The sequence below is a fragment of the Vigna angularis genome, chromosome 2, assembly GCF_016808095.1.
Source record: "Vigna angularis cultivar LongXiaoDou No.4 chromosome 2, ASM1680809v1, whole genome shotgun sequence".
NCBI classification, from domain to species: domain Eukaryota; kingdom Viridiplantae; phylum Streptophyta; class Magnoliopsida; order Fabales; family Fabaceae; genus Vigna; species Vigna angularis.
Window position 1 is genome coordinate 5,502,855 of NC_068971.1, and position 59,857 is coordinate 5,562,711.

The following is a 59,857-nucleotide window of genomic DNA, read 5'->3' on the forward strand; positions in this document are numbered from 1 at the left end:
AAACACTGCCATTGAGTTTGTTGAAGGACAGTTCTAAAATAGTGAGGTTTTTCAAATTTCCAATTGTGGCAGGAATTGTTCCGGTGAGATTATTGATTTGGAGACTAAGTACTTTCAAATTGATCAAGTTTCCTATAGAGGGAGGAATTGATCCAGAAAGATTGTTAGAGCGTAAAAACAACCTGGTGAGCTTGGTCAGGTTTCCAATTGTGGAAGGAATAGGTCCAGAAATGTGGTTGTAATCAAGTGCAAGTGTATCTAAATTGGCCAAGTTTTCTATGGAAGCAGGGATTGATCCAGAAAGATTATTGCTATCAAGAAAGAGCAAGGTCAGGTTAGACATGGTCCATAAGGAGGATGGGATTGGCCCAGATAAAAGGGAGTTATTGGAAAGGCGAAGCTCATTTAAACTAGACATGTTGCCTATTGTTTCAGGGATAGTACCAGAGAGAGAATTTCTTGACAAATCAATATTCCTAAGGTTTCTCAACATTGAAATTTCTAGAGGAATGGAACCAGAAAACTTATTAATTTTAAGATTTAGAAACTCTACCTTGTACAACTTTCCAATCTCTGGTGGAATATGGCCAGAAAAACTGTTTATGCCTAAATCTAGATATGTCAAATTGTACAGGTTTGCTATGGAATTAGGAATCTCACCGCTTAGTTGACATTTGTACAGATCAAGGCCTTGTAAACTCCTTAGTGTCCACACTTGTTGAGGGATGGAACCATTGAAATAATTTGTAGAAAGATTCAAAACATTTACTCTGGTCATGTTACCAATTTGTGGTGGAATGGTCCCATAAAAGGAGTTGTTATAGATATTTAGGATGAGTAGGTTAGGAAAAGCTGAGAAATTGAGGGTGTGAAGGGTACCTATGAGACCATAATTTGAAAGATCTATGGTGGAGATGGACTTGGAATCGTTGCAATGAATTCCTTCCCATTGGCATGAAGTAGAACCTGTCCAAGTTGATAAGAGATCTTGGCTGCTATTATCAAAGCTGTATTTCCACTTTAACAGTGCATTTGCCTCACTGTTATCAGTTGCAGCTTCATCACCAACAGTTCTTGTGCTGGCAGCAGAGGCCAAAACTACTGTTTTGGAAAACCAAGCAAGTTGGAGTGAAAAGTGTGTTAGAATGGCCAAAAGAAAGTAAGAGAGAATCCTCCATAAGGCTAGAATCTTGATGGATTCCATGGTTCAAGTATAACTGGATTTTGGGATGAAGAACACTCATTTAAAGGCTGCATATTCTTGTAAGGGAAAGGTGTATTATTGTGAAGATAGAAATTGGTGAAACTATAATGTGCTTATATGTGGCATGAGTGGACCCTTCTGACATGACTTCACTAAAACTTTTCAACAAGAAAAGTTATTCACACAAGTACCAATCTCCAACATGATTTTTCTATCTGCACAAAAAGAAGAAATCATACATGGCATTGTCAAGAACCGAAAAGATTCCTATCTTGTCAAATGTGGCCGCGATAATGGGTACACTTGGAAGTGTAGAGTTGAAATCTGACAAAAGGAAACAGATTTAGGTGATTAGAATTGTAGTAGAACCTCATAAAGTGTGTTTTAAGAATGGTATCTATCATCATAACTTTGACTCAAGGATGATATATAAGTAATGATGTTGGCATATTGATAATGTTAAGATGGGAACAACCACCAGCAGCCTTTGCCATTGCACATTTCTTCCTTTTCAGATTCTCCAGAAAGCCCAAAATTTGGTATTTTTCACTTGATATGTCTGACAAAAATTTATAACAATTTGATGCTATAACAGAGATTATCTGTTTCATGTCTAGAGCTATTGAGAAATATCAAGGCAAACCCAGTACTTTCTTTCATTAGTTATGCTGATTAATTGCAATTAACAGAATAATCTACATGTTCATTAAATTGATTTTCATTGCCATTTTTCTTTTCAACTATTGAAATTATTATTTAAATTAATCGTGATTTTAATCTCAATGATAATCATGATTAGTTCTGTTAATTAATATTGGTTTTGTGTTGACTGGTTATTTTCATCATTTAATTAAACTTCATTGTTTAATTTTATTTTGTTGTAAGACATGGAATATTTATTCCAATGTATGTTGAATGGCAAATACATTTTTGTTACAAATTAAACTTCAATTATACATGAAATTTATAAGATGATTATGTTAGTAAATGTTTAAATCTATAACCTGCAAAAGCATTAGAAAAATAAAGTTTTTAATAAAGAAAAAGGTTTAATGTTTCGGTAGACCCTATTTTCGTTCAAAATCTCAGATTGATTCTCTTCTTTTTCAGCATCTCAATTGGGTCTTTATTTTGTGAAAATTGCAACAATTAGATCCTTGTCGTTAGATTGAGTTTAACCATGTATGGTTGACATGACACGCTGACGTGAAATTTTATTTTTTTATTAAACATTAAACTGAGCCAAGTTATCATCCTTGACACATTATTATCTTCTACCCCCAGAAATCCTAGCATTTCCCCTACCATCCATCGTCGGACCACCAATAACAAAGCTGCCGCAATGTTATGTCAACCATACGTTAATGTCGTTGGACCAAATTTAATGACAGAGGTCTAATTGTTGCAATTTTCATAAAATAAGAACTCAATTGAGACGCCGAAAAAAAAGAGAATCAATTTAAGATTTTGGACAAAAATAATGACCTACCAAGTAAAAACGAAATAGAAGGGAAATGGGGATTGAGCGGTGGGTAGGGTCTTGGGTGAAAAAATGGTAGGTAGGAAAACAATGTTGGGAAAGTGATATATTTTTAGGAGGTTTGCAGAGTAATTGAAAATAGGATAATGAAAGTAGTTTAAATTATAAAGGATAATGAAAGTTAATATTAAAGTAATAATTTCTTTAGAATGTTACAGGACTGATGTGATTAATGATCATTTCTTAATATCTTAAGAAAATTGTGTTTTCCATTGAGCTAATGTTGAAGAGTCTAACAGAGTTAGAATAAAAAAGAGAGGTTTAAATTTTTTTATTTGTGTTTTATGAGAAGTTCAAAACAAAGAAGATGTAACACTCTGGATGAAACAAATCATACTAGATACCAATTCGATTTTGATTACACCATCTAAAGAGAAAGAGTCCTTATCAATGGACTCACGTTCAAAAGAAGATTATGACACAAGAAAATTTTATGCATTTATATGCTAAATTTGGTGTTGTCAATAAACAAGGATATTAAGAGAATAAATCACTCTATACAAACTGAATTTACTGTTACAATGAATGAATTAGATTTATATTTCCTCTTTTATGTTGTGATTGTTTATTATCTTATAATATAAATATAAATTAATAATAAAGAAACTGTATATTTGTATCTCTTACGAAGACGAATTAAAAAACAAACACACACACACACATATATATATATATATATATATATATATATATATATATATATATATATATATATATATATATATATATATATATATATATATATATATATATATATATTCTTTTCACATAATCTCGTTTATAAGGGGAAAAAAAGTTTACATAAAATTTATGAAATTACACATTTATTCTTCAATTTATATGATAAATTTTATATGTGAAAACAATGTAACATGTTATATTATATATCCAACATAATCGAATGTTTATATGTTACGTTATATGCGTAAAATAATTGATTACATTATATAATATTTTAAAATAATATAAATAAAATATTAAAATAAGAATAATAAAATCATAAATAATTATAATATAAAATATTAATTAAATTAAATTAAAATAATAATATGAATAAAATTATAAAATAATAAAAATAAAAATAATAAGAAATTTATAAAATAATAATAGTAATAGTAAAATTATTAATAAATCATAAAATAATAAAATTAAAAATAATGGTAGTAATAACTAATTTATAATAATATAATAATAAAATCATAAAATAATAAAATAATATTCATAAAAATTGATAAAAACAATAACAAAAGTAATTTATAAAATAATAATAGAATTGTAATTCGATATTTGATTCAACATTTAATTAAAGTTAATTTTTAATACTAAGGATATTTATAAATATAAAATCTTACAATTTTTTTTAAAATTTATTATACGGATCAAATCACTTATAAACTTTATTTTTCCTTCGTTCTCTATCCACTTTCTGTTTTCTTTCACTCTCCACATATTTTTCCTTAATTTAAATAACTTCAAACTTTACAATTTTTTCCTTATTTCCTTTTTTTTCCCATACTTTCAAATCCACTTTGTAATCAATTAGAGATATCCTTTTAATCTTTCAAAAAACATTTTTTTAGTTAGAAATAAGAGTAAAAGTAAGAAAATATTAAGTGACTTAGCATAAAAAATTATTTGTGTTATTTATGCTGAGAGGAGATAAAATGGATCAATAAAAGTGATTCAATGTATTTATTGTAAATAAAAAATTATAGTAAAAATATTTATGTAATATTTAATATTATAATAAAACTTCTTAAGAATTTCTTAAAAGATACCTCAATAGAACTGAATTGGACTAAACTATATAAAAATCAAATGTTTTATTGTTTTTTCTATTAAACGTTTTACTAATAGCCTTTTTCTATAAGTTTTATGAAAATATTTTGAAGTTTTTTTTTAAGAAATCCCTTGTACCATTTACTTATATTGTTTTACAAAATTTTCAGCTAAAAGGGCTTTTAAACTTTATTAAACTTTCTCTTTTCTAAAAGGAACATTTATTTTCAATATGAACAAGTCCCCACTTAAATCTTTAAGAATGGTGTGTCAAGCAGTAATATAAAAAAAATGTTTATTTGTAAGTTTTAACCATTGCAAGTTAATTTAAAAATTTTCACCACAATGTAGTGCAAATAATTTCTTCATAGGTTTGATTGACAACAAATTCTTAATAGTACATACTATATACTGTACTCATGTTATACCACTTGAGACAATTTGAGCTTTTCCCAGATATATTTTTTTTATCACCAGCACTTTAAAATAAAATAAAAGTATTGTAAAACTATAAATGTATGACCAGACAAATCAAACACACTTACATATGGAATTCATTCAAAGCATTTTAGCCATAATTATTAGGGTTGAAAGTATCATCCAAAAATCCATTAAGATTTAAAGTTTTAAGAAGATATTAGAAATGGCAAGTGAATATTAGTTAAAAGCATTTAGACCATTAATTATTATAATGTGCAATTATTGTGGTGATGATTTTGTAAGATGTAGTTGTGAGATGTTTATGTGTGGTTAATTATGTAGATGAGTACACTTTTGAAAGTTTTGGTGAAAGAAACAAGCATACTGAAGAAATCTTTTTCCAAAGTTTGCATTATTAGGTCCCCACTTATCAAACCTCAACCACTTTAAGAAAAAAACGTATCATGCTTCAGAGAAAGGAACTATTGTCTTTTGGATCAATTTCATATCATTGATCCAAAGACAAAACAAAAAATAAAACACCTGTAAGATACAAATTTCGGAGAATAACATGAAAGAATGAAAAGATTAACAACATTCCGATGATCATGATGTCTTTATCAACTTGTTATTTCCAGATTAAAAAGCTCGTATGGGAAGCCATGAAAGAGGCTTTATTGGATACCATGATAGAAACAAATATGCAGAGAGAGAGAGAGAATTTGAGAATAAAACTGAATCTTCTTATAATACATTAATTTCCATAGAAAACCAGAAATGTTTATAATACATGCTCTGAACATAAAGGTTAGAACAATATATATACCAAAAAGTTGTTATAGTTAACAAAACTATCAATCATATTAACAAACTCACAGTATAAACTCAGATACACTAGTAACAAGGGTCACTGGAAATCATTTTGTGATGAAAAGGTACCGAAGCCTAGTTCAAGTTGGAGTTATTATGTACAAAATTATGTTTTTCTTTTTGCCTTCTTAATGCTTCAACTTGAATGTTCTTTCATAAGTCTACTAAAACATATGTTAGAAGTGAATTTTAAGCCTAATTCAATCCCAAAAACTGGTTTATAAGATGAAATTTACATCCATTTATAAATTATGAATTGGTCTTATCTCTAGTCGACGTGGCACTTCTAATAAAATATTTCATGTTAATTTCCATTTATCTCAAACACATAATTATCTCTTGTTGTGTTTTATCAACATACATTTTGCAAATAATATTATTTTTAACACGAATTAATTCTACAAAAATCTCTATAAAAAACAATATTTTATTGGCTATGGTTTCGGCGTAGCGTCGAGATCAATTCTTTTTTTATCTGATCTTCCAATTCCAACTCCAACTCCAAATTAGGTTAAAACTTCTCTAATAGTATGTGTTTTTTACTGTTCAATTAAACTGAAAAAGTATAAATACATAATAAATCTGTTTAGTATTTATAGATTTGAAAAATAATCTTATTTAACTTTAACATAATCATTTTTAACATTAATTTTCGTTTAACTCAATCAACCACTCAACTAGCTGATCAACTCTTTTGGAGTTAGAATCTGAATCTTTCGGTTTTCTCTTGACTGAACTTCATACTATACACAACTACTTTCATTTATCCTCTTTCATTACATTTAGAGATTCTTGTTCTAAATTCTTACATTAAAATTGATATATGTGATTAATACTTTCATCCATTATGGACCACATTCCTCCTACACAAACATGTTGCCATGTGTTTGTACTTTATTATCTTTTTGTTGCATAACTTTAATCATTATTAAAAAATATATATTTACTAGGTCGATAGATATAATTATTTTTGTTTTTGAGTACGATCGGGACCACCACTTCATTGATAGATTTTGAAGCATATGAGTGGCTTTACGTAGTATTAAATATTCAACTTTCGGACGCACTAACCTAATACGGGAAACATCGTTTTTGGTGCACTCACCTTTCTTTTTTCTCCTTTACAAAAACAGGTGTGGACCAAATACTATAATAATCTAAATATTTTTATGCAAACAAAATTACCTTACACTTCCTTTCGTAGTTACACCAAATATTACAGAGAGCAGGTTTGATTGAATTGTTCTGTGAAAAAAGAAAAAGAACTTAGTAAATATTCATGAAAAGGTGGTTGATGTATGTTTTCAACACAATGTAATTAAATATATTGTGTAAAAAAATAAAAAACTTTCAAGCTGTGTTAATATTATCATATAAATAATTAAATTAACAACAGTAAAAATAATTACTAAAATTATTCTTACTAAATAACATTATGTACATACAGGATAACGTCTATGTTTTCTCCAGCGAAATATTTACTTACAAAATAAATAAAAAAATATTTCAAATAAAATTATAAAACTTATTTATATTTAATTTCATAATTATAATAATAATAAAAAATATTATTATAAAAATAAGAAAAATATCTAAAAATAATTACTTAAAAAGTGATATTAATAAAATCGTTATTTTAATTATAAAAAATTATTAAAAAGGTAAAATTGAAAATTAAATATATGGAAAAATAAATCTCCTTTATATGTAGATATAGATAAATAAAATATATATTTTTTTACCGAAATAATATATCTTTTCAATTATTTCTTGTCTTTTTTTTTTCTTTCCCCTTTTCTTTCTCTTTTTTACCAAATGGAGTTTTAACTTAAAAAAAGTTGAACTACTTATGTGTACCCACACATCCACCTTTATGAAAAGAACAATATATCTTCATTCATTAAATAAAAGTATTGAATGGAAAAGAATTTCTTAAAACATTGTTGTTTGTTTACTACTACAAGGTTTATGAATAGTAGGTGAGAGAACAAAAAATCACTTTTTTCGAAATAAAATAACATGAGAGGTACCACTGTTACATTATGGTTTTATTTGTGGAATGGTACAAGGGACTTTTGTTTTGAATTTTAGATGCTTGAAGTTGGAAAAACAACTTTAATTTAGTTTTCTAAAACCAGCCTTTTATAAAAATAATGTTTTCCATGATATATTGACCAAGTTTTCAATAAAAAAATCTTTCAAGAAAATATATTTAATTTTACGTTCCAGTATAATAAAGAAATTGTAATTCATGTATCTCTTACAAAAGAGAAACAAAATTTTCTTTCAACGTTATTAAATTAAATAGGTTATATATAATTAAATATAACAGAAGATAGTAATATAATACTTAGTTAAAAAAGGCTATCACTTTTATTATTTTATCATTGCAAACAATTATTTATTTACCCACATTATGCATATTAGTGATTAAAGTGTTTCATTTTGTAATACAAAGCAAATATATTGTTTTGAAACAACCATACACCAAAAATAGAAAATAAAATTTAAATTTTTTTCTCATGACAAAAAAATTAAATTTTACTTTTTTATTTTTAATTTTAAAAATTATTCCCCTAACTCTTTAAGAGACAAAACAATTATGTACTCTACGATGGCACAAAATTTATAGTAATCTTTATCACTTCAACTTTTTTCACTTGAGGGCTTTACTCTGTGTACTACCTCATCTTAGCCATTAAATTTACATCTAGAAGTTACTCTTAACTCAAGGTATAAAATATAGGTTTAATCATTGGTGAAGTCCTTATTTGAAATGAGAATCTCAAATTGATCTTTTTCTTTTTTGGTGTCTTAATTGAATCTTTATTTTGTAAAAATTGCAACAATTACATATTTGCCGTTAAATTGGGCCTAACGGTGTTATAGGTAAGTTGACGTGACATGGTGATGTTGGCTTTAAATGACGTTACACACCCAATCAACCAATGGGAGGCAGCCACCTCATCAGATCTTGTCACGTCAACTTCATCTCTTCCACCAGAAACCCTAATATTCACTTTCTCCTTCCTTATGCCGCCATTAATATCCCTAAGCCAACAACCACCTCCTGTCACCACGAGCTCCACCAAAAACTTGATAACTTTTTGGTAAGTATACCAAATCTTACAAGTAATACAGTGAATAAGTAAAGTATCGTTCTTCCAAGGGAATTTGAGTCACATTATTCTTTTTAAGATTATTTATCAAAATCAATTAACGAGGATAACATTTTGATTTCAATTTGTGAAAATGGCATAGAATTAACAGTGTAAAAATTTAAGATTGTAAAATTTGAATAAATATCACCAGAATTGGTCTTTGACTAACATTATAGTAACATCCTGAACAAAATACTTCTCTATTCAAGCATTCACATAAGTGTATCTTGATTTAATTCCTTAAAACAAGTTCTAAAATTATCTATTAAATTATTAATTCCTTAATTAATTTAACAGATAACTTTGCATTACGTTCAGATGTTGAGAATGACCAAAAGCACAGAAGTTATTCCTAGCGTAGTTACTTTTAGTTGTTTTTCTAACGTTTCTGTTCTAAAAATACTTTCCAGTACAAAAGAACGTTTAAAATTAATTATACTTCCGTATAATTATAAGCAAGTCAAGAAAAGCACAAGAACAATCACATATATTGCATAGGAAAATTACATTAATGTATTGTCATACAACCAATTCCAATGAACAGAAAAACTAGTCTCTCCTAGACATCTAGAATGTATTCTTTCAGCAATTCCTTGCAGAAAGTGTAGTCTTGATGCCTTGAAGTGTCTCCTGAAGTTCTCCAGTATTTTTCGTGCTCTGCTTGTGTGTTAGAAGATATTTTTTGTCTTTCTATCACGTCTTTTTAAACCACTTAACTTCATTAATTCGCTTAGCGCACATGTGTGTATGCGCTGTGCAAATTTTCTTAACTGCCACATTTCAACTGATGTTATTCGCTCAGCGCACATGTGTGTATGCGCTGTGTGAATTTTCTTAACTGCCGCACTTCAACTAATGTTATTCGCTCAGCGCACATGTATTGGTGCGCTGTGCGAATGTACTCCTTCTAGCAGTGCAATTTACGGCTTGCGCTTTGCGAGAATTGGCTAACAACAGTCTAAATAATACAACCTTTCCTGTACAATGTTTAACATAACGTTCTACTACCTATTACAACTTTTCAATGAGGAACAACATGAATAATTACAAGATTGAGCTCATTTATAAGTGTAAAAACAACTCTTTTTCACACTTATCAATGTGTCGCCACAATCCTTCAAGAACCCTAATCGCGAGCTTCTCAAATCCTTCATCTCTAGAAACCTGTAGCAAATTAGAAACCCAATTAACCCCAATTTTTAGAAACTCTCAAAAGAACCACGACAGCACCACCAATTTCATTACGAACTTAGGCCACTGTGACGCAATTAGTTCACATCAGTAACCATTCTCTTCGTCGCAGAACCACCACAACCATGGAAAACAACCACCATGAGCATCCATTTGCACACAGAGAAACCTAGAACCAAAAGAAAAACCCAATAGCAAACATAACCCACCATCTTTTTCGCAACCTACGAAACCAATTAGCGCACCACTGTGAAAACTCTTCCTCGTGCATCCACAAAATCGGACCACCGTGACTCACCCAGATTGCAATCAATCTTCGCCTTCCAAAGCGAATCCCCAAACCCAATCACAAGTTTGTCTACCTAGTTTGCGTAAACCACGCCTCTGTCTTCCTCGAGCAACCACCACTGTGAAGCCAACCTCCATTCTCGTTCCCAAATCGCACTTGCACAGAAAACCCAGAAACCAATAAATTGCACTCAAGCAATCCATGAACCATTCTTCCTCACGAACACCATAAAACCCATTTATTATCGCACCACCACGAGTTCTATAGCCAGAATTCGCGAAATCCTAACTTGCAATAAAAGAACCAAGCAAGAAACCCAGAATTGTGACTTTGTGCCACCATCAGCGAACAACACCCTTCTTCGCGATGCAATCAACCCCTCTACACAAACCTTAATCTGTGCAACATCAGCATGCCACGTCATTTAAAAAACTAACAAAATTAACATCAGCATATCCCGTCAAATTGAGTATAACATTGTTAAACACAATTTAGCAGTAGAAGTATAATTATTGTAATTTTCATAAAATAAAAAGAAAATTAATTTGAGATTCTCATTCCCAAATAAGGACTTCTCGGGAATGATTAAACCTAAAATATATTATATATTAAATATGAAAGATTGATACGTTATTATTACAGTTATCTTCTTCATTTTTAAGTTTATTTAAAACACAAGGTATTAAATTTAATTGCATTTTATGCATATTGACGTGTTTTTTTATAAATTTGAAATTTAACATCCAGTTATAACGGAAGATACGTAGTAATTAATATATATTTAAATTATAAATTTAAAATTAATTTAATTTTATAAAATTAGTTTAGCTAGATATAATTTATATTCTCATATATACTATAATTTAATCTTATCTAATTAATATGTGTACTAAAACAAAACTGAATTTTTACGTTTATTATTTTTGTCTTTTTATAATTGTTTTAGGTTAAATATAAATTCGAAAAAGGTGAATTTACGTTTATTTCGTCTGCTCTTGTGCAATGGAGGCCCTACAAAGGTCACAACTCATGCCACCCTCATTTGTAGGTGCTTTTGTCTTCACAATGTGAAAGAGAAGGTGGAAAAGAAGTTGGTGTTATGGTTTTTTAAATCACTTTTTACATTTGATCTTCTTATCATACATTAATTTTAATTTTTATGTCTAATCCATTTAGGTCAAATATAAATCTGACGCATGAAAATTCGACATAAATTTATATCTAACTTAAATGAGTCAAACATAAAATATCTATAAAATTATAAAATATAAAAATTAAAAAATTATTTATCAAAATATCATCACACATTTTTCATGTTTTATTGAATATAGATTGGTTGACGTAAAATGTTATTTTTGCATTAGTGAATTAATTGTAGTATTAAATTCAAATATAAAAATGAACATCTTGTCGTAATAAATCCTAGTAATAATAATAATATAAATTTTATAATTCTTATATCATATTAAAATGATAAATTTAAATTTAATTGAATCGTGTATTAATCTTAAAATGAAATATACTGCTACTTTTATAATGAAATATGTTATTATAAAAAGAATAAATGAGCTAAAAGAAAGTTTTAGAGAGAGATTGACGAAGAAAAGAAAAAGTTCAGTTGTCTCCTTATTATATTTTAAAAGCAAAAGCCATGTCATGCACATTTCCCAAAGATCAAAAGAGAAGATTTAAGGGCTAACAAACAAAGATGTCCTATAAATATGCATTTCATAGCTGGTAGGCATCATCACAAGAAAACATGGGCAGCTCCATTTTTCTCCTCCGCCTTATACTTACCTCCTTTCTTCTTTTCACTTTCTTCCTCGAAACAGTTCATGGCACCAGAAAGGCAATCAAACTGCTTTTTTGCTTATTGCTCATTCATCTGACACCAAAATTGTAGCACCAAATTATGATGATGATTTTTCTTGTGATGTTGCTCATCATTCATCATTGCTTATATTTCACCAATGTTTGATCTTGTTTGCAGAGTTACATTGTATACTTGGGAGCACACTCTCATGGTTCCAGCCCTACTTCTGTTGACCTCCAAACTGCTACTTTTTCTCATTATCATTTACTAGCTTCAACCCTCGGAAGGTATCAAATCATGGTTTCTTCTGTAATTTTTTTTTATCAATTATTGTCCTGTTATACATTCAACTTTCAAGACCCAATCATATATTGTTATTCTCATATTGTTTTTATTCAGTAGTTATTCGTTCCACTAACTTTAATTTCATAATTTTACATAAAAAAATAAATTTATAAAATAAAATAATAAATTTCAATTGTTAATGTTTTCCTTGTTAATATAACTTTATTTATTCACAGAGAAATTTAAATAAAAAATGAGTAACAATCAATCATATATATAGATTAGATATCATATATAGTACTGTCTTTGTCCCATTAATAAACAAATTAAACTGTCTAAATCCATACTCACGTGCTTTTAATATCCTACCGTGGATTACCCACATGTTTGGGGGTAAGACTTTTACCATTTCTACTGATATTATGTTTAAGGATAAAAATACATTGTTAGAAAGAAAAAAGAATCCCATTAAAAAAATGAATATATATCTGTACCAATAATGATTATATGAATAATCGAAAAACCATTAAAATAGCTATGAATAACAATGATTGATAAAATTAATGAATATTTACGCTATTAATATAACTACGCGACAAAAATCATTGGAAGAATCTTTTTGGAGATTGACTATAAATAATTTACTCTAACTTTTACTCAGTACGTCCTCTGCTGATAAAAAACAAGCTTAGTACGTCTTTCTCGCGTAGCCTTTTACAGTTCAAGCATGTAAACTAAGTAAGTATATTAACTTAATTGCGTTGAAATTAAACTTATTTGATTAGAATGCATAGTACACAAACTAACAATCATAAAAGGTTCTTAATAAGGTCTGTGACATAACAAAGAAATGAACATATAATAGTAGTAGGATGAATGCATGACGTGTAATTAATGGTTTGACAGTGAAGAGAAAGCGAAAGAGGCAGTTATTTACTCATACAACAAACACATAAATGGGTTTGCAGCAATGCTGGAAGAGGAAGAAGCAGCAGATATTGGCAGTGAGTATGCTAGCTTCCATTCATTACCTATTCTTTTTAATTTTGTTTTGTTTAATATTTGTTTATGACAAAAGTGTTTGGAACGAGGCAGAAAACCCTAACGTGGTGTCAGTGTTCTTGAGCAAAAAACATGAACTGCATACTACCCGCTCATGGGAATTTCTTGGACTACAGAGAAATGGTAAGAACTCTGCATGGCAGAAGGGAAGCTTTGGTGAAAATACAATAATTGCAAACATCGACACTGGTAAGCTTAGTTATCTATTATTTGCATGGGAATTTATGTGCATTCTTTAGTCCTGAATTTGGCGTTGAATAGGTGTTTGGCCAGAGTCCGAGAGCTTCAGTGATAAAGGATATGGTCCTGTTCCCTCCAAATGGCGTGGGGGTAATGTTTGTCAGATTAACAAACTTCCACGCTCTAAGGCAAATCTATGCAACAGGTTCTTCTTCTCTTTTACCCTTTCTTTTTCTTCAATATATATTACAAATTCTGAAATAGTAAGGACTTATAACTTCAAAAAGAAATGACAATAATTGGAGACAAAATAAGAAATTATAATTTCGTGGGACCTTTTACAAACTGTTTCTATCCTTGGGAGACATAATTCATCGTTCATTTGTTTTATAATGTTTGATTTCGTGTCTCTAAGTACTTTACAAGTCCACCACCTTTCTCTTTCTCTTTTTCTTTTTCAACTATCTTTATACTTTGTCCCAAGTTTCTTACATTATTCAATTTATACATAGATATCGTATTCAAAACCATGTATTATCTGTCTTTTTTTTAGATATTGTTAATAATATGCTCGTGCGTATGAACAGAAAGCTGATAGGAGCAAGATTCTTCAACAAAGCTTTCCAGGCTTACAATGGCGAACTTGTTCCATCGCTGCAAACAGCGCGTGATTTCATGGGGCACGGGACCCACACTCTATCAACCGCTGGGGGCAATTTCGTCCGAGGCGCAAGCGTATTTGCGGTGGGCAACGGCACCGCAAAGGGTGGGTCCCCTAGAGCACGAGTTGCAGCGTACAAAGTGTGTTGGTCTCTGACGGACCCTGCCGGTTGTTACGGCGCCGACGTGTTGGCTGCTATCGACCAAGCCATCGATGACGGCGTTGATGTCATCAATCTTTCAGTTGGTGGCAGTTACGTGGTGACCCCCGAAGGAATATTCACCGACGAAGTTTCCATCGGAGCCTTCCATGCCATTTCTAGAAATATCGTGGTAGTTGCCTCTGCCGGAAATAATGGACCAACACCTGGCTCTGTGGTCAATGTGGCTCCTTGGGTCTTCACCATCGCTGCTAGCACCATAGACAGAGATTTCAGCAGCAATTTAACCATTAACAACAATCAGCAAATCGAGGTACCATCCTCTCTAATTAAAACGTCTACGACTAATTGTTATTCTAACCTATCCATGAAAATATATATATATATATAAATCTATCAAGAAAGTGATAATCCTAATAACATCAAATATTTTGTGAAAGTATAAGATTTTTGAAGTAAAAGTATAATTTTCTTTTATTTGATATGTAGGAAAGAAAAGGAAAGAACAAAATTAATGGGCTCCACGTATGGAAAAACTTTCTTCATCACGTGGCCACTTCATAAGGCTAAAAAATCTATGAGAAAGTCTTCAATAATATATGCACTGCAAAATTTACATAGCTGGTCACCGACAAATGTTCTCGTTTAATATTTTATCCGTCGCTGTAAATTTTTTTACTGGTCTTATACCAATATTTCAAAGGGGAAACTACATTATTAATCTCATAATTTTGTTAAATTAAAATGGGTAGTATTGAAAAATACAACTTGGTTAGTGGTTGACAAAGTAAATCAAATGATGATGTTTTCAAAAGGCAAAAAGTTCATTAAAGGAAAATCGATAATTCAATATAACGTTTTTTAGGAAAGAGTTTAACGTACACAATTTTAAATGTGCTTTCTCACAATATATGAATATGCATTTTGGTTTTTTTTATTTTTTATTCCATGATTTAGTTTAATCTCCTACTTTACTCCATAATAATCAAATGGCAAAGTGACACTAAAGTCTCCTGATGTGATTGGTATACGTAGGACTGGTTTGTATCTAAGACTGATGGATACATGTGCACATACAATTGGTGTTGCTGTAAAGAGCTGACAAGTATAAATTTAACCACAGAAATTAATAAGAAAGGATGAATTTTAAATTTTTATACTAAATTGTCTTTTAAAATATGATTTTTTCTCTTTAAAAATTTGCAAAAGTCATCTTATTTTATTTTACTATTTTAGAAGTAGTATTTTTTAATTTACATAACGATGAATGAGTGCAATTTATATTAAGTTGTTCGTTGGTATACAACTTTGTTCTAATTAAATATATTTTCATTATTTAGTTCACAATTATCTCTTTTGAATTCTACAAGTTATTAAAACATATGGGAAACCATGGATAAAACAAAAATATAGAATCACATATAGTATTAATGTGAATATGAATATATTAATTTTCCTAGAGGTGAATATGATTGGTTCAAGTTACCATCAGTACAACAAGAACTTCACATGGGTTGTCCAAGATAACACGAACCATGACGTCGTTCTAATTGGAAATCTAGCAGAGATATATTGAAAAATTGAAGAAAAATGAGGGTCCCTCAAATAATTTCAGTTCTCCAAAGTTCTTTTTCTAACTGGATGGGTTAAAATGAATTGTGTCATCTAAATTGAGGTCCACATATCCTAATCAACTCAGACTGAAATTAGTTTATCAGAATATATAAACTTAGATTGACTCAAATCGATAATGGATCTAAATCGACTCGATTCAACTTTTTGCATTCGTTTTCTGTTTTCATTTTTACTTCTCTAATTTATTTTTTTTATAAATTTCTGGCATCATAACGTTGGTTTAGTGTTGTATATAATTTATTAAGTTTGTGTTATAAACTTGCAGGGAGCGAGTCTTTTTGTAAACTTGCCACCGAATCAGGCCTTTTCTCTGATCCTGTCCACAGATGCTAAACTTGCCAATGCAACATTTCGAGACGCGTAAGTACAAAATCTCACAGCCTTAATTTGCTTCAAACAACCTTTTTTATTAGAATATTAATGTTTCTTACACTGTTCTTGTTGTTGACATGTGTGTATATATTGGTGCAGTCAACTGTGTAGGCGTGGAACACTTGATCCTGCAAAAGTAAAGGGCAAAATAGTGCGTTGTATTCGAGATGGAAAGATAAAATCAGTTGCTGAGGGTAATGAAGCTCTTTCTTCAGGCGCACAGGGAATGATTTTGGGCAATCAAAAGCAAAATGGAAAAACAACTTTTGGCGAGCCTCATGTTCTCTCCACTGTGGGAACAAATGATGACCATGCAGGAGGACAGTCTGATTTTTTCTTAACTGCAACGTAACTATATATCCTTCATGCACTTCAAAATTGTTTAGCAGTTTTCAAATGACATCCTACAAAACATTTCCTCCATTTTTTATTCATGCACACGTACATTTTTGCAGGGACCCTATAGAATCAGGTGCTACCATAAGAATGTCCCCAGCAAGGACGTTATTTGGAAGAAAGCCAGCTCCAGTTATGGCTTCATTCTCATCTCGAGGACCCAATAAGATTCAACCATCAATACTCAAGGTGCAGCACGTCCACATTAGTTAATTAGTATATATTTGATTCATCTGTTATGATCAACTGTGTATATTTCTCTCTCTATGTGTTCGTGTTTTTTTATGAAACTCTTGTTTTATTTTGGTTTCAGCCCGATGTGACTGCACCTGGTGTGAACATACTTGCTGCCTACTCAGAATTCGCAAGTGCATCAACCTTGCTAACAGACAAACGTCGTGGGTTTAAATTCAATGTATTGCAAGGAACTTCTATGTCTTGCCCTCATGTTGCTGGCATCGCTGGACTTCTCAAAACACGTTATCCTAGTTGGAGTCCTGCTGCTATAAAATCAGCAATCATGACCACAGGTGTGAATCTCTAATTTCATAATTTCATAAGTTTTGGTTTTCTACCAAATTGTAACATAGTTAAGTATATATATACCTTTGCAGCAACCACACGAGACAACATAAACAGGCCAATACAGGATGCGTTTGCTAAAACACTGGCAACTCCCTTTGCTTATGGTTCAGGACATGTTCAACCTGACCTTGCCATAGATCCCGGCCTCGTTTACGATCTAGGCCTCACTGATTACTTGAACTTCTTATGCGCTTCTGGATACGACCAACAACTCATTTCTGCTCTCAATTTCAATAGAACTTTCATTTGTTCAGGCACTCACAGTGTGACAGATTTGAACTACCCTTCAATCACATTGCCAAATCTAGGCTTAAAAGCCGTAACCATTACTCGCACGGTAACGAATGTTGGAACACCAAGCACATACACTGCAACTGCCCAACTACCTGGATATAACATTGCCGTCGTGCCAAATTCCTTGACTTTCAATAAAATTGGTGAAAAGAAGACGTTCAAGGTGACTGTGCACGCAAGCAGTGTAACTAAGCGGAGAACTTATCAATTTGGAGAATTGCGATGGACAGATGGAAAACATATAGTAAGGAGTCCTATTACAGTAAAGCGCAGATGAAAAACTCTTCAATGGAGTTGGTTGAGTTGAGATCCTTGCTTATCATAGTAATTGCGTGGACGCGTGGAAAATCAGATGTAATTAAGTTTCACTCCAGCTAGGATCTCATCTCATGTTATGGTAATGGTTGTGTTGTTTTTTTTCTGGGATAATGTCTACGTGTTTGGTTTTTTCTCTATCTGTTATGATGTATTGTGTGCTTTATGTATAATAAGAACATTAATAATGGAGATTCAGGCAAGTTCGCATCACATGCCAACGTTCTTCTCAAACTAGATCACTCTTGAAGAATTAATCTTAGAATTTGAGTTTCATCTTATCCCAATGAAGACTAATCCAGTTCTAAATCAATCTTACATACATAATATAGTGGAGCTATATATATAACTAATTAATTAGGATCCCTAACACCTCCATTTCGTTGAAGATAAAATATTTCATCTTAATGATTTGTTTTAACTATTTTATGTTAAATATTTTAAAATAAGAGAGCAATGATAATGCACGTTAGTGTCACGCCCCAATAATTACTCCGCTGAGTCACCACTGTGCTCCCATTAATGCACCTTGACACGCACACCCTTCCATTTAAAACGCACTCACACTCACACTGCATGCATGCTGACAAGTGTCACTTTGGAGCGTTCTAAAACTTTAGTGGGATCCAAGTGGCAGCCGGCGAGTGGACGTTCGTCCTGCCTGGGAAGAGAAACTTGAATTTTCTGGAAAACTCTTCCCCTTCTCTGCACTCTTCATCTCCTTCCTCAAACTCTCTGACCTCTCAAATTCTCTACCTTCTCTCTAGAACCTCCAATCTTCTCTCTTCTGCAACTCACCATCCTTTGCTCCTTTCACGTTTCAGCACCGTGAGAAGCATCCCGGCACCGTGAGCTTTCCATCAAACCGAGCGGTTTTGGATTCTGAAACGGGTAAGTTTCACATCCTCAACTACTCTTCATTTTCAACATGCAAGCCTCGTTTTGAATTGCATGCACCTTCTCTAAACCGATATTGGTTTTCTATAATTTTAGTTTAAGGAGTTTTGGGGTTTGAACGTTAAGGGTAGAAGATTATACTGGAATATTGTTTTCTTTCTGAAGAGCGAGCGCGCGCTGCTTAATCCGGGTAAGGGAAGCTTATCAGAATTTAATTCATGTGATCTCTGTACTGCATGTGCGTGTGTGAAGTTTGAAAATATGATTATGATTCTGAGATGATATATGAAAAGTGATGCATGTATGTACTGAGAATTTTATGCTTGTGTATATGAATGATCTGTAAAGTTGTGCATTGTATGATCTTGGTATTGGATGATTGGATATGATTTTTAATTCAAAGCTTGAGAAGTATAAGATGTTTTATGATATGATTAAATGAATGTAAGTATACTGGAAAATAGGGTTACTGTATGCGGAATGTAAATATGAAAAGCATATGAAAATGAACGTTCGTCATCGTACGGTCATATACCGTTCGGTCTTTCTGAAAAATGACTTAGAGCGAGATTCCTTCATACGGAAAGGGCTGTGTCTTAGAGCGAGCGTCTCCCTTTGAAATGTTATTTGAGCGTTCGTCCGAATAGCGCTCGGTTTATACCAAGCATTCGTCTTAAGTAGCGCTCGGTCTTACAGTGAGCGTTCGTCCTTAATAGCGCTCGGTCTTGAAACGAGCATTCGTTCTTAATAGCGCTCGGTATTGAAATGAGCGTTCGACCTAAGTGGCGCTCGGTCTCAGACCGAACGCTCGTCCATTTCCGTAAACTGTAATGAGCGAGACTAGCGCTCGTCCTGAATTCCCATAAGTGTTCGTCCTAAATTTAAATAGCGTTCGTCCAATATATTTAGTGACGTTCGTCCAAGTCTTCGGTGACGTTCGTCCAAATTATTTATTAAACGCCTACTTTCGCGCTCGGTCATTGACTGGCGGTTTGTCCCCCTGAATTAAATTGTGTTCGGTTTATTTTATTCAACCAAGTTGTGAGGTATCTATCCATTGGATTCGTTATAGAGTCCTTGAACTTAAATTATTCTAAGTATTTATCCCGATCGTACTAGAGTTAGTTCATTTAACTAATTCAAGAAGTCTTTCTCGGTCTCGCCCTCGACGTTCGTCCTCGTTATGAAGGGGAGTGAACGTTCGTCTTTTTAAGAGAGTGGAACATAGAATGAAAATGTATTTAAGAGAATGAATTAAGATGTGCGAACACCATGAGGACTGAAATTTTGATTGTGGACTTTGAACGAGCGTTCCAGGGTGGAACGACTCTTGTATTGGATATTGAGATTTGTAAGTATGAACGTGGTAAGCTTAGATGATGGTTCATCCTGATATTCCATGAGTGCTCGTTCTCAAGTAGAGAGGAGTAGGTCATGCGTGGGAATGACAGGAGGTCTAGTCCATAACTGTAACTTGGACAGAACAGACTCACCTTAGGTGGCTACTGATGATCATTCCAGTTACCCCACCTGAGTGCACGGACGCCTTAGCTACACAGGATTCATACAGTCCGGACGGTCGGTCTAGTATCAGGATTTTGGATGAAATTTATGTATGAATTGAATGTATATGTTGTGAACTTACTTGCTGGAATTGATATGTATAAAATGTATGTGTTGGCTTGAATTAAATTCAATAAGCTTACCCTGTGTCTTTTATTGTGTTGTCGTTCGTACTTGAACCTTCGTCTTGTCTATGCGATGATCATCCGTGTGGATGTGAGCAGATGGAGAGGCGTTACTGGAAGAAACACTGGAAGAAGAAAATTTGGAGGACGCCAACCTCGTCGAAGTGGAAGTGAAGGCCGAACAGTAGAGGCGTTCGGTTTTTAGTTAGATTAGCGAGTGGCTGTGAGCGAGCGCACTTTTTGGTTTGTGTATAGTTGGACGTTCGGTCATTGTTGTGTAGACCGTTCGTCCTTATCGTTGTGAACGCTCGTTAAATTTTGTACATTTACGGCCGTTCGGCCTCTTTCGTTACTGTCGCTCGCTGTGTTTTAAAACTGTTTTGAATTATTAATATATGTGATTATTCTAAGTATATAGTTGATGACTGTATAATTTTGGGATGTTACATTATTGGTATCAGAGCAGTTTTGTTCTCTTAAAGGACACTGTAGGTTATGAGTGCACTGTGTTTTTGTTGTGTGCTTAATATGAGTTTGAATGAGTTTTTCTCTCAACTCTTTGCACGTTATTAACGTTCGTTTTTCGTTGTGTCCAGAAAACGAATGGCACCTAGACTCCCTCCTCCACCCCAACCTACGGAACCTGATGCGTCCAACAACGCTAGGTTGTTGGAGACAGTGATAGACCGCTTACAGCAACAGAACACGACACTGATGGAACAAAATGTCACTCTAATGCAGCAGAACCAGAGTGCCATGCAGAGTTTGGAAGCTTCGCGTGCCAACTCTGAAACGACACAAAGACAGTTGATGGAGATCTTAGTAGCGACTAGGCATAATGCAGGGGCGTCTTCTTCCAACGCTGCCCCGCCTGCTGCCGAGTGGAGCTTGGAGAGTTTTCTTCAACACCATCCGGCCAAATTCAGTGGAAAATGCCTTCCTGATGAGGCGGACCAGTGGCTGAGAGACATGGAACGTATCTACAACGCTAAGAGGTGTCCGGATGAAAGTCGCCTGGCTTTTACAGAATATTTACTAACTGGTGAAGCTAGCCATTGGTGGACAAGTGTGAAAGCCATCTTAACGGACGCTCAGAATCCCATCACCTGGGCTGTTTTCAGAGGCAAATTTTACGAAGAGTACTTCCCGGACAGCGTTCGTTACGCTAAGGAAGTTGAGTTTCTTCAGCTGGCGCAAGGAGCGAAGTCCGTGTCGGAGTATACCAACACCTTTAAACATCTTCTGAGGTTCAACACGAAGGCCACTAGTGAGGAGTGGCAGTGTAGGAAATTCGAGAACGGACTGCGGAGTGATTTGAAGGTGTTGATTTCCAGTTTATGCATCCGTTCATTCCCAGCCATGGTTGAAAGGGCTAAAGTATTAGAGAAAAATATGGCTGAGGCGGAACAACAGAAGAAACAACAGGCGTCAAGAGGACCAATCCTGTCGAGACCTACTGTGAATCGGAACAGGACCCCGTACGCTCGTCCAGCTCAGGCGAGTGGATCTCAAGCTATGGTAGTTGCTGGACAAGCAAACCAACAGGGGCCGGTTAGATGTTTCCAGTGTGGAGGACCCCATTTCAGATCATCATGCCCTCAATTGGTTGGAGTGAAGTATTGTACTCGGTGCAGAAGAAATGGACATCTGGAGAGTGAATGCAATATGGGTGGACGCGTAGTAATGAGGCCGCCGAACGCTGGAAGGAATCAGCAAGGGAGGAGTGGACGAGCCCAAGCTGTGGGGCGAGTATATGCGATCACTGGTGCAGAAGCAGCGAGCTCAGGTACGCTCGTCACTGGTACCTGCTTAGTTCATGGAATTCCTTGCTGTGTGTTGTACGATTCGGGGGCAACACACTCCTTCATCTCGAAGGCGTGCGTTGATAAATTGGGATTAACCGAGAGTGAGATGCAGTTCGACTTGGTGGTGTCAACCCCAGCGGCTGGAGAGGTTAGGACGTCTACCATGTGCGTTAGATGTTCTGTTGAAGTAGAGGGGCGTAGATACAAGGTGAACTTAATATGTTTGCCTCTCAAGGATTTAGAAGTGATTCTGGGAATGGATTGGCTGAATACCAATCGCATTCTCATAGATTGTGGGGCTAAGGAATTAATTTTTCCTGAGGAATGTGAAGAAGAGTTGGGAGTGACGCTCAGTCAAATTAAAGAAGATATAATGGAAGGCGCCAGTTGCTTCTTGATCATGACGCATGAAGACAGAGAGGTTATGAATGATAGTTTTGAACGTTCGTCCAACAAGCACACTGAAGGACGAACGGTTGTGGACGAATTCCCGGACGTTTTCCCGGATGAGGTGCCTGGATTGCCTCCCGTTCGCGAAGTTGAATTTACCATAGATTTGGTAACTACTGCGGCTCCTATATCCGTTCAACCGTATAGAATGGCACCCGCTGAATTGGTGGAGCTTAAAAAGCAAATTGAAGAGTTGATGGACAAAAGATTCATCCGTCCAAGCGTGTCACCTTGGGGAGCGCCCGTGTTATTGGTGAAGAAGAAGGATGGCAGCTCTCGGCTTTGTATTGATTACCGTCAATTGAATAAGCTGACCATTAAGAATAAATACCCACTGCCTCGCATTGACGATCTACTGGACCAATTGAATGGAGCGAGCGTTTTCTCTAAGATAGACTTGAGATCAGGCTATCACCAGATTCGGGTCAAGGAAGGAGACATCCAGAAGACAGCCTTCCGTTCACGTTATGGGCATTATGAGTACGTGGTCATGTCGTTCGGTGTGACGAACGCTCCAGCAGTCTTCATGGACTATATGAACCGCATCTTCAGGCCGTATTTGGACAAGTTTGTGGTGGTGTTTATTGATGATATTCTCATCTACTCCAAGAGTTGTGAAGAGCATGAGGAACACTTAAGGGTGGTACTTGGAGTGTTGAGAGAAAAGGAGCTGTACGCTAAGTTATCTAAATGTGAATTCTGGATGAAGGAAGTGCAGTTCTTGGGTCACGTTGTATCCGCGGGTGGAATTTCAGTTGATCCGGCTAAGGTACGAGCGGTCTTGGAATGGGAGAGTCCGCGCTCGGTTATAGAAGTTAGAAGCTTTGTAGGGCTTGCGGGCTACTATAGGCGTTTTATAGAAGGATTTTCTAAAATAGTAGCACCATTGACTCGTCTTACAAGGAAGGACCAACCGTTCGCATGGACTGATTTGTGTGAAGAGCGCTTCCAAGAGTTGAAGAATAAGTTAACAAACGCTCCAGTATTAGTAATTCCGGAAACCGCCAAACCTTTCGAAGTGTACTGTGACGCATCTCACCAAGGTTTGGGGTGCGTTCTTATGCAAGAGAAACGAGCAGTGGCGTACGCCTCACGGCAGTTGAAAATACATGAGAAGAATTATCCAACGCATGACCTAGAGCTTGCAGCTGTCGTCTTTGCTCTAAAGATTTGGAGACACTACTTGTATGGATCCGTTTTCCAAGTCTTTAGTGATCATAAGAGCCTCAAGTACCTCTTTGATCAAAAGGAGTTGAATATGAGGCAGCGGAGGTGGCTTGAATTCCTAAAGGATTATGAGTTCGAGTTGCTTTATCACCCTGGTAAAGCGAACGTTGTAGCGGACGCACTAAGCAGAAAGTCGGTTCATGTTTCAGCTATGATGGTGAAAGAACTAAATCTAGTGGAGAGCTTTAGAGACCTAAGGTTGCAGTTCGAGTTGGAGCCGAACAGTATCAAATGCTGTACTTGTAGGATCTCCAGTGATGTATTCGACCGAATCAGAGTGAAACAGCGAGAAGATGAAGAGCTGGTGAAGATCTTGAACGCACTCGGTACAGATCAAGCTAAGCATTTCAACACCGGAACGGACGGTCTTTTACGCTACATGAATAGGACGTGCGTTCCAAATGATGGCGAGCTAAAATGAATCATTCTTGAGGAAGGACATCACAGCCGCCTTAGTATACACCCTGGTATGACTAAGATGTATCAAGATCTCAGGAGCTCCTTCTGGTGGCCAGGAATGAAGAGTGATGTCGCTCGTTTTGTGGCATCCTGTTTAACTTGTCAACGTGCCAAAGCCGAATATCAAAGACCGGGCGGCTTACTACAACCTTTGGAGATTCCCGAATGGAAGTGGGACAGCATTTCAATGGACTTCGTGACTCACTTGCCTCGCACGGTCAAGAATCACGATTCTATTTGGGTAGTAGTGGATCGTCTAACAAAGAGTGCTCACTTCCTAGCGGTCAACTTGAAGATGTCTATGACCAACTTGGCCAAGCTCTACATCAAAGAGATCGTTCGTCTGCATGGAGTGTCGTCCAGCATCATCTCTGACCGAGACACAAGATTCACCTCGCGGTTTTGGCAGTCGTTGCAAAGCGAACTGGGCAACAAACTCCAAATGAGTTCAGCGTACCATCCTCAGACGGACGGTCAATCTGAGAGAACAATCCAGACGCTCGAGGATTTATTAAGGACGTGCGTACTCGATCACATGGGCGTTTGGGATGATATACTGCCGTTAGTGGAGTTCACCTACAACAACAGCTTCCAGTCCAGCATTGGAATGGCTCCTTTCGAAGCACTTTACGGACGCAGATGCCGCACGCCACTTTGCTGGTTTCAAGAAGGAGAAAACATATTGACGGGACCGGAGCTCGTGCAACAAACGACTGACAAGGTGAAATTAATTCAAGAGAGACTGAAGGCATCCAGAAGCAGGCAGAAGTCATACGCAGATAAGAGGAGACGACCCTTGGAGTTCAAAGCTGGCGATCATGTTTTTCTGAGGTTAAATCCAACTACTGGAGTAGGCAGAGCGTTGAGATCAAAGAAGTTGTCTCCCAAGTTCGTAGGGCCATATCAGATTTTGAGAAGGATTAGACCTGTTGCATACGAGATAGCCTTGCCTCCACAATTGTCCAACCTTCATCCGGTTTTTCACGTCTCTCAACTCCGAAAATACGTGTCTGATCCCTCGCACATATTGGAGCTGGAGGACGTTCGTCTTCGACAAGACCGAACGCTTGAAATGAAGCCGGTTCGCGTTGAAGACGTTCGCACTAAATTACACAAAGGGAAGGACGTTCGTTTGGTGAAAGTGGTGTGGGACGACAAGACTGGCGATTCTACTTGGGAAGTTGAGGATGCCATGAAGGACTTATACCCTCACCTATTCCCTGGTAAGTCTTCAATTTTCGAGGACGAAAATTTTTGTAGATAGGGGGATTGTCACGCCCCAATAACTACTCCGCTGAGTCACCACTGTGCTCCCATTAATGCACCTTGACACGCACACCCTTCCATTTAAAACGCACTCACACTCACACTGCATGCATGCTGACAAGTGTCACTTTGGAGCGTTCTAAAACTTTAGTGGGATCCAAGTGGCAGCCGGCGAGTGGACGTTCGTCCTGCCTGGGAAGAGAAACTTGAATTTTCTGGAAAACTCTTCCCCTTCTCTGCACTCTTCATCTCCTTCCTCAAACTCTCTGACCTCTCAAATTCTCTACCTTCTCTCTAGAACCTCCAATCTTCTCTCTTCTGCAACTCACCATCCTTTGCTCCTTTCACGTTTCAGCACCGTGAGAAGCATCCCGGCACCGTGAGCTTTCCATCAAACCGAGCGGTTTTGGATTCTGAAACGGGTAAGTTTCACATCCTCAACTACTCTTCATTTTCAACATGCAAGCCTCGTTTTGAATTGCATGCACCTTCTCTAAACCGATATTGGTTTTCTATAATTTTAGTTTAAGGAGTTTTGGGGTTTGAACGTTAAGGGTAGAAGATTATACTGGAATATTGTTTTCTTTCTGAAGAGCGAGCGCGCGCTGCTTAATCCGGGTAAGGGAAGCTTATCAGAATTTAATTCATGTGATCTCTGTACTGCATGTGCGTGTGTGAAGTTTGAAAATATGATTATGATTCTGAGATGATATATGAAAAGTGATGCATGTATGTACTGAGAATTTTATGCTTGTGTATATGAATGATCTGTAAAGTTGTGCATTGTATGATCTTGGTATTGGATGATTGGATATGATTTTTAATTCAAAGCTTGAGAAGTATAAGATGTTTTATGATATGATTAAATGAATGTAAGTATACTGGAAAATAGGGTTACTGTATGCGGAATGTAAATATGAAAAGCATATGAAAATGAACGTTCGTCATCGTACGGTCATATACCGTTCGGTCTTTCTGAAAAATGACTTAGAGCGAGATTCCTTCATACGGAAAGGGCTGTGTCTTAGAGCGAGCGTCTCCCTTTGAAATGTTATTTGAGCGTTCGTCCGAATAGCGCTCGGTTTATACCAAGCATTCGTCTTAAGTAGCGCTCGGTCTTACAGTGAGCGTTCGTCCTTAATAGCGCTCGGTCTTGAAACGAGCATTCGTTCTTAATAGCGCTCGGTATTGAAATGAGCGTTCGACCTAAGTGGCGCTCGGTCTCAGACCGAACGCTCGTCCATTTCCGTAAACTGTAATGAGCGAGACTAGCGCTCGTCCTGAATTCCCATAAGTGTTCGTCCTAAATTTAAATAGCGTTCGTCCAATATATTTAGTGACGTTCGTCCAAGTCTTCGGTGACGTTCGTCCAAATTATTTATTAAACGCCTACTTTCGCGCTCGGTCATTGACTGGCGGTTTGTCCCCCTGAATTAAATTGTGTTCGGTTTATTTTATTCAACCAAGTTGTGAGGTATCTATCCATTGGATTCGTTATAGAGTCCTTGAACTTAAATTATTCTAAGTATTTATCCCGATCGTACTAGAGTTAGTTCATTTAACTAATTCAAGAAGTCTTTCTCGGTCTCGCCCTCGACGTTCGTCCTCGTTATGAAGGGGAGTGAACGTTCGTCTTTTTAAGAGAGTGGAACATAGAATGAAAATGTATTTAAGAGAATGAATTAAGATGTGCGAACACCATGAGAACTGAAATTTTGATTGTGGACTTTGAACGAGCGTTCCAGGGTGGAACGACTCTTGTATTGGATATTGAGATTTGTAAGTATGAACGTGGTAAGCTTAGATGGTGGTTCATCCTGATATTCCATGAGTGCTCGTTCTCAAGTAGAGAGGAGTAGGTCATGCGTGGGAATGACAGGAGGTCTAGTCCATAACTGTAACTTGGACAGAACAGACTCACCTTAGGTGGCTACTGATGATCATTCCAGTTACCCCACCTGAGTGCACGGACGCCTTAGCTACACAGGATTCATACAGTCCGGACGGTCGGTCTAGTATCAGGATTTTGGATGAAATTTATGTATGAATTGAATGTATATGTTGTGAACTTACTTGCTGGAATTGATATGTATAAAATGTATGTGTTGGCTTGAATTAAATTCAATAAGCTTACCCTGTGTCTTTTATTGTGTTGTCGTTCGTACTTGAACCTTCGTCTTGTCTATGCGATGATCATCCGTGTGGATGTGAGCAGATGGAGAGGCGTTACTGGAAGAAACACTGGAAGAAGAAAATTTGGAGGACGCCAACCTCGTCGAAGTGGAAGTGAAGGCCGAACAGTAGAGGCGTTCGGTTTTTAGTTAGATTAGCGAGTGGCTGTGAGCGAGCGCACTTTTTGGTTTGTGTATAGTTGGACGTTCAGTCATTGTTGTGTAGACCGTTCGTCCTTATCGTTGTGAACGCTCGTTAAATTTTGTACATTTACGGCCGTTCGGCCTCTTTCGTTACTGTCGCTCGCTGTGTTTTAAAACTGTTTTGAATTATTAATATATGTGATTATTCTAAGTATATAGTTGATGACTGTATAATTTTGGGATGTTAGAGTTAGCATCACCCATGAGATAAAATGTATTTTACTTACTTTCCATTACAAGAAAGAAAAGAAAGAAAACGATTGTAATACATTTTTCTCTTATAATAAGATAAATGAAATTTTCTTCTAACATATTAAATTAAAAAGATTGTATGTATTATGTAAATGAAGATTTTTCAATTCAAAAGGTTTCCTACTTTTATTATTAAATTTCCGACTCTAAGCACATCAGCTATTATAAAGTGTTTCATGGTGTAATGATGGCTAGTTCTTTTAAGGAAGGTGATCTTAGCCACTAGATTTACATAATGGTTACTTATAAAAGAGATTATATAATTAAAAATGAAAGATCATATGTTAGTATCAAAGTTATCTTCTTAAAAGTTATACCCCTTTTCTTTTACATTTTTTTAGACTTTGCACTCATTATTTTTTTAGAATTTCTTAGAAATCTTTAATATAAATTTTTATAAGACTTACACTTTGACAATTTTTTCTTTTACACTTTTATAAGATGAAAAGTAAATTTGATTTTTATAATTCATAATCTTATTAGAAATACATGCAGTTAAAGTCAACAGCAGTATTAACACATTTTAACCGAATATTTCATCGAGATTACGATATTTTAATAATTTTTTAACAATAAATTAAGTATGATTGTTTTACTAGTTCATATATTTAAGACGAAACACGATGTAAAAGAAATTGTAAAAGAAATCGTTAAAAAAACATTTTTTTCAATTTTAAATTTAAATTTAATTATATAGAAAAGTTATAAAAAGATTAGTGAAAAGCAAAAGCTATGACATACACATTCCCCAAAGACAAAAAAGGAAATAAAAAGAAGGCGGTTTGGAGTGCGTTTGCTTATACGGATGGAAATGAATATAAACCCTACAATTATAGAAGAAAGGCATAAAACAGGATCGAATCAACTTTCTCTCCAACATTTGTATACATTTGTAGGAAAGTATATAATTGATTCTTTATGGACAAACTATAATAATTATATATTCATTATATTTTTTATATTTTTTATTTTTTAAAATAAATAATTAAAATAGAAATTATAAAAATAATAAATAAACTATATTTTTATTTGTTAAATTTTGTAACAATATTTATTTTTATTTAAACATATTTTAAACTTATTTTGTAAAAAAATTATTTCTATTTTTAAAAATTGTTTTTACACTGAATTATTTTCAAAATTTTATTTTACAAGTTTATTTTTAAATATATAATATATTATCAATCCACTTTTCATTTTTTTTCTTCTACTTGAATAATAATCACATTACCTTTTCTTTCTTTTCTTTTCTTTTTTACCCTTCTTTTAGAGCAAAGATGTCCTATAAATATGCATTTCCTAGCTGATATTCATCACAAGCATTTCCAAAAGATCGGTTGAAAAGAATGGGAAGCTCCATTTTTCTTCTCCGTCTTATAGTTTCCTCGTTTCTTATTTTCACTTTCTTTCTTGAAGCTGTTCATGGCAGCAAAAAGGCAAGCAAACTGCTTTTGCTTATTGCTCATTCATCTGACACTAAAATTGTAGCACAAAATGATGATGATGATTTGGTTGTGATGTTGCTAAGTTCCCATCATTGATAATTTGTTATATTTCACAAATGTTTGATTTTGTTTGCAGTGTTACATTGTATACTTGGGAACTCACTCTCATGGTTCCAACCCTACTTCTGTTGACCTCCAAATTGCTACGTATTCTCATTATGATTTACTAGCTTCAATCCTGGGAAGGTATCAAATTCTTGTTTGCTGTGTAATTTTGTTTTCATTAATTGTTGTCCTATTATACATTCAATTTTCAAAGATCCAATTATATATTGTTTTAATTAAAGTCTCATATTTAGGAGATGGTGTTTATCTTCACTAGTTATTCGTTCTGACTAATTTCTTTTTTATCATGTTAGGTGTCTCTCTATCCATAGAATATAAGTTTGAATAAAATTAATGCCTCTAAAAATAATTTTAATTTCATAAATCTAAATAAAAAGTATAAAATTATAATTTTTTTTTTAATTTTAATGTTTTTCTTGTTAATAACTTTATTTATTTAGATTGGATATCATAATATTGTCCTTGTCTCATTAGTAAACAAATTAAACTGTCTATTTCCATTACATGTATTTAATATATCCTACTACGGATTGCCCACATGTTTGGGGGTAAAACTTTTTCCTTTCCTACTCATATTTTACGAATAAAAGACATCGTTAGAAAGAACAAAATCCCATGAAAAAAAAAAATAAGGAATATATATTGGTACCATAGTGATGATATGAATGATCGAAAAACATTTAAAATAGCTATGAATATTAATTATTTATGAAATCAATGGTTATTTCACTACACAACAAAGATCATTGGGAAGAATTTTTTTGGAGATTGGCTACTTTAAATAATTAATTCTGTTTTTTTACTTAGTATGTCCTTCTCACTTAGGTTTAAAGCATGCAGACATGTTGGAAAAGTATTGTTTGACACTACATTTTGTTTACATCCGTTTCACACCGAGTTTTTATAATAAAATATTATATTAACATAACAAAAATAAATATAAATAAAATATTATGATAAAATAATAATTTATGAAGATGTAAGTTGAGTATAACAGAAAAATTGAAATGTTAAAATATAATAACTCAAACATATTTTATTAGAATTGACTTAAAGAATGCATAGTACACAAACAAACAGTCATGAAACTGTTGTGATATATATAAAGAAATCAACAGATAATAGCATGGTGAATACATCGATGTAATAGTTTAATGTCTTTTTTTTGTCATCGAAGAATATATAATTGAAAAATGTCTTTTTAACAAATTTTTTTTGACAATTTTTTTTATTAATAACTTGTAATTATTCAGTTTCATATATCTATATGAACCGATAAAACAGTGGATACATAAAAATTCTTATAAAAAATAAGATATGGGAATAGTGTATAATAGAGGTGATTTGATGGTTTGACAGTGAGGAGAAAGCGAAAGAAGCAGTTCTTTACTCATACAACAGACACATAAATGGGTTTGCAGCAATGCTGGAAGAGGAAGAAGCAGCAGAGATTGGAAGTGAGCATGCTAGCTTCCATTCATTAACTATTCTTTTTCATTTTATTGTGCTTCAAATTAGTTAATGAGAAAGTGTTTGGAATGAGGCAGAAAAGCCGAACGTGGTGTCAGTGTTCTTGAGCAATAAACATAAACTGCACACTACCCGCTCATGGGAGTTTCTTGGACTACACATAAATGGTAAGAACTCTGCATGGCAAGAGGGAGGCTTTGGTGAAAATACAATAATTGCAAACATCGACACAGGTAAACTAAATTATTTATTATGTGTATGATAATTTATGTTCATTCTTTAAACCTGAAATTGGCGTTGGATAGGTGTTTGGCCAGAGTCAGAGAGCTTCGGTGATGAAGGATATGGTCCTGTTCCCTCCAAATGGCGTGGGGGTAATGTTTGTCAAATTAACAAACTTCCACGATCCAAGACAAATCCATGCAACAGGTTCCTCTTCTCTTTTTACCCTTTCTTTCTATTTTTATTTTGTCCCTAGTTTCTGCATTATTCAATTTATACATAGATATCATATTTAAAACCATGTTAACGATATACTGGTTCCTATTTATTTGTGCGTATGAAAGAAAGCTGATAGGAGCAAGATTCTTCAACAAAGCTTTTGAGGTCTACAATGGCGAACTTGTTCCCGCAATGCAAACAGCGCGTGACTTCATGGGGCATGGTACCCACACTTTATCAACCGCTGGAGGCAATTTCGTGGGAGGCGCAAGCGTATTTGCGGTGGGTAATGGCACCGCAAAGGGTGGGTCCCCTAGAGCACGAGTTGCCGCGTACAAAGTGTGTTGGTCTCTGACAGATCCAGCCGGTTGTTACGGCGCCGACGTATTGGCTGCTATCGACCAAGCCATCGACGACGGCGTGGATGTCATCAGTCTTTCAGCTGGTGGCAGTTACGTGGCGACTCCCGAAGGAATATTCAGCGACGAAGTCTCCATCGGAGCCTTTCATGCTATTTCAAGAAACATACTTTTAGTTGCTTCTGCAGGGAACGATGGACCAACTCCTGGTTCTGTGGTGAATGTGGCTCCTTGGGTCTTCACCATTGCTGCTAGCACCTTAGACAGATATTTCAGCAGTAATTTAATCATTAACGACAATGAAGTAATCGAGGTAAGATCCTCTCTAATTAAAATGTCTACGTCTAGATGTTATTCTAATAAGATTATGACTTTATATATATATATATATATATATATATATATATATATATATATATATATATATATATATATATATATATATATATATATATATATATATATATATATATATATATATAAAGAAGTAATTTTCTGTAGTCAAGGTTCTTATACATATTACATTTACCTGAAAATTAACATATAATTATGAAGGTAATACGTGAAATGAAAAAAAAAACTATTTCTAATAATTTTATTATAAATTAAATATATTTTTAGTTTCTAAATTTAAACGTAAAAAAATTAAAAATTATTTATTTTTTAAATTTCGATATAATTTAGTTTTCAAACTTAAAAAAAAAATATAATTTTTCTATTCTAATTTTTTAACATGTTAAATAATTTTTCTAAATGACGTTTGAATTATTTATGCATCTTATAAAACTAGTTTTCTTTCAAATACTAATTGTTATTTAACACATAAAAAAATAATGTCATCAAATTAAAAAAGTATACATTTATTCTTAAAATTTAAAACTAAAATTAATTAAAATTTAAAACATAAACCAATTTTAATTTCCTTTAGAAACTGTAAATATATATAACCCTTCTAATAACATCGCATATTTTACCCATTCCCTTTTGGATAAATTTGCACAAATTCCAAAAAAAAATGCTAACAGAGTGCTACACATAGTTAAAATGTATTATTTACCTCAATACTTTATTATAACATCAATCTCATCTAAAAGTATTTTTTATGACAATTTCATTAATAAATTAAAATAAAATAATTTAATAACAGAATGAATAAGATCACGAGATTTAAATACCATGGATTGTTTATATTAGTGAGAAAAAAATAAGTAATTTGTTCCCCCATATATTTAACAGGTCGGTAAATTTTAACTTATATGAGAAAAAATTGATTATAAAATATTGCTTTACTGTTTTCTGGAATATGTTTAATTAAAACTTTTTTCTCTATTTTCTAAATAAATATTTAAAATAAAAAATAAGATATAAAAAATTAAGCTTGACAATGAAAATGAAAAACGTAATTAAACAATATTATGTCTCGTTATACATAGGTTTTTTTTTCATATTAGTATATCTAACTAAAAAATTCACTTTGTCCTAATCGTTTTCTGCTTTCATTTTCACTTTTTTTATAAAAAAAAAAATTGGCATCATAACGATATAGCTTAATGTTTCATATTAATTGTTATAAGTTTGTATTATATATTTGCAGGGATCAAGTCTTTTTGTAAACTTGCCACCGAATCAGGCCTTTTCTCTAATCCTCTCCACTGATGCTAAACTTCCTAATGCAACATTTCGAGACGCGTAAGTGCAAAATCTCACAAGCTTAATTTGCTTCAAACAACCTTTTTTATTAGAATATTAATGTTTCTTATTACATTGTTCTTGTTGTTGACATGTGTGTATATATTGGTGCAGTCAACTGTGTAAGAGCGGAACACTTGATCCTGAAAAAGTAAAGGGCAAAATAGTGCGTTGTATTCGAGGTGGAAAAATAAAATCAGTTGCTGAGGGTAACGAAGCTCTTTCTTCAGGCGCACAGGGAATGATTTTGCGCAATCAAAAGGGAAATGGGAAAACAACTTTTGGCGAGCCTCATGTTCTCTCCACTGTGGGAACAAATGAGGACCATGCAGGGGGACAACCTGATTTTTACTTAACTGCAACGTAACTATATATCCTTCATGCACTTCAAATTTCTTTAACAGTTTTCAAACAACGTCCTACAAAACAATTGCTCCTTTTTTTATAAATGCACACATGCATTCTTGCAGGGAAACTATAAAATCAGGTACTACCATAAGAATGACCCCAGCAAGGACGTTATTTGGAAGAAAGCCAGCTCCAATTATGGCTTCATTCTCATCTAGAGGACCCAATAAGATTCAGCCATCAATACTCAAGGTGCAACTCATCCACATCACTTAATTAGTATATATTTCATCTGTATATTTCTCTCTATGTACGTGTGTGTTTGTGTTTTTATATTAAACTCTTGTTTTATTTTGGTTTCAGCCTGATGTGACTGCACCTGGTGTGAACATACTTTCTGCCTTCTCAGAATTCGCAAGTGCATCAAACTTGCCAACAGACAATCGTCGTGGGTTTAAATTCAACGTAATGCATGGAACTTCTATGTCTTGCCCTCATGTTGCTGGCATCGCTGGACTTCTCAAAACACGTTATCCTAGTTGGAGTCCTGCTGCTATAAAATCAGCAATCATGACCACAGGTGTGAACCTCTAATTTCATGATTTATATATAAATAGCTGTGCAAGGAACTTTATATTACATGTATGGTATTGGTAAGATGTGTTTGGATGACTTTTCTTGTATTTTTAATAGTCTAATATTGTGATTGAGAACTTTGCAAATTTGAAATAAAAGCGAATTAGCTTGGTTTGTGTGATACCATATAATAGTTTTGATGTATGTTACTAAATAGTAGGTTTAATAGGTTCAAGATAATGCATGCATGCCTGTTTTGTTTTTCTACTAAATTGTACGAATTGTAACATGATTAAGTATATATTTGCAGCAACCACACTTGACAACACAAACAGGCCAATACAGGATGCCTTTGCTAAAACATTGGCAACTCCTTTTGCATATGGTTCAGGACATGTTAAACCTAACCTTGCCATAGATCCCGGCCTCGTTTACGATCTAGGCCTCACTGATTACTTGAACTTCTTATGCGCTTCTGGATACGACCAACAACTCATTTCTTCTCTCAATTTCGAAAGAACTTTCATTTGTTCAGGCACTCACAGTGTGACAGATTTGAACTACCCTTCAATCACATTGCCAAATCTAGGCTTAAAACCCGTAACCATTACTCGCACGGTAACAAATGTTGGAACACCAAGCACATACGCTGCAACTGCCCAATTACCTGGATATAACATTACCATTGTGCCAAATTCCTTGACTTTCAATAAAATTGGTGAAAAGAAGACGTTCAAGGTGACTGTGCAGGCAAGCAGTGTAACTAAGCGGAGAACTTATCAATTTGGAGAATTACGATGGACAGATGGAAAACATATAGTAAGGAGTCCTATTACAGTAAAGCGCAGATGAAAAACTCTTCAATGGAGTTGGTTGAGTTGAGATCCTTGCTTATCATAGTAATTGCGTGGATTCATGGATAATCAGATGTAAGTTTGACTCCGGATAGGATCTCATCTCATGTTACGGTAATGGTTGTGTTTTTTTTTTTTCTGGGATAAATGTCTACGTTTTAGGTTTTTTCTCCATCCGTTGTTTGATGTATTGTGTGTTTTATGTATAATAAGAACATTAATAATGGAGGTGCAGGCAAGTCCGCATCACATGCCAACTTTCTTCACAAATGTGGGTGAAATGGAGATGCTTGAATAGCATTACCATTGTGACTTTAATCTAAAGTCTGTATTAACTTTCTAATCTTAACATTGGGTTTCATCTTATCCTAATGAAAACTAATCCAATTCTAAATCAATTAGGATCACTAATACCTTCATCATGTTGAAGATAAAACATTTCAAACAAAAAAGTTTACATGATTACATTTATTGATGATCCGTTAAAATTACAATACATATAAGATATGAGATCTTGGGTGGGTTAAACATTAATTTACTTGAACGGATTAGCATTTCAAATATTGTACTTCGTGTATACAATGAACAAAGCACCTAGTTTACAACATGTAGGAATGAAAAAAGGATGTGGGTTACGGTTAGGTTCCTTTATGCAGGGAACGGTAACATATGACTTTACAATACCCAAAAACAATAGAAAAGAGATGAATGTATACGTATTTAATTAATTATGTAAAGTATGGAAAAACAGAATTTACAGGTAAGTGTTTCAAGGAAGCCTCCCTTCCTCCACTGGAAAATGTCCAGTCTATTCCTAAAAGTAAAATATCTGATAATCCTCTCTCCACTTATTCTGTTATTATTTATACCCTCTCTCTACTAACAACTAACTTCTTTTATTCCTAACATTACTCTACCCCTCAAAATCAACCTTATCCTCAAGGTTGAAGTCAGGAAACTGTTATTTGAGGTAATGCTCCTCTTTCCAGGTGACGCCCACCAAATTCTGGTCTGGAGGCTTGAGTGGTGGCAAATCCTCCTCCAATGTCTTCCATTCTTCTTCGATTCTATTGACTTCCCACGTTCTGGTTACCTCTTTTCCAAAACTATAAGTCCGGAGAAGATGATCTTTGATGTCTTTCAATGCTTCCCGCAACTCTCTCCCCTCTGCAGGTCCCTTTTTATTGGGAGTTAAGTCATTCTCTTTTGTCTCCCCCTCCACAAATTCCGCTTGCCTCAAGCTCTAAGTCAGAGTCATGGTTTCAATCTCTTGTAGTATATAAGCTAACTCTTTGGATTCAGAAATGTTTTCTCTGCCTATTGGCTTGTGTTCTTTAGAGAATTGATTCAGATCTGGCGTTACAACCTGCAAGAAGCAAAAACAGCCAAGTATATTCCCACCAGCATCAATTCTCTTGTTTGTTGTTATAGAACTCTCAACAAATTCTCCATTTCTATCAAAAAATCCAAATGGTAACTTCTCAGAATCTTGGCCACTTATTCCACGGTATATTAAAATCATAAAATTAGTTAGGGTATCTTGACCTTTTAGTCGACAAAAACTTCCAAATATTTCACCAGGAAGCAATTTTCCTATGACTTCATCTCTTTTCCAACCAGTTAGCCTTTCCATGGTTGCATTCCATTCAGAACAGCAGACACTATCATCAGAATAAAATATGGGTGGAATCAGTAGACTGAGACTCTACACGATTGCTTTGTAATCACCTCCCAACTTGATGAATTTATCTTGAACCATTTTCCTATAAGTGATGTCTTGACCTACAAAGCATACCCCGACAACAGAATATGTGTAGTCCCTATTAGTGCAAGTATTGACCATGAGATATACAACTTTCTGTTGCTGTTGAAGCCCAAAGTGCTTTATTTTAAACTCTACACTTTTGTCCTCCTCTCCTTGCAAGGCTCTGCTTAGAGTATTTTTAAAAGTGTCACATGAGTCCGCATGTATAATTTCATTTACCACGGATTTCCCCATAGCTTCACTACCTTGTAGACCTGTTAGTTCAGCAATCTTTGAATTCCATCCATTGATTACCCCACCTAAATCAACCCCAAAAATCGAAACTATTACAGTCTCGATTAATCTCACCAGTTCAAGTGCTAGTGAACTGAGTTCATCCCTCACTTCAGTTGAAGTGTCAGTTTTCTACACATAGTTTGAAGTCTTTGGACAGGTGATCTCAGTGTCTTGGAAAGAATCTATTATCATTAGTTGTAATGAGTGAATAGCATTGATTTCTGACACTTCCCAAGGCAAACTTTTACTTTTGACTACTTCAAGAAAAGCTTTGAATGATGATCTTGGGTTCATTTTTCCTCCATCATTCCTATCCTTTGGATGGTGCTTGGCTCCTCCCCATTTGACTTCCTTAGCAGTGTGAGACCTGAACCAGAACAAGAAATGTTTTTAATTGATTATTGTCGTGGCCATGCCACAAACCGCATCACCCACTGAAGCAGCACTTGGATAACCAGCATCAGCTAAACTATCTGTTGTCAAACCTATTGAATCCCCATGATTACTAAGTAGCCATTCTGCAATGTCTTTTACCTGTGCTTCAGTTGGGGATGTATCTAACAACCAGCAATTTCCATCATAAGACAAGGCAGCCCCATCACCTAAATATACATTATAAGGGGGCGTATCCTCACTTTTCAGCCCCAATTCCTCCACCAATCTGGTGGAAATAAGGCTATGACTCGCCCCATTGTCAATCAACACCAATACCTTTCTCCCTTGCACCAAACCTTGCAGTTTCATTGTTTTAAACTACGTTACACCACCAACAGATAATACAGATAACTCCATGGTCTTTTGTTCGATTTTGGGACTCTCCTCTATCTCATCTTCTTCGTCCTCCTGCCCTCTGTCGGTGTTGGCAGACCCCTCCAACGATCCCCAATATGTCTTTTTCCCCGCGACTGTCCCCGAGCTTGAGTTACATCTTCCCCATGTCGTACCTCCTTTCCCCACCATTCTGCCAAACCTCCGCGTCAAATCGTTGGCGAACGTCTTCCAAGTCGGGTGTCTGGTTTTCTTTCGCCAGAAGCGGAACAAATAACTCGCCAAACCTCCCTACATGCATCTATAGACAAACTTCATCTTCTCTTTCTTCGTCACGCTCTGGAGGTCGAAGATTTTCTCCGCCTTTGCAATCCAGCGTATGGGATCCGTACCTTCAAAAGTAGGTAGTTCAACGTGCTTCCTCCAACTTCGTTGAACTTCTCCTCTGTCTTCTTCCGATTCCTCCTTCGAGTTTTCCGGCGGTCGTCGTTCGCGTCCAAAAGTGACGGACTCACGACTTCCTTCGGAGCTCCGATGCTGGTTCCATATTCGTCGTTCTCGAGCGCAGCCAAACACTTGGAATTTGCGAGTTACCGCTCTCATCTCCGCTTTCAACTCTTCTACTGTCGATTCATTCGCGATCATCCGTCCCTCTATCCTTCCTTCTAGTGCGTTTAGTTTCCCTTCCATTCTTCTTCTTCACGTGCTCCGATTGCTCCTCCGATACTGATCCGATAGGTCGAACCAAATCTGTTAGGTTCCTGTATGCAGGGAACTGTAACAGATGACTCTCCTCTCTCACAACACTCAAACAGTAGAAAAGAGATGAATGTATACTATTTTATTAATTCTGTAAAGTATGGAAAAACAAAATTTATAGTTAAGTGTCCCAAAGAAGCCTCCCTTCCTCCATTAAAAAATGTCGAGTCTATTCCCAAAAGTAAAATATCTGATATTCTGTTATTATTTATACCCTCTCACTACTAACAACTAACTTATTTTATTCCTAACAGATATACGACAATAAAAAGGAAACAAAATACTTTAGTATTCCGATGATTCAGCAGAGTTGTCCCAAACTGATCCTAGGAAATAGGTCAGCCGAAGGTGATTTTCCTGTTCCAAATGCCTTGGATACTTGTTCCATGGTTGGGCGAGAACGTGGATTTTGACTCAAGCAAGCAAGTGCTAACCTTACGATTAAGATCACCTCCCCATCAATTGGTTTTGTAGGTTGAGGAGGCCGTTGATCTAAAACATCAACCAATAGCAAATCCTTAACAATTGGTTGCATAGATGGTGACACAAACTGAGAAATGAGATCTCTTGGATGCTTTCCCATAATGATTTCCAAAGCAAGTACTCCAAAGCTGTAAACATCACATTTCTCATTCACTTCCATTGTCTGGGCCAACTCTGCAAATAGATAATAAACAAAAAGATATTTTTGAGTAATGCTAAGCAAAAAGCAGGGTTAAATGCAATCAAGTGTAGTAGCTAGCATTATCTAAATAGATCATGGTATTTGCTGATAACTTTTTTCACCATTTGCAAAGGGAGAACCAATCTCTGTCTGGAGTTTCAAGGTTATAGAGTGATGTAAATGAAAAATTATGTGACTGTTTTAAGTTGTAAATATGAGAGAAAAGGGTCTAACCTGGAGCAGCATACCCAAAGGTGCCTGCGAATTCAGTCCAACTTCTTGAACTAGGCTTCAAAAACTTAGCAGTCCCGAAGTCAGAAACATGAGCTTCGTACTCAAGATCCAAAAGAACATTTTTACTTGATATGTCCCGATGAACAATTGGAGGTGAGCAATCGTGATGCAAATAAGATAAAGCATTGGCCAAGCCTTTAACAACATTCACCCTCTTTTCCCAATCAAATGCAGTTGCTTCTGTATCTTTGTTCAGCAACTGATCCAAGCTACCCCCTTCCATGAACTGATAGACCAAGAATGAGACCTGTGAATGTGAGCAAAATCCATGCAACTTTATAATGTTCCGATGTTTGATTTCTGTCAATGCTTTAATCTCACTTGCAAAAGCCTTTGAACTGAATTCTGACATTTCCTCATCTATCGCTGAATGAAGTTTCTTCACAGCAACAACCAAACCCGAAGGTAACACCACCTTGTAAACATATCCTTGACTTCCTGCTCCAATGAGATATTTGTCATCAAAATTCTCTGTAGCTTCAATGATATTTTCAAACATGATTTTTCCATCGTAGCTCCATACGGAAAAGACTGCCTTCCTTGGCGCTTCTTGAGAATTAGAATGACTTTTTCCCTTTCTTTTACCACGACAAAAAATGTACATTGAAAGTGCCACCCCACATAGAACAAATACTAGGGCTCCTAAACTAAGGAATGTCACTAGGATCACTTTGTTGCTCTTTCGACTATGATTGGTTGGACAAAGATCCAATACCCTGACATCACCACATAAGCCTTTATTGTTTTTCAATGATTCAATTGGAGCATCAAGAAAAGGTGGAATATTTGGAATTGGCCCTTCTAATTGATTGTCCGATATGTTGACGATACTCAATGCTCTGCCAAAAGTGGAAGGAATGGTGCCAGAAAGACTATTGTGTGAGAGATTCAACATGAACAACCTTTGCAACTCTCCAATATTTGTTGGTATTGTTCCAATCAACAAATTGGAACTAAGATCAAGAGATACTAAATATTGGCTAAACTGAGAGGGAATGCTTCCACCAATATTGTTTTTGCTCAAATTCAAATTCCGTAACTTGTGCAGTTTCACAACTTCTATTGGTATTGGGCCACTCAACTCGTTATCTCCCAGATCCAAATCTTCAAGATTTTGCAGTAATCCAATTTCTGTTGGAATGTTTCCAGAAAGATGGTTATTACTAATCTTGAGTTGAAATAACGATTTCAAATTCCCTAATTCCTTTGGAAGCTTTCCACTCAAGTGATTAGAAGAAAGGTGAAGCACACCTAGCTTGTTTGCCCCAGCAAGTTTTATTGGTATAACCCCGGAAATATTATTGTTGGATATCTTTAAGGTATAAAGATTGTGGCACTTTCCCCAGTTTGGTGAAATGTGACCATGAAATTTATTGTCACTCAAATCAATATACGCCAAATTTGGATATACACCAAAATCTTGTGCTATATCTCCTTCCAATTGGTTTCCTTCCATCCTGAGTCTAGCAATACTAGAGCAATTCTTTAAGCTTCTTGGCACTGGACCCGTGAAACGGTTGCCAAAAATATTGAAGAACTGTAGCGAACCAGCAGAGCAAATTTGAGGAGGTAAATGGCCCGTGAAATCATTCTCAGCTAGTAACAAGGATTGCCAGTTGGTAATGTCATTCAAGCCTAGTGGGATGCTGCCATTAAGTTTGTTACTGGACAATTCCAAAACGGTGAGCTTTTTCAAATTTCCAACTGTATCAGGAATTGGTCCAGAGAGTTTGTTTGATTGGAGACTAAGGGCATCCAAATTGATCAAATTACCTATAGAGGGAGGAATTGGTCCAGAAAGATTATTAAAGCCTAAATACAGGATGGTGAGCTTTGTCAAGTTTCCAATGGTGGAAGGAATGGATCCGGAAAATTGATTGATATCAAGTCCAAGTTGCTCTAAATTGGCCAGATTTTCTATGGAAGCTGGGATTGATCCAGAAAGATTATTGGCATCAAGGAAGAGCAAGGTCAAGTTAGACATGCTCCACATGGAGGATGGGATTTTCCCAGATATTAGGGAGTTATTAGAAAGGTAAAGTTGATTTAAACTGCTCATGTTACCTATTGTTTCAGGGATGGTACCAGAAAGAGAGTTTCTTGACAAATCAATAAGTTCAAGGTTTGTCAACATTCCAATTTCTTGAGGAATGGAACCAAAAAGGTTACAATCTCCCATACCCAGATACTGCAACTTGTGCAACTTTCCAATCCCAGGAGGAATGGTGCTAGAAAAATTGTTGCCACCTAAATCTAGAAATGACAGATTGGACAAGTTTCCCATGGAATTAGGAAGCTCTCCACTTAGGTGACACAAGGAAAGATCAAGACTATGTAAACTCCCCAGTGTCCACATTTCTTGAGGAATGGAACCGTGGAAAGAATTTGAAGAAAAATTTAAAACATTTACTTTGGTTAAGTTACCAATCTGTGGGGGAATGGTCCCATGAAAGGAGTTATGGTAGATATTGAGGCTGAGAAGGTTAGGCAAAATGGAGAAGCTAAGAGTGTGGAGTGTACCTTTGAGTTCATAACTAGAGAGATTTATGGTGGATACAGACTTGGATTTGTCACACTGAATTCCTTTCCATGTGCATGGATTATTGCCTCTCCATGTTGATAACAGAGATTGGCTGTGGTTGTCAAAGCTGTGTTTCCACTTCAACAAAGCATTTGCTTCACTGTCTTCAGCAGCAGCTTGAGGCCCCAAGAGTGTTAGAAAGACACAAAGAAACAGAACCAGCATGGACTTTTCCCTTTCAAACGTGCATTCCATGATGTAAGTGTAACAATGCCCTTGAATCAAGGATAAGATGATATGGTGGTGATCATAGAAATTGGAGCTCACAGAGTTGTTTCACATGTAATAAACATTATGGTATACTTTTTATTATAAATACATCTGTATTCACATCGTGGCCTTGAATAAAATATGCATTGCCTATTTTCTGGTAATTAAATTATTATGCATTACCGTGGAAAAGAAAAACGTGATACCGTCAATGGATTGAATATGCGTGTGAAGATAAGGTGGAGTTATTAGTGTAGTTTGGTTGTTGAAGACAAAGATGAGAAGAAGAAAGAAAGAGACAGAAACAAAGATAAAAAATCCAACGACAGGAATTTCTCTGCTTTGTTTACTTTTGTACTTCTTTTCCTTCGTCTTTCACGCGTAACCGTAACAAGTATACTTGATTAATGGACATGTGAAAAAATAATAAATTTAGAACAAGTATACCTGCCCCGTTTGTCTGCATCTGTTTTCATGGAAATCCATCAGTGCCTCGGTCTACTTCTATGATTTAGTATTGGAGTAATCCATTTTTCCATAAAAACATCGTTTGTTTTCAGAGCTATGTCAAATAATTAACATAAAAAATTCGTAAAAAAAGTTAGATTATAAAAAAAATTATAGTATAAATTGAATTTAGTCATTGTGTTTTAGAATAATAATATATATATTTTTAAATGATAGAAATTTTATTTTATATATATATATATATATATTACTAGTTTATATTTATTTGTATATCAAATTATTATATTTAAAATTAAAACTAGTTTTATAAATATGATTTAAAATGGAAAGAGAAGAGAGTAGGTGGAATAAATTTTTCTTAACATAGAACTTTTATTTTATTTTAGATTAACACATAATATTAATTAGTTACAACCCAAGTTATCGAAATCAATAAGATGTATTCTAGTGTGTGTGTGTGTGTGTGTTATATAGTAAAGGTCAAAATAAAATAAATAAATAATGTGCGAATGAGGAAAATCAAAATAACATTTGTGAAAGAAAAAAACAAGTGTAATAAACTTATTAAGCCATACCAAATTAGTCTAAATAGTAAGTGGCAGCTCTCAAAATATATGTAGAAGGAACAAGTTGAAGGTGATGTGTTGTGAGGTTTCTTTCAATATAGTAACCGAAGCAAAAAGTATATGAGAAGCTAAATTGAATGGATCTTACCGCCTCGTTATTTGTAGGCACCATTGTTGTGATTCTATATCTATTGAGTATCATCGTCTCCCTCTTCTCTCAATCCACTGCTTCCCAAAATAATGGATCCTTTTGACTCATCGTTACCTAACATCCACCAGCTGTATAATTTTATATTCTAATATAAGAGAGACAAAAGGTTTTATCCATTCTGAAAATGTCTTGTCTTTTATGTTTTTTAATCCACAGAAGAGTATGTCTTTTAAAATACAAAAAAATAAATTATAAATAAACATACGCGAGGAACATGCATTGAAAACAATCAGTAAGAATGCTTAGGGTCAAAAGTAACTTTACAACATAAAAATTCATGGGATAGAAACAAAAAAAGTACCAACTTAAAGTGGGTTTCGTCAAGGCTAAAATGCTACGTCTCTATCAATGAAAAAAATTGTTAGATACTTAATTTAAAAGCTGTTTTATATTAAAAACTTATTTAAATCTATATCTTTTTACATTATTATGCCATTAACACTGTATTGTATAAAGACTAAAAGTTATAACGAAGAAAATGTTCACAATTTTTTGACTGATCAAATTTAGGTTAAAGATTAAAAACAAGAATCTATAAATAAAAAATAAAAAAACATTTTTTCAGTGAATCTACAGTGGTTTTTAACCACTGCATATAAAATTTGCCTTTGCTGATGTCTGTGTCATTATATAAGGAGAGGGAAGAACACGAAAGCCATGTGCTAGGCACTTTCCAAAGACAATGAAAAGAATGAGTGGCTCCATTTTTTACCTTCATCTTCTTCTTTCATCTTTCGTTATTTTCACTTTGCTGTTGAATGCTGTCCATGCCAGTAAAAAGGTAGGTCCAAGCCAGTTAATTGTTAATTTGTCACTCTGTTTCAGTATTCTTATCAGTTTCTGCATTGAAAATAAGGTGGTGATTTAATATATAGGATGTAACAATGGAATTTGGATGATACAAATGATGGATTACTTTATTTTTGTTGCACTGCATCAATTGTTAGTTTGTGATCTTCTGTTTGCAGTGCTACATTGTGTACTTGGGAGCACATTCTCATGGTCCAAACCCTTCATCTCTTGACCTTGAAACTGCCACACATTCCCATTATGATTTACTGGGTTCGATCTTGGGAAGGTATATAAATTGATGAAGCCATTAAATTCAGTATAGGGTATGGTTTAGAAGAAACTGATTTATGGATTAACTGTGTTGTGTATGTGAATCATTCACAGCCATGAAAAGGCCAAAGAAGCAATTATTTACTCGTATAACAAACACATCAATGGCTTTGCAGCTGCACTCGAAGAGGAAGAAGCAGCAGATATTGCAAGTGAGAAAATCAGTAGTGTGTTCCACTAATTTTTCGTTATTTCTATTATTTATTTGCAGACTAGTTGACACACAGTGTTTCCACTGATCTAGAAAACCGAAACGTAGTCTCTGTGTTTTTGAGCAAAGAGCATAAACTGCACACAACCCGTTCGTGGGAATTTCTTGGACTGCAAAGAAATGGTATCAACTCAGCATGGCAAAGAGGGAGATTTGGTGAGAATACAATCATCGGTAACATCGACACAGGTAACTTCATGACATTGCCATAATCTATTTTACTCTAGCAATTCAGTAATATCATTAAATTTTCACAGCACAGTTCTTACACTTCAAATATTACAGAGAACGATAGCTATATGTTAAACACAAAATGGGATTACTCAATAATTAGAATCAATTGGCTATCTTTTAAATATTTTGAAACAGCATCAATATTATGATCATAACCAGAGAATCAATTTATCCTACAGTTTGCTATATAGTTTAGTTATTTTACTGAGGATGAATAGTTGGTTGATGTTGTCATGGCATGTTAATTATAGACCATTAAGGGCTTTCCAGTTTTCAAGTTAATTAGTTTACCACCTCGCCGACAAGTTCAGACTTCTTGAGTTGGCAAGACGCTTTTTTGGGTTCAAAAAATCCCAAAAAGAAAGGTGGGACCGTTTATTCCTTCAAGTATTATATTTTATTTTTATTGAGAGTGTATGTGAAACTTTTTCCTATTTTGTTTTTCCAACGGTTCACACATGGTGTGTTGTTCCACGTTTGTAAAGTGCATGAGGGAGAATTTTCATGAATTTGTGAGTCTATAGGTCTATTCCAAGAAAAGATTTCATGCGCAATCAATTGTTACCGATTTTATTAGATCTTGTTATTCATTTATTTAGTCACCAATTATATATCAAAAATAGTGTTCTTAATTTCCATCCGTGTGGATTCAATCAATTTTATATACAATAGGAATGGCAATGGATATCTCTACCCACAAAACAAAAAATTCATTGGTTATTTGTCCTATTATTAATTAGATACGAGTATTTTAAAACTCATGAATATTAATAAATACTTACATATATTTAAAAAAATATATTTTATAATTTTTTAAAATAAAATTAAAAATATATATAATATAAATTAAATTATAATATAATTTTAATTAAATTTAATCTAATAAAATATGAATTAATTTTAATTTTAATTATAATTTAATTTAATTTAATAAAATATAAATTTAATTTTAATTTTAATTTTAATTTTTTACTTATAATAATTATTCACAAACATAAATAATATAGTCCGTTCATAAACCAATATTAAAATACAGTTCTAACTTTCATAAATAATAAATATCTATAAATATCAACTAAGTATTTTATTTATTTAAAGGAACGTTTATTTTTCTTATCCCTGTATACACAAGTGCTCCAACTTGATACTCTTATATTAAACAATTTTATGTTAAAACCATGTTAACTTAGGTATAAAATTTAACTTCTGGTTGAGTGGGTTAGTTGGCAATACAATAAGAGTGACTTTGAAATTGATTTAAGGAAAGAACAGTATATGTTAACATCTAAAACCATAAATCAATTTCTGATTTTATATTTGCTATCTATAGTGAGATGTCTATATTATTCTAATTAACACTATTCTAACTTCACCTCTTGCACAGGTGTCTGGCCTGAGTCCAAGAGTTTTACAGACAGGGGATTGGGTCCTGTCCCTGCAAAATGGCGTGGGGGCAATGTCTGTCAAATCCGAGGTTCAAACAGAGTTCCATGTAACAGGTCATTTTTCTTTCTTTTAATATTTCCTGTTCTATAGTTTAAGGTTTCTAGTTCTGTTAATAATTATAATATTATGTGAACATTGCTGCTGGTATATTCAAACATAAGTCATTGTTTCATTTGCGTCTTTTATGTATTTGGGTAGGAACAACCCTCGTAATTCATAATACATTTGATTGAGCCAAATTAAAACATCGTTACATGTTATATAATTCAGGAAACTAATCGGAGCAAGGTTCTTCAACAAAGCTTACGAAGCATTCAACGGTCAACTTCCCCGATCACAACAAACAGCACGTGACTTTGTGGGTCATGGCACGCATACTCTATCAACAGCAGGAGGGAATTTTGTGGGAGGTGCGAGTGTATTTGGCAATGGCAATGGCACTGCAAAGGGTGGCTCCCCAAGAGCTCGGGTTGCAGCCTACAAAGCGTGTTGGTCTCTCACTGATGCAGCTAGTTGTTTTGGTGCTGATGTCTTAGCTGCTATGGACCAAGCCATAAGTGATGGTGTTGACATTATCTCTGTCTCCGTTGGAGGCCGAACCAGTCTCAGTGCTGAAGAAATATTCACAGATGAGGTTTCCATTGGAGCATTCCATGCACTTGGGAAAAATATTCTCGTGGTTGCGTCTGCAGGGAACGATGGACCAACACCTGGAACTGTTATCAACGTGGCTCCTTGGCTATTCACAATTGCAGCTAGCACACTAGATAGGGACTTCAGCAGTACCTTAACTTTTGGAAACAATCAGCAAATTACGGTAATTATCGTTATTATTCTTAACCTATGATTTCAATGACATGTCTAATTAGTGTTATTATATTGATGGGCATAATTAACTTTATATTATACTACCAGGGAGCCAGTCTTTTTGTAAACATACCACCTAACCAGTCTTTTTCTCTAATCCTTGCTACTGATGCTAAATTTCCCAATGCCACAAATCGAGACGCGTGAGTACAAGTCATCTCAAAAGCATATCTATTTCAAACCTTGTGAATTGAATGGCTTTTAATTTATTTTCACGTGTATTTTGTTGCAGTCAACTTTGTAAGGCTGGGACACTGGATCCTAGAAAAGTAAATGGCAAAATAGTGTCATGCATTCGAGATGGAAAAATAAAATCAGTTGCTGAGGGTAATGAAGCTCTATCTGCAGGAGCCAGGGGAATGATTTTGGGCAATCAAAAGCAAAATGGGAACACACTTCTAGCCGAGCCTCATGTTTTGTCTACTATCAACTACCCTCCAGGCCATAAAAAAACAACGCCTGGTTTTATCATAAGTGCCATGTATGATATATATATCCTTTCACAAGTTATCAGATGATATCAAACCCTCATCATGACCACTAATCTTCGCATAGCGTGCATATAATGAAGTGTTACTGATTCCTTTTTGTGAATTGAAACTAGTCATTTCGAACTACCTAATAATTTTTCATATCTTTCTAGTAACCTTAACATTTTTTTATAATGGCTATACTAACGTTAATCATATATGTTTATATTTCAGGGACGACACGATAAACTCGAATACGACAATAAGGATGTCTTCAGCAAGAACATTGCTAGGAAGAAAGCCAGCTCCAGTTATGGCTTCATTCTCATCAAGGGGACCCAATAAGATTCAGCCATCAATACTCAAGGTGCACACTAGCATTGAAATATTTAGTATCAACTAAGTATACTGTACACTTCTTGTAACACTGTTGACTGTTTGATAAGACATGTTTTTGTTTAACATCATGTTGATTTAGCCCGATGTAACTGCGCCCGGTGTGAACATACTTGCTTCGTATTCACTATTTGCAAGTGCTTCTAACTTGCCTTCAGACACACGTAGAGGGTTTCCATTCAATGTAATGCAAGGAACTTCTATGTCTTGCCCTCATGTTGCTGGCATTGCTGGACTAATCAAAACACTTCATCCTGATTGGAGTCCAGCTGCTATTAAGTCAGCAATTATGACAACAGGTATTCTCTTTCTGTGTACATACTTTGTCCTATTATACCAACGTGTTACACACTTTTGGTTAAGTGTGCATTCAAAACTTGTCAACGAGGCACTCTAAAATATGCATGTACCATTTTCTTTTGGAAATTCCTAACTTACCTGAAACATGTCCTTGCAGCAAGCACAAGAGATAACACCAACAGAACAATAAGGGATGCGTTTGATAAAAAATTGGCAAACCCTTTTGCTTATGGTTCAGGACATGTGCAACCAAACTCTGCAATAGATCCTGGACTTGTTTATGATCTAAGCCTTGTCGATTACTTGAACTTCCTATGTGCTTCCGGATACGACCAAGAACTCATTTCGGCACTCAATTTCAACAAAAGGTTCATTTGTTCAGGCACTCACAGCATAACAGACTTGAACTACCCTTCAATCACATTGCCAAATCTGGGGTTAAAAGCCGTAACTGTCACTCGCACCATCACCAATGTTGGGCCACCAAGCACATATTTTGCAAAAGCTCAGTTACCTGGATACACCATAGTTGTTGTACCCAATTCCTTGACTTTCACGAAAATTGGTGAAAAGAAGACATTCAGGGTTGTTGTACAGGCTACAAGTGTAACTAAGAGGGGAAATTATAATTTTGGGAAATTGCTTTGGACGAATGGAAAACACAACGTTAGAAGTCCAATAACAGTTCGGCGCAAATGAAAAACTTCATTCTTGGAGTTAGTTGTGTTTAGGATGTCGCATTAAAGCACATGCATATGTAACTAAATGCATGTTTCACTGTTGGGTATTTCATGTTGTCACTTCGCTGTGAAGGGCCTTTGTTTTTATTTCATCTTTGTTTTTTGTTTGGTTATAATAGTTATTTTATTTTAACATACCCTTACTTCCAAATAAACAAACTATCGAACCTCATTAATCCTTCTTTTGGTCTCTAATTTTTGCCGTTCTTTTCTTTAGTAACTATCTTTGATTTCTCAACATTTTATATATTGAACATTTGACAGAACTTATTTGTAAGAACACATAATTTTGTTATTGAATTGAAAAAAATATATGTTAAGAAACCAAATTCACACAATTCGGTAATAGATAAACTAAAAATATATATAACTCTAAAAATAAAGAGGATTTCTTTCATAATCTGAACCTCATGCCAAATCATAATATGTATTCATAATCCCAATTTCTCTTCGAAAAGTGAGCTATAAATATTATGACATTGTAATTCTTAGATTAAATGGGTCCTGCATATTATTTAGAAGCATTCGTTTAAAAGTCTAAAAATCGAGCGAAATTCTTAAAATTTGACTTGATTGATAAAAGTGTTATCTTGTTTAGTTTAGAACTTAAATTAAAATTCACTTGGTTAATCATGCATTTAATGTACATTTCTCTTCTCTTATGTATGGGCCAGGGTTTTATTTTTCTTTTGAACAATTGCATGAGTACGGACTTTATGAGCAAGAATTGGGTATACTACGCTAACTTTCTGCACCCCCATAATTTCTTTCCACACCTCTCAACTTACAAAATGACTATTTTACCCTCATTAAAACTTACTGTTAGATAATATATTCCGAAAATTTCTCAGAACAAGCTTTCTCTAGAACTTTGAGAATAAGACTTCCAAAAGTACATTCTTTCTAAGTAATAAGTTATATTTTGTCAGTTTTCCCATAAAGTTTTTAAAAGAGTAAACTTATACCTAACAAGAGAAAGAAAGAAAAAAGCTGTTGATAATTGAGAGCATACATCTGTGATATGGTATTATTGTGAAAGTAAATAAAGTCTTTTTCAGTGAAACATCACTTTCTGTACCTAATATTCTTATTAAATTATATTCTAAAAGCTCATTCTATCAACGATGAGCCTTCTAACGTGTCCCACTCTCTGCTTATGCTTAACCCTTACGATCGACCAACGCATTAAATAACCATTATTCGTTATTCATTATTCATTAATAACATGTAAACAATTATTTTTCAAAAAGAAATGGTCCCCATGCATGCATAAATTTACTTTCTTCATTACAACTGAAAGTGCAACATTTTATATATTTCATAACTTTATGCCTTTTAGTTCTTATTAAGTTATGTAATTCCTGTAAGTTCGCGTTCAGATCAAAATAGGATAAGGACTGGATAGTGTTACTTTTTCCATGACTCTTCATTCTCACTTTAACATGCTTTATAGTATTTAAGAACATGGCTACTCTGACTTTAAGCCAAAAAAAACAATTTACATTGTAATGAAATTAAAAAACAAATTTAGTGAATTGATTAATGAGAGTTATAGCAAAGTTTTTTTTTTAAAAAAAAAAATCTTCAAGAACTAATTTATGTATTTTTAGTTAAATTTGAATTTATTAGTATTTTTCTTCATGTTGTTGTTATTATTATTATCATTATTAGTATTAGTATTATTAGTATTAGTATTTTTAATTAATTAACTAACAAAATATCTGGTTTATATATTTAAAAATTACAAAATATGAAAGGATGAAAATAAAACTTTAATTTTGTATGTGTGTGGATAAGTATGGATATATATTGTTTACATCTCTCACCCTAATTTTATAGATGGGAAATTTTGAAACGGTTAAAAATGGTTATTGCGACTACTATAATCTATTATAAATATTTTTAGTTTTTTTATTTGAAATAATGACATGTAATTTAAAATTTACTATTGAAAATAATAAATAAGTTTATTAAATAAAAAATATCTATTTATTTTTCAACTAAACAATTTTTGTCTCCTTATTTTTTTTTATCTCTTAGTCTTTTTCTTCAAAGACAGTTTTTTTTACATAAAAAATAGTATTTAATATATATCATTTTTCTTAATTTTAGAACTTTTCACTTATGTTTCAAAGTGAATATCCATTATTACAAAATAGTTGTTTACGTCACATATTTATGACTTTAACATTGTGGATGATATAAATTTACATCAAACAAAACATCTACCATAAATTTACGTTAAATCTCATTAGGTTCTATGTAAGATTTTGTTCTTTTTTAACTTAATCGATTTTGGCTTAAATCAAAACTTGAAATAAATAAAAAATATATTAATATTTATTTACATACAATGAACCAATGTCTTATGAAAATTATAAGAATCTAAATGATACAACAAAATTTTAGAATACTAAAAACAAAATGATAAATAACAATAAATTAAAACACAATTATAAAAAGATGTTTATATATGTTCATAATTAAGATCTCTAAAAACAATCACGATATAACTAATACTCACATCATTAATGACGTATTTAAACTTACAAAACTCCAATATAATAGAAAAAAAACACTCATCATCAAAAAACACTCAACTACTCATTCACGAAAATGACCTTTAGAACATTCACAAACACTTATGCAACAACAAAATATTATCATCATTGCTAAGCTAAAGAAAGGAACATGAAGGAAAAAGAGAAGAAATAAAAAAAATCACAAAATAAAAAACCTGAAACCCTAAAGTTTTAGGTCGAATTGTTAAGAATTTAACATAAAATTCAACATTTATGGTAAATTATATGTTAATCCATCATAAATATCGAGTTTTACATTAGACCCTTAATCCAAATTCAATAAGTTTCAATTATTCACAAAATTAGTATCCTATATTATTTTCATATTCTTTGTATATTGAAAGACTGATTTTACAGTGATTCCATCTATTTCTCCAGGTGTCTTCACTTTTAATTAAAACAAACTTGGCAGTAAGTTTAGAATATCCTACTGTTAAATTAATTTATTTTACAAAATTAGTTTGTGATTAATTTTTCAAATTATTTGAAGTGATTTATTAACCAACAGAACAAGTGAATATAAATTTAAAACATCTCTATACATAATGACGTGGGTTTGACCTCTGTGTAGTACATAACTTCATTGGTAGAGTGTTGTAGTTGAACTGAGAGATCATTGAAAACGACCCAAGTGTAGAACGTTTAATGGAAGTTATTAATTTATATGTTCTTATTTGAAACCTTCCTTTCATATTCAAAATAATTAATATTTGACAACTCATAAGAGCTTTGTGGTCACTGCCATGGTGGTGTGTGACATAATATAAGTTATTAATTAATCTTTTTCATGACCTAAAAAGTTGTCTTGTCGCAACCAAAATAGATGATGTTAAAAACAACTTGCAATATCGAAAAAAATGGGAAAATATAAACAACATTGTTTGGTAGGGGTTGTTATCCGATTAATAATCCACACCCTTTGTGGATAGGCTATAACTAACAAACAAAGGAATGCATTTTCTTTAGATGATGGCATTTACATATATGCTGTTTCTAAGTAAAAGTGACATTTGACAGTTTTCAAATAATGCTTATTTTCGTATCCATCCTCGGAAACTGTTGTCTCTTTATTAAGATATGGTATTTGTTCAAGGCGTGATGTTTTTAGTAGATTTCTAGGTCTGATATCGTTAGAACTTTGGAGTTTAACATCAAAAGATATTTATAGGGAATTAGGTTAATCAGATATATGTGTCTTTGATTGTAGAAAACTAATAATACCCTAATAAGTTTAAGTCAAATGTTATTTGTAGATTAAATATAAGTTATCTTCTTATAGATGAATTAGAATCGTTTAATAAATGTGTCTATTAGTTCAATAAATACGTTATGTTTTTACCTTTCTTTCTTCACAATTGTAATGTTATCGATTAGTTTGTATAAACTTGTCTTTTTTTCGTTTGTTAAACTAGTTTCGATCAGAGAGTTTGCAAAATGATACTCAAGTAAGCAATACATAATAAATAATAAATGTTATAATAATGATAGGGTAGATATATCATACCTTGTGAATAGTATTCGTTTATATATCCGTATGAGTTTTTATTAGTGCTGTCAAAATGGGTTGTAATCCGCGAGCCAATTCAGCTCACTGCGGGTTTGAGTCGGGTTGGGTTTGAAAAAAATGTAATTTTTTTATGCGGGTTAGTTTTAAACCCGGCTCACTTAGAATCCGGCTCATTGGGTTGAACTCGTGGTGAGCCGGCTCACCAACCCACCTAATTTAATTTAATTATTTATTATTTTGTATTTCAATATTATTATTTAGCATTTTTTTATTATATTGTAGATGGTGACAAAGAAGAAGATATATCAAAAGAGAAAAATATTATAGATTTATCTATTCAAGACTCTAATATTATAAATAGACAAGTGATACAAAAATTATCAATATTAAAAACTTATTTGTTCGCCTTTTGTACATGTTTTTGGATTATGCTTGGATTGTATGATGCATTTTTTTTGTTTTGAAATGTCTTTGGAGTTTAACTTCATTTTAGTGTGACGTTTATTTAGATTTGAATTTAAAAAAATTGTAATTTTTTTATTTAAAAAAAAACTTATAATTAAATGAGCTAGTGAGTCAACCCGTTTAACCCACCAACCCGTGGTGGATCGAGCCGGATTCGAATTTTTTCAGCTCGCTAATAAGTGAGCCGAGTTGGATTGACTCACTAAGTGATCAACCCATGGTGAGTCGAGCCAGATCGAGCGAATTACCCGTTTTGACAGCTCTAGTTTTTATCTTTCTTAGACATAGGTTCTGTAAGTGTGTTCTAGTTTAGGATTTCCCAAGTAGAAATTAATTACCTTATTCCTCTATTAGTCATCTCTAATTGAAGTTTACCAAGACAATATAAGGTCATATCATCCTACTCTTTTCAAGCTAAGGTAATCTCATTATCGGTCTTCTATACTAATTACAATTTATTAGTTGAGAATGAAAGGTATGAATTGAGAGAGGTTCTTTTATATAATAAAATAAACTTGTCAAAGAGATAAAAAAACAAATTGTAGTAGTTTTATGGTAAATAGTAAACATTAATATTATGTATACTTAATTTAAATATATTATTTTAATTACTTAAAATTATTAGTCAAAATTTATGGTTAAATGTTTTTAATTCCTAAATTTTGACAATAAATTAAAATTCGTGTATGTATGAAACTTTGATACGTTTTGGTCTCTAAACTTTAAAAATGTACCATATAAGTTGATCAGTGTATGTCACCCGATCGGTCAATTATATGAAAAGTCAATTCTAGGCTCATATTTGGACTTTTCTAAGGAATTGAGAAGACATTTGAATAGGAGAGACAAACTGAACTAAGTGAAAAGATTTAAAGTTTAAAGGTATAATTCTCCATCTTATACACCGAAACAAAAAATAAATGAATATAATTTTTTTAACCCATTTACGTTAATATTTTTTTATCAAATTTGTTTCTTAGATAACATTGAAACGGAAAAATGTCAAATAGTATAAATAACTCAAATATTAACATGAAACATATTTAATATATCAAAAAAAAATTAAAATAAATGGATTAAAAGAATTATATTTATTATTTTTTAAATTTAATCATCAAAATATATCAAAATTTTATATATGAAAGAATTTTAATTTTGTGTGTAACACCCCGATTTTTCGAGATGTGTGTAAATTTTTTTTCGAAACATAAGATTTCCATAAAACATTTGTTCAAGATCACCAAACATTATTCAATTAAAAAAGACGAAGCAAAACATAATTATAAACGTTGACTGATCAAACCGAAAATATCAAATAATCTCTTTTACAATAAAAATTCCAAGTTTAGAAACTTTTAAATAGAATAAATAATCCTTCCCAAAATAAAAGATTCCAACTCTCACGTCAGCTACTTCAATCCATTTTTTATCTGCAACGCCATTTACTCTTGTACAAGTACGATTATCGAAGGTGAAAATCACAACCACAACATGCAAGGGTCACTACAAAAAAAAATCTTATTTAGAGGGGGTTATTTTGGAGAGGGTATAAAAAACCCCCTCAAATTAACACAACTTAAGATGTTTAATTTAAATTATTTAACTGACAATGTTTGTGGGAGTTTTAATTCCTTTTAAGAGAGGTTTATAACCTCCTCAAATAATAATATATATTTTTTCTTCATTTACTAATTCTTTTACATTTTTCCATCTAAAAATTTTACAGTAAATTTTCTTTTAACAATCCTAAAATTTTATTCCCTTCGTAATCTTAAACCCATCTGCTTAAACCACTGAACCCTAAAATCAGTTCCTCTTTAATTCCATCCGCAAAATCAGTTCCCCCTTCATTCCATCCGATTTCTCCCTCGCAGGTACGCAATCTTCCTTTCTTCCTTCTTCTATTTCCTGTTGTCATTCATTTCTTTCATTTCTCCTTTGGATTGCCCGTGTTTCCTTTTCCTTTCAGATTCGCAGTCGGTGGACGAAGCTGCAACGAGGGTTCTGCGGACCGGCAGACAGCGGAGCTCATAACGTCACCGATGCATACGTGACAGGATAAGTAGGACAGTAAGAAATTGATGAACTATTTGTTTATTTGTCCTCAATTTTAATGATATAGATTTCTGTTCTTGACCTTGGGTTTGGTGTTATATGCATTGTTGCTGAACAGATTTGAATGTTTTTTTCCATAATGGATAGGGGAAGATTTTGGAGGGCTTGTTGGGCTTGTTTTCGTTGCTTTTAGTTCTTCTGTTATTTTGTAGTTAGGAGGACTTCTTATTGTCTTCTGGAACTTGTTAATTACTATATTTCCTGCAATTGAAATATGTATTTATACTAATGCAGATTAATGCACAGTTATATTTTTCATTTCGATTACGTACCCGTCCTACCTTTTGACAATATATATATATATATATATATATATATATATATATATATATATATATATATATATATATATATATATATATATATATATATATATATATATATATATACTTATTATTATTGTTTATGTAAAAGGAGTTAGTATGTAATTGGCGTTTTACTAATAGTTAAAGGAAAAAATGTGTATTAACTTTTACATTCATAATCTATATATATATATATATATATATATATATATATATATATATATATATATATATTATGCTACAGGTCATCATGCAAATATAGTATTTCAAATCCATGATTTTATTTCTTATCTGCTATGACCACATATCTCAATGACCTTCCGTTTGATGCAATTTGAATTATGTCATATATGATATAGTTCTTGACTACACATGTGTGAATTTTATTTCTGAAAACAGATTGGTTATTTGAAAATATTCGAAGGTTTCAGACTATCAGTAATATTTAGAAAGTTAAATCTGACAATTGTGAAGTTAATTGTACATGACATAAACCAGTTAATTGTACTCAACAAGTGCATCATACTCCTCACTGAAGAGGTCTTGTTTTGGAGGGCTTGTTTTCGTTGCTTTTAGTTCTTCTGTTATTTTGTAGTTAGGAGGACTTCTTATTGTCTTCTGGACCTTGTCAATTACTATATTTCCTGCAACTGAAATATGTATTTATACTAATGCAGATTAATGCACAGTTATATTTTTCATTTCGATTACGTACCCGTCCTACCTTTTGACAATATATATATACTTATTATTATTGTTTATGTAAAAGGAGTTAGTATGTAATTGGCGTTTTACTAATAGTTAAAGGAAAAAATGTGTATTAACTTTTACATTCATAATCTATATATATATATATATATATATATATATATATATATATATATATATATATATATATATATATATATATATATATATATATATATATATATATATATATTATGCTACAGGTCATTGTCTTCTGGAACTTGTTAGAAGGCATTGTACCACTGCTCTCAAGTAACTTCTACATTTGTAACATTTTCTTTGATATTAGTGTTTACTAAGTTATGCCTTCTTTCTCTTCCTTCCGTCCTAGATTAGTAAAATATTAATTTGAGGATTATTTTTATTGTAAAATTAAGTTTAATAGAAAAAAAACTTAAGTAGTAACATCTGTAATGAGAGGACACTATGTCATCCAAAATGGAAAAGAGAAGCATGTTAGAGAACAAAAAGATGTGAGAAAAAAAAATTGAATGTGCTCAATTCTTATGCATACATGTGAGGGTGTCCCTTGTGATGGTGTGTAAAGGCTCGAAACCAATATTTATTGACTGTTTCTTGGGGACCAGAATAGATTTATTTAATTTAATTTTTGAAGTGATATAGGTACCTATTGGTATGGGGATTTTACTATTTATTTGGTGTATTATATTGCAGGTGGAGACCATTTTGGACAGGGATAACTTTACTTTGGATGAACTTCTTGATGAGGACGAAATTATTCAGGAATGCAAAGCTCTCAATAGTCGCCTTATAAATTTGTAATCCTCTTCTTTTCTTCTATTACAAATATCTTTCATATGTGAAATTATTGTAGTTTATTATTTAGTGCATTATAATAAACTAAAATGTTTTGCATCCTATTATTCTATTCTAGCTGGTCTTTTTCCATCCAATTAATTGGGAGTTTTGTTTTGGAATCCGGTTTTTTAAATCTTTTGTTGAATTTTTACTCTATACTTGTATTCCTATATTTGTTTAGGAAGTTATAATCTGAAATAAAAATACTTTATATGAGCGGCTGGTTATTCCTTCAGCTAGTTTTAGGTTGGAACTTATCCTTAGTATAAGAGATGAGTTGAACACTTTTCCAAGGGATCATCATCCTCATCTTCTTCTGTGTTTATGATTTCATATATATATATATATATATATATATATATATATATATATATATATATACATATATATATATATATATATATATATAGATATATATGTATATATATAGATATATATGTATATATATAGATATATATGTATATATATGCATATATATGTATATGTATGTATGTATGTAGGTGAACCTAGTGCAAGTAGTGTTGAAATTGTGATTCCTGTATCCCACATAAAATCCAAAGCTCAGTTGTTAATTAAGCAATGAAAAACCTATAGAAACTGTTACTCTTTATCCTTTGCCAACTGCACTTGCAGTGGAGATATTAACAATGATTTCTATGTTTGTTCATTTTTTATTTGTTTGGTTCTTATTATTGAGGCTTGCATACTTGATTGATATATACTGACATCTAAACTCTAGACCATATTGAGATTGCAGGCTTGTTTAGTTCATAAGTTCACAGTTTAAACTGTGATGTATCTTGTAATGAGATAATGTTTTATTTTAAATATTCAGACCTAAAAAACTAATACTTTCATCACAATTCACATATGACTATGGTTTAAAGTTTAATGACTCTCAACTTTATTCAGACCTATTTTTCACTGAACCACTTGCTAGATCTTTTTGTTGAAGCACACTAGGTCATGATTTATTGAAGTCTAGCTCTGTAGTCTGTTAACTGTGGCTCTAGGTAGAACCAAAAATCCT

General features: G+C 33.6%; 5 protein-coding genes and 1 pseudogene across 5 annotated transcripts in view; 3 read left to right on the forward strand and 3 right to left on the reverse strand.

The window, feature by feature from the left end:
• LOC108326893 (MDIS1-interacting receptor like kinase 2) overlaps window positions 1-1,298 on the reverse strand; it is a 4,165-nt gene extending 2,867 nt beyond the window's left edge. The window contains exon 1 of the mRNA XM_017560489.2: window positions 1-1,298. This exon is cut by the window's left edge and continues 1,722 nt beyond it. Within this exon, the coding sequence (XP_017415978.1) occupies window positions 1-1,204 (1,204 nt within the window). The 5' untranslated portion in view covers window positions 1,205-1,298.
• A 10,876-nt stretch (window positions 1,299-12,174) lies between these two features.
• On the forward strand, window positions 12,175-18,425 carry LOC108327797 (subtilisin-like protease Glyma18g48580). The gene is made up of 11 exons (XM_017561503.2): window positions 12,175-12,303; window positions 12,445-12,554; window positions 13,459-13,556; window positions 13,648-13,803; window positions 13,876-13,999; window positions 14,382-14,928; window positions 16,516-16,610; window positions 16,722-16,970; window positions 17,078-17,207; window positions 17,332-17,548; window positions 17,633-18,425. Exons 1-11 carry the CDS (start codon window positions 12,214-12,216, stop codon window positions 18,172-18,174), a joined length of 2,358 nt encoding a protein of 785 aa, XP_017416992.1. The 5' UTR covers window positions 12,175-12,213; the 3' UTR covers window positions 18,175-18,425.
• Window positions 18,426-29,962: 11,537 nt separating this feature from the next.
• On the forward strand, window positions 29,963-36,257 carry LOC108328105 (subtilisin-like protease Glyma18g48580). Its single transcript, XM_017561899.2, has 11 exons — window positions 29,963-30,067; window positions 30,213-30,322; window positions 31,562-31,659; window positions 31,750-31,905; window positions 31,978-32,101; window positions 32,239-32,785; window positions 34,067-34,161; window positions 34,276-34,524; window positions 34,632-34,761; window positions 34,873-35,089; window positions 35,396-36,257. The coding sequence occupies exons 1-11, from the start codon at window positions 29,978-29,980 to the stop codon at window positions 35,935-35,937; spliced, it is 2,358 nt and encodes a 785-aa protein (XP_017417388.1). The 5' UTR covers window positions 29,963-29,977; the 3' UTR covers window positions 35,938-36,257.
• Window positions 36,258-36,808: 551 nt separating this feature from the next.
• Window positions 36,809-38,845, reverse strand: LOC128195170 (phytochrome E-like; annotated as a pseudogene).
• Window positions 38,846-39,628: 783 nt separating this feature from the next.
• Window positions 39,629-43,377, reverse strand: LOC108328208 (MDIS1-interacting receptor like kinase 2). Its single transcript, XM_017562036.2, has 2 exons — window positions 40,406-43,377; window positions 39,629-40,164 (listed from the first exon to the last, which is right to left on the reverse strand). Exons 1-2 carry the CDS (start codon window positions 43,239-43,241, stop codon window positions 39,809-39,811), a joined length of 3,192 nt encoding a protein of 1,063 aa, XP_017417525.1. The 5' UTR covers window positions 43,242-43,377; the 3' UTR covers window positions 39,629-39,808.
• Window positions 43,378-45,147: 1,770 nt separating this feature from the next.
• On the forward strand, window positions 45,148-50,477 carry LOC108328038 (subtilisin-like protease Glyma18g48580). The gene is made up of 11 exons (XM_017561812.2): window positions 45,148-45,282; window positions 45,470-45,579; window positions 45,678-45,775; window positions 45,868-46,023; window positions 47,453-47,567; window positions 47,785-48,331; window positions 48,430-48,524; window positions 48,614-48,862; window positions 49,086-49,218; window positions 49,330-49,546; window positions 49,705-50,477. Exons 1-11 carry the CDS (start codon window positions 45,184-45,186, stop codon window positions 50,244-50,246), a joined length of 2,361 nt encoding a protein of 786 aa, XP_017417301.1. The 5' UTR covers window positions 45,148-45,183; the 3' UTR covers window positions 50,247-50,477.
• Window positions 50,478-59,857: the final 9,380 nt, after the last annotated feature.

What these genes read in the sequence shown, in the direction of transcription:
- LOC108328038 (XM_017561812.2), top strand. Translation starts at nt 45,184, where the DNA reads ATGAAAAGAATGAGTGGCTCCATTTTTTACCTTCATCTTCTTCTTTCA. An exon ending in AATGCCACAAATCGAGACGC is followed by an intron (nt 48,525 to 48,613) that starts GTGAGTACAAGT and finishes ATTTTGTTGCAG; the next exon opens with TCAACTTTGTAAGGCTGGGA. An exon ending in TTCAGCCATCAATACTCAAG is followed by an intron (nt 49,219 to 49,329) that starts GTGCACACTAGC and finishes ATGTTGATTTAG; the next exon opens with CCCGATGTAACTGCGCCCGG.
- LOC108327797 (XM_017561503.2), top strand. Translation starts at nt 12,214, where the DNA reads ATGGGCAGCTCCATTTTTCTCCTCCGCCTTATACTTACCTCCTTTCTT. An exon ending in AATTGCAAACATCGACACTG is followed by an intron (nt 13,804 to 13,875) that starts GTAAGCTTAGTT and finishes GGCGTTGAATAG; the next exon opens with GTGTTTGGCCAGAGTCCGAG. An exon ending in ACAACAATCAGCAAATCGAG is followed by an intron (nt 14,929 to 16,515) that starts GTACCATCCTCT and finishes ATAAACTTGCAG; the next exon opens with GGAGCGAGTCTTTTTGTAAA.
- LOC108328208 (XM_017562036.2), bottom strand. Translation starts at nt 43,241, where the DNA reads ATGGAATGCACGTTTGAAAGGGAAAAGTCCATGCTGGTTCTGTTTCTT. An exon ending in CTTTGGGTATGCTGCTCCAG is followed by an intron (nt 40,165 to 40,405) that starts GTTAGACCCTTT and finishes ATCTATTTGCAG; the next exon opens with AGTTGGCCCAGACAATGGAA.
- LOC108328105 (XM_017561899.2), top strand. Translation starts at nt 29,978, where the DNA reads ATGGGAAGCTCCATTTTTCTTCTCCGTCTTATAGTTTCCTCGTTTCTT. An exon ending in GATTTTTACTTAACTGCAAC is followed by an intron (nt 34,525 to 34,631) that starts GTAACTATATAT and finishes GCATTCTTGCAG; the next exon opens with GGAAACTATAAAATCAGGTA. An exon ending in TTCAGCCATCAATACTCAAG is followed by an intron (nt 34,762 to 34,872) that starts GTGCAACTCATC and finishes TTTTGGTTTCAG; the next exon opens with CCTGATGTGACTGCACCTGG.